A 72,089-nucleotide genomic window follows, 5' to 3' on the forward strand; every position below is an offset into this window, starting at 1 on the left:
TTTTTTTTTAAAAAAAAGCTAACCAGCAAGTTTAGATGCTGTAAGTTGTAACAGTACAAAACTTTCACACATTGAAAATTTTCTCCTTTAGCTTCCTAACAGAGAAGCCCAATTTCCCCAAGGTACAGGAGGAGCTATAAAATGTCTGAACGGGGACAGGCAGAAGATGGGTAAATAGCTTTTTCCCCATGGACGATGCATCAGGAAAGTAAGTGCGGGCATCACTGCACTTTGTTGCAGTATGTTGGTAGAGGAGCAATGGTTTCTGTGATCTGAGCACCTTAAGGCAGAACCATGCTGACCTGTTACTGAACAGACTGGGATACTCGCAACCCCTCAGTTCTTTCCCATGATCTACTGGCTTGATGTCACTGCTGCCATTGTGTAACCTAAGTCATACATACCCTCCAGGCTAATGTTTATTGAGTATCTGAGTTTCAGATTCCACCACAGAAAAAACTTTCCTCACATTAAGTATTCTATGGTTTCCTAGTATAGCTTTGAGTAAGTTCCAGTGTCTCTCATTTGCTCCTTTCCTCGAGGCCAGAATAAAGCCCAGACACTTGCATCTCCTTTAGTGCAGAATGCCTTGCTGGTTTAAGAAAGGTTGTAATTCCATGGCTTCATGCTGTGGTGTACATGATTAAGTCACTAAGCTGAATACAAGTATCGGAAAGTTAATGGCAAACTGAATCTCATCCAGTTCACGTACTTCTAATTATGACCGGCTGGTGTTTGTAGGTCTTATGCCAATAAAGACATCCAAAAACTACAAATGTAACTGGATCAGAGAGTATTTGGCTTTAACTAGCTGTCAATTAGGAGGAGAATGATGGATTCCAGATATCTTTTTGTGTCTATGTGTACAACTGTGAGTTTGCTTCTTTTTTTTTATTTCTGAAATTCTCTCTGCGCTGTAGCAATGAGATGTGCAGTTTCAGAACTACTTTGGAGGAAAAGTTCCCTAGACACCTCCTTTTTGGCAAAGCGTGCCGTGCTTGTAGTGTTTTAGCTGAGACAGTCTCTTCAGTTGCAAATTGTTCAAGCTACCTCTCCCCTGAAGTAAAATTGATAATACAGTGATTTTAGGGGAATTATATACTAAGGGAAAAAAAATGTACAGTTTGTCTAAATGAAGCAATTTACTGATATGGTTGTATCAGTGCACCTTCATTGCTGTGATCCTATGTGTAATTTCCCATGTGGATGCTCTTAATGAGGAATAAATGTGACATCCATAGAAAAGGGCAGTCTTTTACCAAAAATAAGTGTTATAGCTATAACATTAAGGGTCCACTTCAATGCTTTCTCCCAATTGCAGCTTTTTTAGCTGAAGAAGATAACAGCCTGTGTCAGCCCTCACCTCCTCTGGTGCACCTTCTTTACTGCTTGTGACATTGTTTTGCAAGTAACTGTAGTAAAATAACTTAGATTAACATAAGCACTTAAAATTTACCTAAAACTTACAAATGGAAAGCAAAATACTAACTCACAGGGGTAGGGCTGAGTGTTTAGGGGTGGCTACCATCTCCAGCATAGTAGTGGTAGGTAGAAAGAGCACGACAGCTTTGCACAAGATTAGTAGCATTGAGTTGTGTTCAGACAGGAAGGAGCAATATCCTGAAATGTTGATCAAAGCCAATGCATTACAGAAACCAGAAAGAAATTTTGCTCCCTTGTGTAGCATCAGGTACTTCATGTTTCAAAGAACTCTTCAGAACTGTGTGTTGGAACCTCTAAGACGGTTTTTCAGACCATCTTGCTGAAATATGAAAGTCTGCTTTGGCAGCACTAATCTGAAACTTAGAGATGAATGTAGTCTGAAATTTATTAGGCAGATTTTGGCCCTCTCAGCTGTTGGTTGGAAGAGTGAATGTTCACTTGCCAGAAGAGTGAGTGATTACATTCCTTTTCTCTGTGGATTCATCCAGCACCATTTGTCATGAATTAATGATCAATTGTTAGTTCAATATTCACTTTTCCAGCTGCACTGATTAGATGCAGAAATCTAAAATAATAAGTCACATATCATTGTTTCTGTTGCCAATAAGATGTGTTTAAAATGAATAATATTTGAACAACTCAATTCAAATTAGCTCATGGAAAGTGAATTTAAAATATTTCCTGTATATTGTCATCTGTAGAATTTTAACAATACGTTTTCTCAAATAGTCACGATTGTGTTAACATGGAGGGATAATTGTATATGCAGTGCAAACTAATAATCATGCTCAATGTTTGCCATTGTTTTCTTTCCATCAAGAAATGTCATAAATTAAGTACCGTATTTAAAATCTCCCTCTAATAAGAGGCAGGTAATCAATGATGTGATTTTTGTTATCAGAGTTTTACACTGGAATGAAGTAAACCAAGGCCCTGTTCCAACTGTGGGAGTGTTTTGAGATCAGTTTGAAAGACTAGTGGTCCCAAACAGTAGTTGATATAATGGATCTTGTTTTAAAGTGGAATTGGCATGTACTGAAAGCACATACAGACAGAACTAGCTCTAAATGTTTTGTAATTGGAAAAGTTGAGGGTAAGATTTTAAACAGCTCTGGCACCATTTTTGTTGTTCTTTTGTTGCGAATCAAAGAAAATTTAAGATCTAAAAGCACCCAAGGAAGTGGTGCTGAGTGGTGACAGAGCTGTAGTGCGTTGGGCTCTGTGTGACCTGAGGAGATCAGGCAGCCAACAATTCTATGTAGGGAAGGATCCAGCAGGGCCCCAATGGCTTTGCCACAAGAAGGGTGGCATGGACTATGCAGACCTCATTATTCAGCAGCATGAAGCTCTCTTCCTACTTCTGGCCACAGTGTGATCTAACAATTTGAAGTAATGAGTTTTGAGGCAAGCATGTAGCTAAAGAGTAACTGCTGTGGATCAGAATCAACAGCAATATAAACCTAACTGACAGAAAGGATGTGATATAAATGATGGCTTAGTGTAATTGATGACTACCTGCCTGCTGTAAAGACTTGTAAAACATATCCCAAATCTTGTTTGATTTTCTATGTTGCAGTAGAGTTGTAAATGATGCGTGGCTGACATTAGGTGGGAGGATCTTGCAACCTCTTGCAACCTGATTTCAGTTGGTAACAGCTGTTTCTGCTGTGGCAGTTGTAGCCATGTAATTTGCTGAGAGGATTCTTTAGGTGGAAGAAGAGTTCCTCTCCAGGCCCAACTAGCTGTTCGTATTTTTTTTTTTTTTGGATGTGCAGTGAGGGCAAGAAAAGTTAAATTGGGATTTATTGTGTGCTTTGATTGTTGCTTGACCATAGCAGTACTGGCATGACTGATGTGTAAGAACATGAGAAAAGCACAGTCTTGAAGATGTAGTGTCTTTTATTAGGCCAGGTGAAGCAACCAGAAAAAGCAGCCGAGCTTCTAAGACTGAAGTCTTTGGATCCAATGTCATCTGGCAGGGCTTTGAAAGACAGTTGTGGCATTTGCAGCTTTTCATCTTGTTTTTGGCTTTACACTGGTGAAAGGTCAGATCTGCCTGTGTTGTTGTCACTATTTTTGTTTACATAGATCCAAATAGAACCAGCATAGTTCTACTGTTTCATGGCAACTTTTCATTGAAATCGGGGTATCCCGTGGCAAAAGTGAATGAAGCCCTATGCACAAATTTTGCAGTAGTCCTCCTTCTGCATAACTTTGAGGTACAACTTCCTGATAAGAAATTCAGCATGATCCTTCATGTTGGTTGCACTTGCTTGACTTACATTTGCTTTGGTTCTCACGAGGCATTATTAACTCTAATTCTTAGGTCATTTTTATTCAGCTTTGCTGGCAAAGGAACCATCCCCACTACCAGCAAACAACAACTTACTTCATATCACAAATTGGTGTAAATGATATCTGTATTCTGGAATCTTTCAGGGATGGAAGGATCAGGCCTCTCCATGTATGCTGGTGCCATAACTTATATACTGCATTTCCTGTAGTTTTGGTCTTGCATATTAACACTGATGTGCAGCGCACAAAAGAAATACCACCACTTTTTGTGATTTTCTCTGTTTTATCTGGAGCTACATCTGTAATTTCTCTGGAACATGCCCTGGTAGATTCACACACAAGAATGGAAATCTATTCAGTTGGGTGGAGCAGCATTGTTCTGAACGGGCTTCTCAGAACTACAGCCTGTTTATTTTGGGAAGGAGGGAGTTGTTTATTTTTCCTCCCTCTACTGTGCTTGCAATTTTCAGGCAATTTGTAGACACACAGATCTGAAAAGGACTACTCTCACAGTTCCAGCTCATGTTGTCATTAGTGGCTGGATTCAGTAAATTACACAACGAAGGCTTGCAGACTATCAGTAAAATGGTAGCCACTTAAGGTTATTTTGTGTATTTGGATTCAGATAATAGTTACTTTTTACTAGCTGTTTCATACAAACTCACAAGAGGACTAACCTCTGTGAACTTGTGAAGCAGCAGTTTCATGCTATTCTGATCTAAAACATTGACAAAGGCAGTGCAGTCACAGACACGGGGGCTTCCTGCGAGATATTGTGGATAGTGATATGTGATTATTGGCATTCTTTGAAGCAATCAGCCTTAAACTTCTTTCAGCAAAGAAAACAAAAAACAAGCTTAGTGGAAATGGAACAAGAGGCTGAAACATAAAGAGGAAAAATCTCTAAGGAAGTACACTTTCTAAAGATCTTTCATGTTTACATTTCTTTTTTCCTTTCTGTGAATAGAGCAGTGTGAATGCAGTAACAGCAGGGCTCGTTTGAAACCTGTCTGAGGGAGTTCTGTGTATGCAAAGTGCACAGAATTTACCTTTTAAAGTAGGCTTGTTTCTTCAAGGTACCAAATTCCTCATACTCTTATTCAAGTCATTCCTCACAGAAGCTCTCAAAAATCGTTAGGATCCTGGGCGGAGTGCTGCATACTTAGTACTGTCAGAAGTCAGATTCTCCCTGGGTTTCTACCTGGCATTTCTGCACCTCAGGGAACTGAATTGGAGATTTTGGTCAGTAACTGCCACATGTTCTGTGCTGTTATGATAGTTAAATGATGTTTGGACAATAACAAGGAGCACAGTTTGCACTGTTTAAAGAATTGCTGATGCTCAGCTAGGAATTTCACTCTCCCCTCTTTGACTGCTGTGGGATAATAGTGAGGAAATTCCTGGTTTATTACAGTGTAAGATTATACCTTGTAGGTTAAGCCACTTGTAATGAACATTACACACCTGGGTCTGAGAATTAACACTAAGTTATTTTGCCTCTTCTGAGAATGGGATTAATTTCGGCCAAGATGTTCTTTAATTCTCTGATTTGGTGTTTTTGTGTACCTGATTACTTCTGTAGAAAAAGCTTTAATTTCATAATTTTAGGAACAATATTACATTCATCACGATTTTGATCTTGCAGGTGCTTGGACTTTTTTCTTCTTTTTTTCCTCTTCATTTTCCCCCTTTATTTTTTAATTCATGTTCAGGTACCAGCATAAGCTATTAAGCCAAGAGTCCTGCTAGTTCTTTCAGTCTCTCTTACTGAAGCAGGAGGAATGACCTAGTATGGAGCCACCCCAAGGGTCTTCGATGACGGCCCTTTCCCCAAGCATAATAGCAGTGCAGCAGCATTACCCTCAGCTTGGTTCATACAGGGGTTTCTATCATGACTGCCTGTTCTGGAGGAGGGAAAGTTGTTGGGAGCAACTTCTGACCCATGAAAATAAATCAGTCATATCGCCACCCTGCTGTCTGCCTCTGTTTGTGAAGTCTTCAGGAAAAAGAATGTCACAGGGCCAGAGACCTGCCCTGGAAGGTCAGGCATAACCCGTGGAGAAATAAACTGGATAACATATCTCAAAGTCAGAACATCTGCTGTTCATTGCGTTACAGACTACTGTTTCCAAAGATTGCACAACCAAATAGTTAATAGTTATGCGTGGTCAGAGTTCTGTTGCTTGCATCAGAGATTTCCCTAATATAAATAGTCCGAGGAAGATCAAAAAATGTCTCAGAGAGTTGTAATAACAACTCACAATCTCATAATTCTTTGCTGCCTTTGCTATTTTCTGTGAATTCTCTGTGCCTGCCTGCCAATTTATTTATATAATTCTTGCTGTAGACATAGAATTTTGAACTAAATCAGTGTCCTTGTTTTGTTGTGCTTTAATTTACCTGTCACTTAACTGACTTTGCAGCTTGATATTTTATGCATCTAGTCATTTTCCAGGTTTCACCGAGTTTGTTGCTCTAGAAATACTGCATAGGAATATCACACCCCAAATGTGTGTACTTTGTGTTTTATAATCATATTGTAATTTCTAACACTTTCATAGGAAAATATTTAACTTGTCTTTAGGTTTCTATTTTCACTTGCTTTTACCCTGTTTAGAAAGATTTTGCACACTGCTTCAGATACTGTGAGACTCCTACTTGAGCTCTGCGTGGGTCTAATATGCAATATAACTGTTTGTATGTTATAAGACCTCCCTCTCATCAAATTTTTAGTGACACCAGTTTTGAGGGACTGGTCAATACACAGTGCTATTCATGGATACCTGACAGACTGAGGAATGGGCTGACAGGAACCTTACAAAATTCACGAAGGACTGATGCAAAGCTTTGTATATGGGAGTTAAGCAGCTCTGCTGAGAAGAAACGGGAGTTGTTTCTGGCAGCAAGTTGAAAATGAACCAGTAGCATATCCTATTTGTAAAGATGGCCAGCAGCAACCTTGGCTGTGGGTACAAGAGCATGGCCAGTTCCCAGGCTTTCTAGACATGAGCCTAGAGGCAGCATGCTGGGTCTGGGGCTGAGACCAGTATCTCAGTGCTGAAGTGCATCTACAGCAGTGTGCACAGCATGGGCAATAAATAGGAGGCTCAAGAAGCCATTGTGCAGCAGAAAAGCTATGAAATAGTTGCCATCAATGAAACATAGTTGAATCACTCTCATGGCTGAAGTGCTGATGGCTGTAAGCTCTTCAGAAGGGATAGGCAAGGAAGGAGAGGCAGTGAGATGAGTGCATCAATGCATCAGGGAGTGCATCAGTGTTGTAGAGCTCAGTGTTGGTAGCAATAAGGTTGATTCCTTATGGGTAAGGATTAGGGGAAAGGCCAACAAGGCTGACATCCTTGTGGGAGTCTGTTATATATCAACCAACAAGGATGAAGAGGTAGATGAAGCATTCAATAAGCAGCTGGCAGAAGTCACGCAAATGTTAGCCCATGTTCTGATAGGAAAATTCAAGTTACAAACATTTACTGAAAATACAATTTCAGGTTCAGTGAAGACCATATCTCTCTCTACCTGAATGGAGAATTCACAAGGTGGAGGACAGTATCTTTTCCCAGGTAACAACATGACAAGAGGTAATGGCCTCAAGTTGTACCTAAGGAGGTTCGGGTTGGATATTAGGAAAAATTTATTCTCAGAAACAATGATCAAATATTCAAACAGACTGCCCAAGGAAGTGGTGAAGTCACTATCCCTGGAGGTGTTCAAGAAACATGGAGATGTGGCACCGAGGGACATGATTAGTGGGCATGGTGGGAGTAGGTTTATGGCTGGACAAGATGATCATAGAGGGTTTGAGGATTTTTTCCAACATAAATAATTCATTATTCCCTGAGGAAAATACTGCTCCACCTCTTATTCAGCAGTTGGTAGACCACATATAGATTATGTGTCCAGTTTTGCTCCCCACACCGGTACAAAAAAAGCACTGATTACCCTGATTGAACTCATGAGAGGGCTGCCACATTGGTACAGGGACAGGAGCATGTGTTCTGTGCAGAGACAAAGAGCAGTTGGCTTGTTGATCCTGCAGAAGGGAAGATCTAGATGGGACCTAACAGCAGCCTTCCAACACTTTGCATCTCTTCACGGTGGTGCCTGGTTGGAATATGGAGACAATGAACAATGGCTCTGACTGGATGTAAGGAAAATCTTTTTTACCACTGGGACAGTCAATACAGCTGGACACTCAGAGGTACTGTGTGAGCTCCATCTGGAGAGGCTGAGTAATCTAGATGCTGAGCAATCTGGGATGATCTCATTAGCCACCCTTTCTTTGGACAGGAGTTTGGGCTAGGCACAGCCTGAGTTCCCTTACAGCCTGGATTTTCCTATTCCACTACAAAATGGATCTGTCACTTAAAAATAAATTGTTAATAGTTTTTCAATATTCCTAGGAAAAAATAATACAGAAGTGTTTATATTTAGTGAAATTTAGTGTCTGTAATTTTGGCAGCAACGTATCAAGAAGAGAACTTCTAAGTCCACTTAAGCTCTCAAAATAAAGTCAAATTGCATTTCAATGACCAATATGTGTTTAGATGAAATGAATTACGTATACATATACTTAGTAAAATGATACTTAAGAAAAGGATATTGAAACATTTTTTTTTTTTAAATATACAGCAATCTCACCGAGCTTGTTGAAACATTTATTTATTGTACTGTGACATTTTGATAATCTTTATTGGATTTTACAAGTGCCAATATTTCTAATAAATTCACATAGTATGAAATACCATAGTATCTGAGTGAAAGATGTAAAAGCAGCAATAATAGAGCCCTCCTCTGGACTCGAGGAAAGAGCTGAAGTATACCCTACAGCAGCTAGTGCAACATGCTTGTAGGAGATGCTGAAGACACTCGTCACAAAATGACACTGCCCGGAAGCATGATCAGTAGCTGGGGTAAATTGAGTGATCACATAAGGCAGAGAACTGTTTCATGTCTGTATTTATTTCTGATGTTTGTACAGTGCTGAGTTTCCACTGAGGCTCTCCCTGCTAGTGTGCCTTTATGACTGCAAAGAAAAAGATGTCTAATTCCATTTCCATAAGAGTAGTAATTTGCTGGTGAAAATTATTTAGGAAGAAGTGATTATTATGTATGGAATGGAGTGTTACCCAGAATAATTCTCTTCTATGTAGCATTCATATCCCCTTCTGCTTTGGAACTGAGGCTCCAGAGGTCTTGATGAATATTTTATTGAAATCATTATTCCAGGAAATCATGTCATAATAAGCAGGAAAGCAAACCAACTGCATTTTACAAGATAAAATCCTTCTGACTTATGTGGATATTTTGAAATGTATTCTATCATTAGAAAACATTTCCATCAAAAGTCAGCTATTGTACCATGTTGTTTTTAAAAGTGCATCAGTAAGATACACTCTGTGAGTGATATGAGCACCACGTGTTTCCAGCAAGAACTTTGGAGAAATTTTCTCTTTCTGTCCCTAAAATTTTAAGCCTATCTTCCATCATTTACCTTTTATCTTTTATTGCAACTCACAGACCTGTGATATGTTCACCTTGAGTGCCCTGTTCTTTCTTAACAGCTGACGCTTAACCTTTTTTCTAGATGACAGTTCAATGTCTAATTAGCTTAGTCTTAAAACCAAAAATATATACTTCTAGCAGACTTGTTATAAAATCCTTCCAACACCCACATCACAGCTTCTGCAAATTGCTGTTTGAAATTATTCTGTATTACTCCCTCTTCTGTATTACTATTACAGAACCTTTCTGCATGTCACAGTTACCACTTTTTTTGTTTCTTTGTTATACATACCACTTCCACAGTTACATTTTCCTGTAGTTGCAGTACTAGAGACCCTTCTGTTGCTGGCTTTTTGTGACTGAGCTTCATACTTATTACCTGTAAACTTCTGTAATCACTAGCTACTTCAGGGTGTTTCATTTGCTCCCTAATTTTGTCACCCAATTTTCAGCAATGAAGAGTGCCCGTGTTTACTCTGACTTCATTAGCTCCTCAACTTTCCAATTTAGAAATCTCCAATTCGTATTATGTCAAGGCTACTTGTGCTTACTGTATCCACTCTCAGCATTTCAGCAGCATGCAAACCCTCTGCAATTTGTGTGACTTAACAGGAATCTGTAGTCAGAGTGGCATTTATGCAGCCATCACTCCTTACTGACTTTCTAGTACATTCTTTTTCTATTTCATGCTGTCCTCACAATACCTTGAGGTATTTGACTTCATGAGTTAGACGCCAGAATCTCAGAATTGTGTCCAATGAAGACTTTGTGCCACAGTCCTCTTTTCCTAAAGCAAAAACTTCAAACTAGCAAAATCACAGCTTTCACTCTGTCACAGGCTAAAATTAGGTTTTGTTTTCTTGATATGTATCACAGCACAGAGCTCCAACCATCGTTTGGCTTTATGCTGATGCTGTTGCTGTGTTCATAGGCATTTTAGAAGGGAGGCAGCAGATTCAGAAGATAAACAAAAGCTCAGACCTTGCCACAGGAGTACGGATTATTTAAACTGGACAAGGAGAGGTCGTCTGTTTTAAGGTTCAAGAACTACTCCAACTAGATTTTTACCTGTTATGGAAGACTTGTTTTTGTTTCAAGGATATATGAGTTTAAAAGTTTCTTTTTCTTGTCCACATGCAAGAAAGGAGAAATGAAATCCAGAGTCCTCAACAGGCCCAGGTCATTCACCTGATAAATGCAGTGCTCTGTGATTTATATATATACGTACAACTATATGTAATGCATGTTCTATTTATCAATATTTTTTGTTTCTCTGCTCCATTTTTTACCATGTTTTTCCCTCAGATACTTTTCAGCCTCTGTTCTTTAGTTGAATTGTCTCTACTAAAAGGAATACATATCAGGAGTTGAAATTTCAAACCCACAATAGTCAAGTAGATTTGAAATTAGAGTACATTAATTTTCCTTTACCCTTAGGCTGATCTCACTTCGCTGGTACAGGTGAGATCATGGTGGTTCAAATCTTGGTCCTTGTGAGTGCAGAACCCTCTCCTCCAGGTGCTGCTGCAGCATTCAAGGAAGCTGGTTTGCTGCAGGAGCATTTCTGATGGATTATGCCTGTCAGCTGTGCATCGCTTTGGAAGTTTCTTTAACAAGTCTATAGTACAGAGATGCAAAATAATAAGACTTGGTGTCAAAAGCAATGATACCTCATACCACTCACTAATGTAGACTACGTACATTTTTTTGTTAACCTAAATGTGTTCTGTTTAGCTAGATCACTGTTAGAACTATTTGAATCCGATTTAAACAGCTGGATACTGCATCAGTGAAGCATCTCCAATAGCATTCTGCTTTGATTACACTCACGCTTTCTGTAGTGTGTGACATGATATGTTATTAACACTGTACCTGGGGAGATGCTGTTCTTGATGACCAGCAGATAGCTCAGGAAGGGCTACATGCAGAGAACTATTAGGCTGCCTACATTTAGCATTTGTGCCTACTTAGCTTCTTTCTAGGTGTTTTTCTGTGCTTATTGCTGCAAGTTTTCTCATTTTTTCAGCTATCATAGTCAATTTTTTGTCAGTCTAAAAGTGGTTTTTGTGTGTGTGTGTGATTTTTGCATACATATATTTTAATACATAAACATTTATAACTCTCTGTAGTATGTTTCTTGTTAAGTTCATAACTGAATGGTTGGCAAACATGGTCTTCTTATTGACCTGAACAGTGGTAAAGAAACCATCAGAAACTTAAAATGTGATAGTTATTTTGTATGAAAGAACTAGTGAAAACAGAAGCAAGAGAATCCTCTTCTAATACCTGCTTTGTGCTGTTGCAAGTCAACCTGGTTTGTGCAGCTCTCACCCCCCGAGATATTGTTATTCTGTTACTATCCTGACTGATTCTTCTTTTTCTTCCTGAACATAATTATCTCATAGTATCCTGTTCTCTCTCTTTGCTCTTTCTTGTATGCAGAACATGTTTCCCGCAATCTGTTCACTTCTCCCTGAGTGTCTTTCTTGAAGGAATCAGTTTACATTGACACTGAGTAGACAGTAGAAGAGTCCTGCTGGGTGCCCTCGCTATAACCTGATTTCCTCCCTATTTGTTCCATGGGAAATGGTTACCTGCAGAGTTTAAACACACTTTTAGACTGCTGATTCAGAACTAAACAACTTAAAAAGCATACAGAAATGAGATTTGCAGGATCATTTGGAACATTAAGGCTTTTGCTCAAAGCATTTTTAGACAGTATTGTTTGTAGTTATTCTCACGGAGTGGTGGAAAGTTTGAAACCAAGGAATTAAGTTCCTGGTTTTCCTAGCCATGCCTCTATGTGTGCATTAAAATTAAATCAGTTACACCTCTGTCTCCTGCCTGTTGTGTTTTGTCAATTTTGAGTATATTTTGCTTGACCAGATGGTTTCAAATATTAATTTTAAATACTTTCCAGGATCTGGACATCTCTGCGGTTTTCACAGGAATTGTAGAGCTGTTGACAGTTCTGCGTCTAGCTCAAGTAGGCGAAAGTCTTTCCTCACCCAAAAGGCAAACAAATAAACAAAAAGCCCCCTACCAACTGGCATTTAACAGCCTGTGAGAGATGATTTTGGACTTCCCTAGTTAGACCTGATAGAAAGCTCTCTACCCAAAACATGAGCGTTGCTATTAGCCTGCAGTTAGGTTAGCAGTCACATCAGGAAGCTTTTTCTGCAAAGCAGGTGTGCTGTGATCTTTGAAATAACAGTTAGTTCATCCCAACATAGAATAGTGTTGGCTATGGGGGTAGAATGAATAATCTTTCTCCAGTCTATCATTTACTTTAATATTCTGAAATATCTCAGGATGGAAGTTATGCTGTAAATACAAAATATTATATGCTCCTATAAATCTTACCTACCATAGCAGTGTTATTCGCAGAAAGCACAGACAAATAGCAAAGATCATTAGCCAGCCATAAAAGGATTAGAAATGTTTGCAGGGTAAATAGGTCACGAGTGCTAACTCACAGAATTGGTGAGTCCTCTGGATTTGTATTATTTAATGAACTGGTATAATTGCTTTATGAATGGCATCAGGATTGTGTTCCTTGTGCAAGGAGTAAATATCCTTCAGGAGTGACTCCTACCCAGCCTAGCTGTGAGGGAGGTATACCCACATTACTGAGATGAAGTAATGTGAACAGCCCTTCCAGCTCTAATACATCCTATTTAAATCCTCATAAGTACAACACAAGTCAGAGTGGATCCAAAAGCAGACTGACAGAGAGGAGAAATGGAGTTGCAACACTCTCTTTAATGCTGAAGAGCAGATATTTGCCTGGACATGTGCTTGACCTGTTTGTTCAGCTGAAGAGCAACTGGTGCTTTATCCAGTAGGGTATTACTGCTTTATTTCAACAGAGCTATTTATCAAAACTGATGGGCTCTGTAATCCACTTAGTTTTCAACATCCTGACATTTTAGAACCTTCCACTCATTCTCAGTGGTTATTTGTCACTCATTTAGGACTTTGGTCCTGCTCCTTGCAGCCTCTCAGTGTTCAGTTACTGTATGATTTCCTTTTGTGGCCCACCAAGATTTCTATGCTTCTTTGAAAATGCTCATAAAGTCAACACAGAACAAACAGACTGCAACCAGGAAGAGCGAGCCCGTCTGCCTTTTACTTTGCAGCAAATACCTCCCAGCAGGTCTTATTAACTTGAGCTTAATGTCACTGCTATGTGGCTTTTCTCTGCTCACAAGCAGTGAGCTCGCATCCCTCTCTGGCTCTGCAGACATATCTAACTATGACTGCATGGGGGCATTTAGCTTTACAGATCTGGAGCTCTGTGGTGTCATTTGGCACAGCTTTTCTTCCCCATGAAGGTTTCCAACTCCAATTAGAACTGTATGTACTTGTGCTTGTGACTGCACAGCAGAATGGGAAAACAAGGGAAGAAAACAAAGATCACAGGAAAATATCATCCTTGCTCCTTTCTCTTTATTTTAATCCATTAAATTGTCATTGTTTTCAGAGACTTCGTCATATTTTGGTGCTATTATACTTTCACCATCTTTCAGAAAATTGAATCTGCAGACAGAGTTTTTGATAGACTTAAAAGCATCCACAGAGGGAATGGGCTTGTGCATCTGTTCTCTAGCGTACAGTTTCCAAATGGCAGGAAGTTCTTTACCTGCAAAAGCTTCTATTTCACATAAACGTGACAATAAACAAACAGTACATCTCAAGTAGTGAATAGTAGTGTAAATGTCTCAAGTATTCTGTGCAGACATTACATCTATGACAGCTATTGTATGTTATGAAGCCAGAACATTTGTCTTGCGTTTGTCAGGAGCAGACTTGCAGCTGATGTATAGTTCAATCTGTGCACCTTCATCACAGAGAAACTTCATTTAGGACTTTTTGGATATACATGCATTCATGGGGAAAATGTGCTGTTATTGTAATATATTACAGAAATAACTGCATTGTCAGGCTATCATTGTTCACCTATAACAAAAGGATTTTGAAGAACCGAGGATGAATTCCGAGTAAGTGGAAGCAGCTGAATACTAGAGAGAAAAAAAAATTTCTTCAGATTCTTCTTTGTTTAGTTTGTTTAGTTGTTAAAAATAGGTTTTTCTCACTGCAAATTACTGGAATATTCTTATAAAGAGATTTACAAAAATGTGCAAATGGTATCCTGTTTGGGTTAAGCTGGACATTTAAACTAGCATAACTAGCATATGCGTCTAAATGCTCCTAGAGACTCATCTGAGTTTTTTACACTTGACTTGGACTTCATGTAACAGTCTCATTGTACTGCTCTTTTCAGGCCTGGGTCATTGGTAGCCTGTTAAGCTGACGTAGCAGGATCCAAATGATATAAAATTGTGCCTCTTGATCTTTGCAAAGTGTAGCTTCTGGAGTAAGAAATCTTTTTAGAAAAGGAAAAGAAGGGAAAAGGGAAAAAGGAAGAAAGGGGAAGGGAAGGGTATAAAGATACATATAAATACAAACTGTAATGAGGATTAAGCAAAATATTTAGAAAATGGTGGTCACTATCAGAATCTGTCTGCCAAAACAGACCAAAACAAAATTACTCTGGTGGTAAAAGGGGGGGATGTTCCATGCTTCTGTGATTTGCTGCCTGCAGCCTTTATATAGGCACTCCTAGAGATTCAGATCAATTGGGAAATAATTAATAGAGTTGAACTGCATTTTTGCCTTGGCAAACAGTCTGGCAAAACATTATACTGAATACAGAGATGCAAAGAATGGTAACTAATCAGTAATTTATTAGATTTTTTTAAAATTTTTATAACTTGAACTATTGGTTATAAATATTTTCTGCATTGTTTCACTTCATTTTGAAATACAGTAGCTCATTGCTGAGATGCTCATACTTATTTTGCATATTATTTAGATGTTGTATCACATGATAAACTAGACATAAGCAGGATTTAAAACAGGCCTTACAATTAAACTTGAGTCAGATCTAGAAGAAATGGAAATGAATACTTTACATCTACAATATAAAGACATTCCTCGAAAGTGGAAAACTACCATCCTTAGGAAGTCAGCACACAGCTGAATCCGGCCCTGTCTCAACCAAACTCTATTACACTGCTTCAGATCTGTGTCCTGCGGGATGCTGAGGCTAGCACAAGTTTTACATGTACCAGTCCCAGCAGTTTCCCTCTGAGCATGCCAAAAGCATACAGTATGTACAGATGAAATGTGAGGACTAAGCTTTGAAAGTAACAAATGTGAATAAATAAAATAAAGCCTAGCGCCAAACATAAATAAAATAATAGACAAAAATAAGTAAAAATAGACTTCAAAAATATGTCAAATAATACTCTGGTGTTATGCAGTTATCTAGGGATCTAACACATTTTGACAGAATGTATCAGTCTATGTATGCAAAGGAAAACATTTTATTAAAACAAAATATATCAGTTTTTAAAACAAGCTATGTATTCTGTTCCCTGAACAACCCTCTGAGAAAGATGTTCATTGGATTTCTGTGCAGCTTGATGAATGATTGGAGCTAACAAAGCAGAAATACAATTTTCAACAGGTTAGCCTTAGTTTGATCAACAGCACTCTCCAGTACACTGCTTATAACAATGTATCTATCTTCATGCATCAAACAAATGCAGATTTGTATATTAGAGAGGAAAGTGCTGTATGGTGGGTTTAATGAAGTATTGTGCTGGTAATTCTACATGGAGATTTAATATTTTTTTTTCTGTATGAAAGTCAGAGAATAAACTCAGCAAAATGCCCATTACAGAGATAGATTTTAGGCTTTTGAACAGACCCCAAGACATGTCTTCATCTTCATTGAGGAAAATGGTGTCAGTTATCACACAGAGGAGCATCCCACCTTGTCAGGCGTTGACAAGGCATGCTGCTGCTTCAGCATGTTTATCTCAACAGGTTGTCTGTGCGTAATGCATACACTTCTCTCCCTTGTGTGAATATGGCTATAAAAGACAATATGGAATTTTAAAGTTATTCATTGCCATGTGTTCTTCTTGCTGTTCTTAGACCTCTCCATGAATATGCACACACTGATTCTTATGCCTTCACTGACTCTGAGTTTGACTCAAAATACCAACTACTCAGAATATTAGAACTCCTAATTCTTTCTCTAGTTTCCTTTCTAAATGGACTGTCAGGTGCCTCTCATGGGTATAGATGTCATTGGAGATGCCATGCCAACTAGACAGCACAGGCCATCATATTTAGCTGGACTTTAACCTATGCAGAAACTTCATACAAAAGAAATAGTAACTAGAGATTGTGAAATACTGTGGAGTAGACTCTTGAATTATGAGTATGTTCCTCTGCTGGTTTTAGTACCAAAACATTGTTAACTGTGATTTGAAGTATTCTGACTATTCTCTGAAGAGAAGGGGACTACAAACCTGAACAATAACCGATTCTCAGATGAGAAAGAGCAGCTGAGCAAGTTCAAGAAATATCTTGAGTTCATTCAAACCTTTTGTTGCTACAGTCAGTGCTGTGCAGTGGAAACACGATTTTAGAATAGAATTGTTGTTAGATAGACAATTCTAGTGATGAATCTGTTCAGAAGTCTTTGTTCTGCTGCAAAACAGCAGTGATTGATTGCAAATGGACGAGACTGTGACTATTCCTCATAAATACTAAAATAAGCTTTTGTGAAGTTCAAGTAAACGGCTCATGCAGGACTGTTTATATCAGTACAGTTCAGATCTTTTTCTCTAAATAAACTATCATATTTATAAACACGAAAAACAGTTTTGCAAACAATAGGTGTGAAGATAAGTACGCAAAAGCTTGCGTTCATGTTTGACCTTTAGAACTTCTTTTATTTTGTCTGAATGATTCTCTCTTCACACCTTGGTCAATGTGATATGGTGGTCTGCAGCAGTTGGTATAGATGCATTTTCCCTGTGTTAATTGTGCTGTATAAAATAAGCTCTGGCAATGCGGTGACTAGTTAATTGAACCATATAACCCTTTCTAGAATTTGTGACTCCAAGCCAGTGAAAAATATAATTCATCTCCGACTTTTTATTAAAGTCTTCAGTAAAATTGTAAGGCTATACCGTTATATTAGAATGCAGGGTGTGTTGTGTGTAACCAAGAAAGTCATCTCTCCAGTGGGCCTTTAATAAAATAAACGTTTTTTGATTGTGCGATACTTATTTTTAGCTCAGTCCTGTTTCAGCTCTGAAATATTGCACGTAGAACAATTCATGAAGCTGTAAAGCAGAAGAGAAGGAGGAATAGAAAGGAAAAGGTCATGAAGAGATTTAAATGTTAAAGTAAAAATTTTGAAATCAACACGATTGTTGCATAGTGTGACATTGTGATCAGTAGGGTACAGTGGAAATACTGAATTTACAAAGATTACACTGCCTAACAGCATGCTCCTGAACCATTTGTTATTTCCTAATTAAAGCTTGTAAAAGGGCAGTTTATAGACAATTATAATAAGCTCAGTGTGGGAGATGTCAGAGTGTAAATCAAACTCTGCAGCAGTAGAGCTTTAAACATCTCTAATGACAAGTGGTGGTAGGTAGATGATACAAAAAGACTGTTTTGACAACATGATTGATTGAGATCTTGAAATATATAAGCAAACACTTTTGTGTGTGAATTCAGCAGGAAACCAAAATTGCATACTGTACAGCATAGAAAGGGAGGGGGTGGGGGTTTGTGGCAAAGAAAGTTTAAAGCCTTTCTTGAAAATAAAAAGTCATCCTTAACCAATCAAGTGATTGCTACTCAAGTCAGGATTTTTCTTAAAAACATTAAAGCAGTTATATTTCAAATATGCACTTTGCATCTTAATTATCACTGTACCCATCTTACTTGGAGTAAAGGTAGCAGCTTTGGCACAAAACTTATTTGCTCTGCAGCACACAGAAAGGTGCTTCAATACACCTGTTTTAGCACATGTATTTCCTCTAGAGTCTGTTACTCTGTGTATCTGTTCTTTCTTTGCTGTCCAATCCTAATCTCTCTTTGCTAAGCCAAATGAGAACTGCAGATGGTCATGTCTTTCTGGGGAGAGTGGAGCCTTAAGAGTTATCAGTATTTCCTGCTCACATCTAACTTTTTCTTACATTAATGCATACAGGTAAGACTTTCAGATTTGACCAGCCTGTGTTTTCCAGTTGATTAAAATGGAAGCACAAATAGGTCAATGTTAAGTGCTTTTTCGCATTCTCTCTGCTGTGGAGATGTGCCCAGGTACAATTTGTGGCAAGCTGCTTAGTTCAGCACAGGGCTCCAAAATGTCACTGGGGACAGAGAGATAAGAGCAGGGCAATTTAGATCACTTCCACTTTCATTTTGGCCTTTGAAAGATTTGAGAAGCAGACACATCAAGAGTGAGCATGTTCTCTACACCCATCTGTCTCTTTGCTTATCAACAAAATATCTGTATAATTACTGACGTAGTCCCTGTCAACAGCTCCTATAATGCCTGTTTTGTCTTTATCCCACAGATATTCCAGAAACCATAACAACTCCCCACTTTCCTGTCCTTGCTGTGCAAATAATTGGGATAGTTTGTGACATCCCATGCAAGTCATTGCATGAAACAACAAAACATACTTGTTACTAGGCTTGCTTGTGGCAGTTGTAATATTAATAAATACCATTTCTGTAGTGTCCAAAAAATGATATCTGGCTGTATCTGATATATCAGTTACAAGCCCTTAAGAAATTCCTTGTCACGTATTTTCTATATGATACTGTGTTTTATATTCTTTTATCTGTCTTATCCACACGGTTTTTTTGTTACCCAGGACAAATTTTGTTAGATTAGAACAAAATTTCAAAGGTAACGAGCAATACAGTTGAGATCTGAAGACACATTTTGTTTGCTAGATCTTACTGGAAGCTTCTCAATATTCTCTACAGCTGATCCTGAAACTAAATGAATGAGTCCTAGATGGGGTTGGAAAAATGCTATCCACTGTGTCTGTCTGAAAGGCGAATATATTCAGGCATAGAGAAGGAGTTGGCAGCACAACTACTTGGCTTTCCCAAGAGTGTATTTGTCGATCTGCTTTTATTTCCCAAATGATGATGTTTTATTTGCATTTATAAAATGCTAGAAGAATAGAATGTATGCAAATTGAGATTTGTTTCAAGGCATTTGACTGCAATACATAAATTGATAAGATCTGATTAGATCTTTCTCTACCTTTTCTCATCGCAGAGTACATGATCAAGGATTCAGCCATGGAAATAAAGCTGAGTGTTTCTGTTTTTGAAAATAGCTTGTTTATGTGACCTTCACAATCTGGAATTAACTAAAACAAAGGGTCACAAAGGCAAATGTCAGGGAATTTCAGAAAGGATTAACAGCTTTTTCTTTTCTCTTCTTTTCATTTTTTTTGTTTTTCTTTTGCAGATATTTTTTATTCCAGGGCAACGTCAGACATAAAATATTGCTTCTGACCAAAGGTCAAGGTGGAATTTATACTCACACATTTGCTGTCTAGCTCACAGTGTGTATGCTAGGTGAATTGGAAATTTGTTTTGCTTTTTACAGATGTGTGCACACACCAACATCAGTGAGTGGGAACTACCTGTTGTACCTCGCCTTGTGCTGCCTTCTGCAGTCTTATACTGCAAGGCAGTTCTGCACACTGGGAGAACATGGGAAATGATTTTTTTTTTTTAACTTGTAGCTAAACTTTTCTGTCCTGTTTGCCTAATGTAAACCCATACATCAAAGTGGCATGACTGTGGTCCCCAAGTCTTATAGTATATTTTGGAGCTCTACACAGTTTTCATTGAGGTTAGCAGGTACAGCAAAATGTGCCAGATTGCTGAGCACCTTGTAGGTGTTTTGTAGGAGGCAACAAAATGAGGGATGTTTGATATCAACCATTTAAGTTCCACTCCCAACAGTTAAATGAGCTTGCTTGAATTTTATCTCTAGCTGTTAAAACCTTTTCTCTGTTCATCGCTCACAAATCCCCCATGTCCCCATCCCCAGTATTGCAATAACTCTCACTAAGGCAGGTGGTCAAATGGTAAGCTGTACAGGCTGGGAGATACAAAAGGGGCATTGAACTGTCTGATTTCTTTGGAAGGGACTTAGTTCTGGATTAAAACCTGCCAAATACATCCCACTGTTTTGTGCTCTGACTGAAATAAGTTTCTATGCACCTTCGGCAATCTTTGTTTTGGATCTGTTGTTGAATGTGTTAAGCTGTTGAGCTTAGTAAAAAGAGGGATGTTGCAGAAGAGTTGGTAACTCCATTTAGCCTTCACTGAGGTAATGACCACGGGGAGTCTCAAAGCACCTAGATTGTCCTTCAGATACTGATAATGTTAGGAAAACAAGATTCTTATTAAATGCAAAGGTTGATTTTTCTTTTTCAAGAAGGAAGTCTTTTTCATGCTGTGTCATTGTTGTTATTAGAGGTTTGACTGTCCTGCACAGTGTATAGCTATAATCTCTCAGTAGCAAAAGAGTCAGCTTTTCTGCTGTGATATCACTCTGTTCATCCAAGATTTTTTTCTCTCTACCTCCTGTTCTTTTGCTATTGCTGTTCATAAATATGCGTTATCAGCTGAACCTCTCCAAATTTGTCTGGCAGAAGGTATTTTCCTTTTCCAAAGGTCTCTATTTAGTATGAACTGCGCTCCAATCATTTCTAGCACCTGTTCACTAGTTACATGGTGCATCAACAGCAATTTCAGAATTCTTCAATAGCGTGACAGCTTGAAATTGTCATTTCTTTATGAACACTGGATGCACTAAAATCATGTTAGTGCAGTTGTCATTTCTCTTTGTAGTCAAACATTAGATATGTTTTTGTGAGTTGAGATGGGTGGTGAACAATTTTTCACTGAGCACCACACTCAGTTTCCATGAAATGAGAAAGGGGCTTTTGTGCAGGGCACATGTCAATGGGTATCCATAGAAAGAAGAATGCTTTCTAAAGTGGTAGATATGGACACTTCAACTTAGCACACAGATGATGCTGCTATATGAAGGACTTTTTGAAGCACTTCATTATAAAAAGTGGAATAACATTATTTTTACTAGTGGAGATTGAAAGCAAATAATGATTTAATATACGTAGCACTAAGGAGAGATTTTCACTCAAAACTGAAATGAAGACATGGATTATGTGGTTTTCAGCAGAGGTAATATTTTACAATGCTATTGTTTTAACCGGTCACATTAGGAGTATCTTAACTTAATTAGATGAATGAAATAGGTATGTTCCTGTGTGTGTGGTTCCAAGGATGATTGTGTACCAACATCTTTGTGGTTGGATGGCTCAAAGCTTCAGCTAATAATGTTATATCTAAATGTTCACTGGCATGTTCTATATAATCCAAGGAGGGTTTTTGTTTTTGTATTAGCTGTTTAAAGAGTCTCTAAAAACAGTACACGACCTCATTGTGTAAAGTGCTACAAGCACTGGAGCAAAACCTCTGCTGAGTGCCCTGGGGATTTACTACTCATTTATGAGAGGAGATAACAGGGAAATGCTTAGAAATGGGGCACACAAGAAAATGAATATAGTTAGGATGACAGTCATCAAGTTCAGCCACTCAATCCTCATAGCTTTGCTGGATTTTCAGTGTAGGTTTTAGAAAAAAAGCGTTTTAAGAACTAGGCAAATAGCAAAAATTTCAGTTCTGTGGTTTGTTTGAGATGTGCAGTGCTCACCGATTTCAGCAGAATCCACTGCAGATACAGAGCTCTGCCTTGGAACAAAATTGGTGGGAACCAGGACCTGGTGCTAGAGTGTGGCTCATTCAAGTGTGGGAACTAAGCAAAAATTTTTGACAATGAAGAAATTAGTATTTGCCTTGTGTCTGATGTCAGCAGCAGAAGAGAAATGAACTTCTCCATTCTATGGGAATAAAATTTTGGATATTCATATAACATTCTAGCAGGAGTCTGTGGCAAATCCAGACTATTTCTGGGCATTATGGTTTCACTTCTCATAACTACAGAATGATCAATTATTTTAGCACTTCCCAGATATTTTATGACAGCATCTAAATAGAATAATTGTAAGTATTTGTCATAATGCTGCTATAAAAATAATTTCTTGTTTTGATTTTATATCAAGGCATGACAAACCATAAGAGAATGAACCGCAGGAAAATAAGTACTTACAAAGATTGGTTTAGTGGTGGTAGATTAATCAGAATAGCTGTGGTGAGATTAAGATGCGTTATTATTGTGTTAATTTTGAGGAAAATGTTTTTAGATTTCAGTTCTGTATTTATACTTAGACTAATACTATTGCATTCTGTTCTATAACTGGAATACTTAAGTCTTACTGTTATACAAGTGCTGCATAATATTAATTCAGACTGTTTACTATGGATGTTATTTAACTATCAGAAGTTTATGTAGGGGTGAGTACATCTCTCTCCGTGTTAAGGGTATCTGTAGCATAGGGTCATGTAGAGTCCAAAAATAGTCTCACAATACTTAATTTGTTCAATCAGCAAACAGTTCAGGTCTTAAATGATAGGCCACTGTAGTCAGCTCACAGGGAGACTTCTGCTAGGGTGGTAATGATGGAAGAATACTTTTGGATTAAACTACCACTGGCTCTCTCGTGACTTCTGTGACATGCATGACATAGCTAATACTCATATTCAGATGAGTCCAAAACAACTATCTCTTTTCCTGACTTGTCATCCAGTTTCTTGGACTTTGAATCATTTGTTTGGTTTTATGTCACTGTCTGAATGCTGGCATCCTTATAGATGATCTTGCTTGCTTCCGCTACCTTTATCTCTTCAGTGGAACCAGTCATTCCCAACTGTCTCTCTTGTAAATATTATGTTAACTTTGACATTTATAATGGTTTGTTTTTCTTTCCTCCATTCTATTCATATCCCGTGAACCTATTGACTAACCATACTCCTCCAGTCTGAGTTTCCTTTGCTACCCCTACGGATGTTCAGAAATTGCTTTATTTCCATTTTGGTTGTTCTTTCCTCCTTTTGTTCTCTCTCTTTCCACAGATTCCTCAGCACCATTCATCAGTGAAAATTGTCTTCTAATTCTTTGTTGTGCTATTCCACTTTATCTATCCATCCCTCTTCCTAATATGACCTTTTTTTTTTTTTTTTTTTATTCTTGATCTGTCTCTGAGATAATTAGTTCATACCCAAAATGATCTTTCTCCATTTTCTACTGATTAAATTATTTGGTTTTCATTAAAGCATTCCAGAAATTCTGCTAAGAAAATCAGGTCCATCGAAATCAGTAAAGAGACTTAAGTGATTTCAGGATTTTACAGCATGTCTTAAGCAGTCTCTTACCTTTCCTTTATCAGTAGTCTAGATTGTGTCATGGAAACAATTGCCCACTGTCAAATTGCAGTTTTTCCTGTGTGTAGTAGATTATAAATTCTTTGAGGAAGAGTATCTTCTTCAGTCACCATGCTAAATAAATTGTATTTCATCATGGATATTGTTCTTAAACAATAAAGGAAGAAGTTATTTAATTACGCTATTTTTACATTTAAATGGACACATACTGGAAATAATTGAGAACAGAAGGAAAATATACATGATTGAACATGAATATTTTACCATAAAGAGAAATTAAATATGCTAAGGAAATAATGAGAACAAGTAACTTCTTCCAGATGATAGTTCAAGTTTGATGAAATAATAATAAAAATTTAATCTTGCAGTTGAATGAAAACAATCCATATGTTGTTAAATATGGTTAAATTTGAATTCAATTTTGTTGGTTTTCTGTCTCAGCCAGCTGCTATTTATAGGGATCAATTGGCTGCATGTGAAAACCAGGGCACCCCTTTTTGAGTGAACATCTATAACTTTTACCACATGATTTGCCTTTTGAGTCCTACTGCTATCCGAGATCCATGAGGGTAAAACAGAATTAAATAGAGTACATTTGCGTGTCTGAAGCATTTGCTTGTTTACATGTAGTATTTAAATACTTAGAGATTAAATACTGATTCTTCTGGAGAACTAAACTGGTGCATTTAGGACCATTGTAACCATGGAGCAGAAACCTTATGGAACTTAGAGTATTGTTTTATATCTTATTTGTATTTTTCCATCTGCCAGTGCAGCTGTAGCAATGGAGCTGAATGACATCCTTGCACTTTGTGTTCTGCATCTGCTCTATAACTCTGTTTATCGCTAAGCGTTTTTGTTCTGTGCTATTCTTCACTCTGTCTGTTCTGCACAGTCTTGATCTTCTCTCTGTTTAATCATTCCTTGAACTTTAGTATCTTGTGCAGTGTCCTTCCAAGTTAATTCTTCACATACGTTGAAATTTTTACATCTGTCTTTTTGTGATCTTTTACAAGAAATTCCTTTCACAACCCAAACCTTTTATTAAATTTTATCTTTTATTTCTGTTTTCTTGAAGCCGTTGTTGTTATTTCTACCAAGCTCATCTTTATAGCCAGTAGTACTATTTGACTCCATTTAGCATCCAGGTCATTCTCTTTGCATCCACAACCATCATCTCTTTGTGTCAGCAGTCATGGTAGGTGTATGATAAATATTCCTCGTGAAAAAATTCTCAGCTGCTGTTCTTCTGTTTTGCATAAGCTGGTGATTTCCCCTGCATATCGTTTAATTTTATGTCCTGTATGGGAACTGCTGAATCACAGTCTGAACCTCTGATTGATCACCTGAGGGGAGCAATGAGTCAGCCACGGGAGCACAGGTGAAGGCAATTCTCCTGTGCTGCCGGAAGGGGTGGAGCCTGGTTCCACCTCTCCTAGACCCCCCATTTAAGAGCTGACTACCAAGGGGGATTGTTCTTTTTCTGGAGGTCCCTCCTTGTGGAGTTTTCCAGCAAGCCCAGGAAAAGGGTAAGTCCTCTATCTATTTTATTTTTGATGTAGTAACCTGCTTAGCCAAATTTTCTTGTATATTTTTAAATCATAATATCTGTGTATTCATTGATTATACAGTGTCCCATTACTACAAAGCTAAAGATTGCTGTAATGCTCCTGTACATCTCAGATACTCCTAGTTCCTTTTATAGTTCCTGGTGCTCCAGCTTGATCTATTTTTTTTACTGTGTCATCTGACTTCTTGTTTTCCCACTCTTTCTAGAAGTGGTAGGTGCAGCCTTTATACAAAGGCACTGCTATCTCAGGATGTGTTCTTTTCTATCCAGTTCGTATGATCAGGTACTCACCTAACAATAAATTCCTTGTTTGTATAAGGATCCCACATATCTTGTCTGAGCTACTCAACAGGTTGTTCTGGAGGTGTTGGAACCAGAGTTTTAGGTGATACTTTAGATACAGGGCCATTCACGCACTTGGATGAGCAAGTTCATTTTTTGCTAAAACTTGTCACTGTCAGCTGCCACACTAGATTAGTAAACTAGTTAAGGTGGGATCAGCAGAGGTAGCCTTGCATTGCAAAACTCAATAGAGTTATTTGTGAAAGATCAGCCAGCAGCAGGATCCAAAACTAGTATTCCTGTAGGTTTGCTCCTTCAGTTTTAATTTGTGCCCATTCTGAGGCTACGATTGTCACTGAGCCATTCCACTCCTGCATTTCCTATGCTTCCAGTCCCAGTGCTGTAGAAAGCCTGTAGAGAGTGCTGTACAGCTGGCAGGAGTATACACATCTGCCAGAACCTTGCGGCTTTCGGATGTCAGAGGGCAACACTGGAGATTGGTAGCATTTTAGAAGTTGGGTGGAGACTCGGGCTTCAAGGCTTGGAGAAGAATAGTTCCTTAGTATTCATCCTGTAAAAACCGTTAAAGTACTTCATACTCATTTATGCATGATATATCGCTGTACATCTCTGTAAAGGAATCTTCTAAGAAAATAATGCATGTGGCAAAAAGCCAGCCAGGGGAGCAGCCAGCAGAGCAGTAACTGAAGTGCTTTGATTCCTAGGCATGAATATTCTAAGCAGACAGATACATGTTAACTTTACCTGCCACCTTTAGCACACACATTTTGTTTAAACTTGGTACTGTGCAGAAAACATTAGATGCTTTTGACACTCTTGCTGCCCGCATTACTTCTAACAACTCAACTGTGGAAGCTTTTTCAGAGCCTTGGGGTGTTGTACTTCAGTATGTTCATTCTTCTCAACTTTTTCTTTCTTAAAGCAAGTTTAATGAAACACGTATTTAATTAGCAACATGCTAATGGATAAATACAAACAGACATGCCCCTGTACATGACCCTATTGAAGAAGAACATAAGTGTGAATATTAAAAACTGAAGCCAACTATACAAAGGCAAATACATTGAATAAATAGCGCTCCCATATACAAAATGCACTAACCAAGAAAGGAACCTCTTTCTTTAAAGACGAAGAGACTGGGGGGAAAAAATAGAAAATCTGGAAGAATCTGCAGTGTAATTTTATTGATCGTGGTTTTTCTCTCTTTCATTCTATCCCTTTTGGAAATGGTCCAGTGTTTTTATTGTTTTTTCTTTTTCTTACACTGGTGAATGTGCTGCAACCTGCGCTGCTGTGGGTTACAGCTCAGGCACTGCATAGCAGGGACTGAAAAAGCAGTGTGGCTCCAAAGGCACGAGCAGGAGCTTTTGGCCTTGTGCTCTGGCTCTGGGTGCAATCATTTAAGATCCTTGATACTTTTTGGCGAGGAAGTCTGCACAGGCTCAAATTATTTCTTATATCCATATCCCTGTTCTTTTTCTTGTTACCTATTCTAAGTATCTTCAGTTCCTCTTCCTAAACTGTGCATAGTGACACTGCGCTTTAATGGATGTTTGATTTTGCGTGGCTTTAAGTAGGACTAAATTTCAATGGTGGATAAGTCTGGCTCTTCATTGGGCCAAATTCTTATGTATTTATCGAAGAAAACTCCTCCTCTAAAATCAGTACTGATAATATATATGTACATATATATGTGTGTAAAATGTAGACTTTCTAACTCCTTTTGGAAAAATACAGAGGAAAATATGCAGTAGAAATATTAACTCTTTGCTAGGATTCGTGGGATTGACTTGTTATCATATGCATTCCCTGCTAAGATACTGAGGTCAAGAGTGATGATAAATGTATAAAGCAATGCCATGCATAACATACCCTTAAGTATTTAAAGATATTCCCATGGGATTCTGACCACCCAATTCTAAGTTTGTAATAAACAATTTGATTTCATGTCACATTTTTTATCTTGATTTTTAAAATTCCTTCCCATTCAGTGTAATTATGATCTGCCAGCTTGTCTAACCAAGCTCTTTGCCTTGGGGATTCAAGGGTATTGAATAAGTAGTGCTGTGGAGCAGCAACATATTTTCTCTGGAGATAAAGACCTAAAAAATAAAATAAAAAAAAACCAAAGTAATGATGAAGAGGTACTTTCACATAGCGTTCTGTAATTATAACCGGATTTTTTTTTTTTTTTTAAACAGAATTACATTCAAAACTGAACCCAGCACTCATCTTTTAAATGTGCTGGCTTTTGCTCATTGTTAACAGGTGAATGAAAAGCTGTGCTTATAATGTTTACATATCTTACATATTCTAGCATATACTCAGGATTTATTCCCTTCACCCTTTTCCATCAGTGTAAATGGGATAAGCCTTTTGTGACAAGGGGATGGGTCACCAAGAACTAGCAAAGGTTGTCAATACAGCAATACTAGAAGGAAAACAAAGCACAGAGCTCACAGTGCAAGTGGAACCATTTACTGCCACTACCTCACACATGCATAAAGAACAGCAAATTGGAGTTTGCTTTATATATAGGGAAGAAGGTTGTCTGTCTCTCCTCACCCCTCTCATATCCTCTTGCTGGCCCAGGAACATTCTGTTGCTGCAGGGAGTGGAACAACACTCTCTGGGCTTGGTTATCCCTCTTCTTGGGCCTCTCAGGGAATGAGAAGTTGCTATCTAGTTTTCTGTCTCTGATAACTGCTGCTGCTGTGGTTTTGGATGGAATGAGCTAGTTCTGAAAAGAGATGTTTATATAGGAAATGAGTTTGTGTAAAAATAGTAACTTAAGCTGGTATGCTTCACTTACAACTAGCTTAGAGAGAAGGACGTGGCCATGGATGTAAAATTCAGCCTAGACTGACTTCAGGAGTCCTGACTATCCTGAATCAAAGCTGGAAACTGGTGATCAGGAATGGTGGCTGTTGATCTTTTGCTTGAGACTTGCTCTCTGTACTTTTGTGTTTTGTTTTCTTTAATAGGTAATTTTACTCAAAGGTAATTAAAAATCTTGTAACAGACTTTGGAAATGCTAAGTTTTTTTTACTATTTGCCTTTAGAAATTACTGATCTGAAGCTGACCAGAGCTGAAGTCTTGAAAATTGTACTGCATGCTTCTTTAATGCAGTGCAGCTATTGACCGGTGTTACACATTCACAGTGGGAGAGAAGCCATCTAAGAGACTGGTCTTTATTAAGCTCTGGTCCACACTATTAGAAATTCTTGAGATTGCCTGTTCTTTCAAAATGATACTGAAAAATGATTCAAAGTGTGTCTGCCCAAAATATGGAAACTTATCTTGTATATTTACCAAGGTGGTCAAAATGCCATGCACAAAATGTAAAGAATTCTTCATTTCTAAGATGTGTTATAGAAGAGGAGTAATCACATAAAAATATAAGGGCTGAAAAGAAATATGACAAAACTATTTCTTTAAAAGCTCCTTGGAGAATATCAAACAGATCTGCTGATTCGGATGCGAACAACATTTTCACATTGGTGGTCCATTAGTCCATTTTTTTCAATGAACCAGAAGATAAGACATTGCAATGCAGTCTGGACACACTTTCCCCTCACCTTGCTGTTACTAAGCAACTTCAGTGAAAATGGAAAGATGAACTCACTGGTATTGATGTGGTGGCTAGAAACACATCTGGGCTGCAAACCAGCCTGTTGCCAGTAGAAGGGAGAAAAATGATCATTTGGAGGAACAATAAAAGCCCCAGTCAGACCAGGCTGACTATGATGCACACCTCTTTGCAGTCTCCCTGAGTTTTTGTTTAAAAATGTAAGACAAATCCAAGGAAAATTACAGGCTAACACTCCTCCAATTTCCCTGCTACCTCAGACAGCCAGCAGATGAAAAACTGCGACATAATGTGTGTGCTGAGAAATGCACTGTGTAGCAACCCATCACCTCTCTGCTCCTGCTGCACTTATGCTGCCAGAGAACAGAGATGTTCTTTCCCAATTGTGCAAGTTATTCAGTTTATATGATCATCAGGAAAGGACTTTAGCAGCAGCAAATCACAATTCTAAAAGACCCTGATGGGTGTAGAAAGTAAAGCTATTGCTATTGCCAGAGAACAGGAAGGCAAGGGTGAAATGGCTCAGTGTAAGACTGGAAACTTTTAAGATGTACTAGTATACAGCTCACAAGTCATCATGAAAGCCTGGCTAAGAGAATTGGGAGGTAAATACAAGCATTCCCTGCAGTGCTTTATAGTTTCACTTTAGAAGGACTGGGGAGAAACAGAAAGATACTAAATGAATTGAGAACTTTAATCAAAAGAACTAAAAAAGAGATAAGCTGACTAGAGGAAAAAAAAATGCAGGTTAGCAAACAAAGAACAAAGAGAGTGTTTGAATACAATTACCAAGAAATAAGGAATCGAAATAGGGCAGTCATGCAGACAGAGAACGGGGAGGGAAGATTGGGCAACAAGACAGGATTTTTTGAAGATCCATATGGAGTTGTACAGAAAGTATTGGAGGGAAAAAGGATGCAGAAGTTCATCTGTCTCTGAGAACCTAATTGAAGTGATGGATGGAAATTGGGTCAGAAAAAATAACAAACCCGTCCTTCTCTTCCTCCCAATTTTCCTTCTTTTTCTTTAATATTAATGTGTGTTATTAAAGAAACATTTCTGGAAGGCACTAAGAGCAGAAGCTGTACGTATCCCTGCAGAGACTACCTTGCAATATCAAAATGTTCAACATTTGAGACTGACTTCCTCCCAACACAGAAGCAGTGATTGTAAACTGCAAATGAAAATTGGAAGATACATGAGAAACACCAAACTGGGATAAATGTCAGTGCAACCAGAGTAATAATGGAGATGTATGAGAGGGCAATGAGATCTGTAGAATAGGGAAGGAGGAAACAGAAGGGATAGCGCTGCAACATACAGCAACCTGCCACTGTCAGGAGCTGACATCCCGGCAGATGAGTGGGAGTCTCTGAAGCTGCAGTGGACAGATACTTCTGGCTGCTGCTTGTTGTTTGGGATAGGAGCACAGTTAAAGCAAATAAACACAACCCGCTCTAAACTGAAGAGTAAATAAGATATTGTCTGTCTATCTATTCTTAAAGAAAGCATCTAAAGAATCTGCTAAATGGGTTCAGTTTGTATTACAGAGCTGTAATTTGGCAGACGTTTCTTTTGGTGGCAGTACTGGCTTAAGCAGTTTCTATCCATTTCCTTGCCACCCTGCCTGTTGTGACACTGCCTGCTCTGGGGCTCGGGTGGGGAACCAGATCCCTGAAATGATACAGGGCAAAAACAAGCCAGAAAAGTGCTTATTTTTATTCTGGATCCATAACTTCATCCAGTTCAGAATACAGAGCTGGGAACAATTCTGAGTCTGTACTGGGAGTAGGGGAAGACTTGGAATTGGAGGGTGTGGGTCAGCTTAAGCTGGCAGTGCTACCGCATGAAAATACTTATGTACATCACTGTCCTTTGATTGGGAAGTGGAATTTGGCTCATTGGGTGGAACATAGAAATGGTTGTACCAGTATATCTAAAACATGGAATAAAATTATGTACTAGTATTAGTACCTTGAGTAGGAACAGAGATACATTTTTTGAAAGTCCAATTTTGAGACTTTATAACAATTTAAACATTTCTATCAAGAGTAATATCTCAGTCACTCTGAGTCATGCATTTTCATCATGGAATTTCTCTCAGATGAGATGCTGTTGGATCTTGAAGAGTTTAAAATGCATTTTTTACTGTAAAGCTCAGTGAAGCAGGTTTTTTATCAGCTACTATTTTTTTTCATGTTAATTGTGGCAGTTGTTAATTTGAGGGTAGCTGTGTAAGTCAGACTTGTCATCCAAAACACTGAACTACATAGGAAGATCTATCTTATGAAAAAAATTGAAGTTTTCCTGTAGCCTTGTTGAAGATGCAGGACTGGAATGATGGCGAGAAGTGTCAGATCTCATGAGTAATGAATGAGTACAACTGTTGCCCCCAAATAAGCCTGAGAATAATTTCCTTTGACATAGAATGAATGGTAAGAAGTCTTGGGTTTCTGAACCCAAGGACCTAAGAAATGCTTGATCATTTTTCATATTCTTTTTTTTTTTATTTGGTTTTACAGAAAAAGATTTGTCTATATTCTTTCTATATAGTTGACGTACCAAATTTATACCTCGTTCATGTGAGCAACTCTTTCTCCCAGTGGAAACAGCTTAGTGAAGCCCCTAACACTGGGTACCTTCCAGGGTCAGTACTTTATGACATGTTTACTGACATACTTTTTTTAAGAGGTGAGAATGTTTGCTTGGTGCACAAAGGTAAGTGCATCCTTCACCCAATGGGAAATTTTCAATTGTCTTTTTTTTTTTTTCTCTCCAGTAGCTCTTAATATATTGATACTTTGGTACTCCAAATAAGAGCTATAAAAAGTTCCAGCAGTGTTTCTTGATGAAATGTGTATAATGGGCACAATAGCATGCTGGTCTTTTGAGTGGCGACTTTCTGACAGATGCCACTACTTGATTTAGTTTTGATCCCATGATGAAAACTTCGGCTGTTTTCCTCCTTTCAGAAACCCACCTTCATAACAGCAGAAAGACGCAATAATTCTGTTTCTTACTCATCAGATAGGCTTTATTTATATGCAGGCTTTCTGCCAATGATTAGAGGTTGCAATTGGCCAGATACAGATTTAATTCCTTCTCTTTTGGTCACCAAGGAAAAATTGGTGGTAACAATACAAAGAAAAATAAACAAATTTCTGCCAAAATGGAAAATCATGGTACCTCAAAAGCCAACATATACAACAGTATATAAAACAACAACGTATAAGAGCTACGACAATCCCCTGAGGGTGCCTCATTTCTAGCTTAGAAAAGAAAAACAGTTAATACCTAGTAAATACCGTATTACTCAATCCATTGCAAGTAGGTGAAAATAGCATTAATCAAGAGGTAGCTGTTGTGAAATGTCATTGTTTCAGTGAGCAGGCTTGTTGCTGTTTGTTTGTTTTCCTTTGTTTCTAATCAAACATACAAAGGGGGTGAAACAAATAGATTAAGAAGCGAGAAATGAACAATGGAATTATTAACAGGCTAACAGCAGGCCCACTACTTTGGATGAGCCCCACTTGTTCTCTGCAGGTGTCAGATGATCTGATTTTGACATCCAGTAGATGATTCTTCATTACTACTCTAACCTGCTGAATCAATTAGCTCTCTCATTAGTGGTTTTGCCATCTTATTCATCTCTTGGAGAGACTGTATTATCATTGCAGCTTTTTTTCAAGGGTGTTTATTGTTCTTACCATGAGCATTTAGTGGTTCTTATGCTAGCTGGGGCTGGCTGGCAGTCCCTTCCTACCCCTGGTGTGGACTCCCCAACCTCTGCCCTGCTGTTTGTGAAACAGAAAGGACTGCACAGATATGTGGGTTCTGCTCGCTTCTGTCATTATATTTCCTACCAAAATAACATGAAGACGCTCTGACGCTGAGTACTGTATTCACATCTATAAGTATCTGAACAATGTATATTGAGAATAATTTTGTCATTTAGTATTTCTTTTTAAAGAGAGTTATTCAGTATCATAGTACACACACAGTTTACAAAGAGATGATCTTCCTGTAGTATGCAGTAAAGTGTCTCTTAAGACACCTGCAGTTTTATGAAGAATTTCTCCACCTTCCTATTGGGCTCTGTTGCTTGGACCCACCCTTCTGCCATTTATCAAGGGAGGAAGCATTTCTTATAGCATCCAGCCATAGGGCAGCAATAGCAAAGACATGCACACAGTGCTGTGTGAGAAACCTTTGCTCTTCCCCTGGGCTCTATAGCCCCAGCACTAGCACTGCTGCTTAATTCCCAGACCAAAGTTTGTAAACCACTACTGCCCTGCATTACTGCATGTTGCTGCCCATATCTGGACAGGAAGACATGATGTTTGTTATCTTTGTAAAAGCTCTGTAATCATTCAGTGTTCACCAGCAGCACTGTGTTTTGCCACGTAGATGTATCTTTGGAGTACTTTCCCTTTAATCAGTGACATTATGATGACAGCAGAGGAAAATGAGGCCCAGCACCCCTAGTTGGTACAGACGTATGGTCCTAACTACTGAGACAGCACTTCTGAACTTGAGAGAGAGGGATTTCACTGGGAACTGTGCCTGAGTGAGCAGGACAGAATTGGGCCACCATGTGTAAACAGGAGAAAAATTGAAGGAAACACCTGCTTTAGTTTTCAGAGAGAGATTAGTGTTTGTGATGGACATGTTTTTGCAGGGTTAGTCTGGCAGGTCTCTACAGACAGCACCATCCTTCCCTCTGTCCTTTACATTTTCCTTAAGTATTTCAAATGAGTTTGAATGTCTCTGAGGAACCAAACACTCAGGAGCAAAAAACACTCTCCTGCAGATCAGTTATGACTAAAATAGCCTAGATCTTAGAATAAAGAGCATCCTGTAGTTTGTAACCAGGACTGGCTGACTGCTGCTGGAGCTGAAGTCAGAGCAAGGATAACAAGTATATGTGGTCACTGGGGGAGAAGCAAGAAATCACCGTGCACCAATATGTGTTTTCAAGCTCTATTTTGGGATTGTCAAGAGTTTTGCTCTTAGCAGCCTAGGCATGTCTATTGATTTGCATGCTGTGGTTTCTGCATGACAGAAAAGCTGTAGATTTTGGAATACTTGCAGCTTAAAAGAGAATCTCAGCAGCCAAGGAAAGCAATTCAAGAAAGAGTACTGATCTCGTTTTAGTCTTCTTAGGCACAGTTACTATCAAAAGAAGAAGAAAGGGAAATAACAATATCAAATCAATAGAGAAAGAATGAGTCAAAAGAAGATTGTAGTGTATACGGTTATAAGAGAAAGGAAAATAAACTGGGAAATGTGCTGCAGCATATTGGTCCAAATCCTGATGCTCTTTGAATGAGTACAAAGGCAGTAGACAGGATTTGGCCCCTGATTATAACTCCCTCTTCCTAGCAATTTACTGAAGCTTTCAGTGAAATTATTTCTCAAAAATAAAGATGTGTGTGTCACTGTAAACACTGTGATCAGTTAAATGCTAACTAGCACAAGTTTGTGAAGTCTTATTCGTTAATCTTTCAGACTGTATGAGAGAAGCAGCTTTTGAAGTGCAAAGTATTCTCATCATCATTATGTGTTCATAAAACAGGTTTTGTGCCTCATTCAAATGTGAGAATGCTGAAAGTGGCACGCAACCTTCTGTGCCACAGCCTGCATTGCTGCTGGCTTCCCTACATTCCTCTCGCCCAGAAAAGTCTGAAGCAGTGACAAGTTTTCTGACATGGAACACCTTGGAATTCCCTCTTTTATTTCCTGATTTCTGTGCCTGAACTGCTATTGCACATGCTCCTTTTTTCATACTCCTTTTAGATGATTTCTAGTTTTGGAGGGATGCTCAGTTCAAATACTTCTGACTACATGATACTCTTTAGATGTGGTTTAAGAGACTCTTCTTCCTCTGAAGTTCCTGTATGCAAAGAAACAGACACTGATGAATGGAAAATTAATAGACAGAGCAGAGATCACAGTGATGGAACTTAAGTTACAGTGAACTCATTTTGTCACGTGGTGATGTGAAGGCATCCCTCAGCTTGCTCTTCTTGCACTTGCAGCAAGCCAGTCAACAGCTCTGCAACTTGGTCACCGATCTGCAGCTATTAACTCCTGCTGGGAGTTAAATAGTATTGACCTGGGCTCAGCAGTCTGCCATACAAACATACACTGGTTGGGTATGATCACTTGCTATTGTTCATTTTAAAGTGGTCTCTTGTTAAATACACTTAAAACAGGAGTGAAAGTTGGTGTCAGTAATTCATACAGGTCACTCATATTGGCTGACAGGAGTTGTCCTCCTGATCCCTTGAGAAGGAATTTGAAGGCAGAACAAGGGGTAGTTTTGCAGTCTAACCAAGGAAATTGTCCTGTGTAGGGGGGTGATATGGAAAAGCTGACTTGGACATCTCTGAAGAAATGCAGGCTTTTGTGCTGGGCCTCCACAGCGCTTGTCAAGTCAGCTGTGAAATTCCAGTGTTTCATATGAGTAAAGACTGACCTGTTGCTCTTTAAACCATCGCACTTCTCCCATCTGAAATCTCCGTGAGTTCTTTATCTTTATTCTTAAAGCAGCAGTAGCCAGCTTTTGAAAGCACTACATCACAGTCCAATGTAGCTACCTGGGAAGGATCAGTACATCAGAGAACTTCACCATTTTTTTGCCCCTCATTTTTCTTCTCTTCAGATAAAATCAGGATATGTCAGGCTTCCTGGAATAAAGCTGTGAGGGCAGAGGAAGGTGGATTGACGGAACTTCTGTACAGCTGTGTCACCCCCCACCGCTCACGAGGGAGGTTAAGGGAAATGGCTCCAATGTGTAATTGCAATTATCGATAATTAAGTGGAAATTAGTGTTTGAACCCAGAGTTCAGAATCTGGAAATGCCAATGAAGTAAATGGGGCTATAAAATCACTGACTTAAGCATCTGTCATACTAAAGAGTGGCAGAGGCGCGAGGCATGCGCATCTCAAGGGACAAGAGTAGCTCTCAGCAGAAATGGGTAGAAATAAGAACTCTCCCATGGGGATTTTCGGAGAAAACCTCACTGAAAAAAATTCTTGAGAAGTAACTTTCTGTGTAAGAACTAAAAAGAATAGGGGGAGGGTGGGGGAAGGAGAGAACTGTTCTTGGTTTTGTTACTTTTTTTCCATCTGCCGAAAAACCATGTGGAATTACAGAACTGTATTTTCCTCTGCTTTCTGGTACTTTTTTTTTTCTTCTACACAGCAAAGCTGTGAAAAATTCAGAAAGTGAGGAAAAATAGTGTCTCAGCTTATTTACTGTTTTCTATGTACTAAAAGATGTGAGCCTTTCACAGGGAACATAGAAAGTTACATTTTCCCAATAGTGTATTTTCACTTATAAAATTAACCTCCTAAAGTTTTTACTTCTCTGTGAAACAATATATAATATTTTTTTTACAAAAATATGTTTCTGATGAAAAACATTCAGACAACCATAGCACTCAGGACCTTGCCCTCATTTTTGTTTAACTTTACAATCTTATTTTTTCCTTTGTCTCACATTGATGTTAAGGTTTGCTTTGCTTTAGCAAATTAATTGTATGATCTGCTCTTCTGCTTCATATCATTCTGTCTCTGTTGCTTATTTATTAGCCCACCTGCTACACAGACAAAAAAGATAAGTGAATAAGCAGAAAAGCTGAGAATTTGGAAGATATTTAGCCCTAGAAACAGTAAACCAGGATGTTTCACTCTTGTGATGAGTGAATCGCATACTGAGTACAAGGATGATAGATCTGTTGGATAAGATGTGCTTTGCATTCTTCAGTGCTGTACACAACCAAAATTTAACTTAAAAAAATCTCACAGCATAAATATCTTTTAAAAGTATTTTTCAAAAATCTGCATAGTCTGGAAAAAAAAATGCTGACGTGTCTACCATTAAATCTGATCTGTTCTTAATGACCACCAGCACTGATTCTTAATTTATGCATGCTATCCAACTTTAAGATATTTACTCTTGTGTGCCTAGCATGCGAATCCTGGCAGGTCACCTCCTTCTCTCACAGCTTACAGGAGCTTTAAAAGAAGAGATAGTTAATTATTTCATAGAATTATAGAATCATTAAGATTTGAAAATACCTCTAAGATCCCTGAGTCCAACCCCAGCCCACCCCCACTGCATCTATAGCCACGTCCTTCAGTGCCACACCTCCACTGTCCTGGAACACCTCCACGGATGGTGACCCCATCACCCCCTGGGATCCTGTGCCTCTGCATCACTGCTCTTTCTGAGAAGAAATTGTTCCTAATATCCAGTCTTGATTTCTCAAATAACGTGGAACTCAAACTTCCTTTTCTGTGTCCTCAAACAAAGTCTGTGGAAAAGCTCTCTCTTCAAGTATAAAACACAAACCTGTTTTGAGATAAGAAAGAAAAAAATGCTTTTTTTTTTTTTCTTAATCCAGTAATAAGAAAAAATTCTTTCATATTGCCTTTCATCTGTTAATCTGAAAGTCATGCACAAACTGAGCTGATTCACACTTGCACCACATGTTATTCCATGTAAGTTATGGTTTCAGCATTATCCTGTTCATTTTGCGTATTTGAGGGTGAGATGCCTATTCAGAGAGTATAAACTATTGCTCCTGGAGTTCAGCTCCTCACCCTTTGGCTTTAGCTGTTATCACTCAATACACTTTAACAAAAACATTGAACTGTCAGATAGCATAAGTGCTGCAGAGTTATGCTGTTAGTGTAACATTTTGGCCGATGGCTCTCTTACGACTTCGTAAAATGCAACTGGATGGACACTGGTAAGTGCTTTTGTTTGTTTTGTAGATCTTGGCTGCTAGCGTATGGAATACCTGATGGTTTACCTGGCAGTCAGAAAAGGCATTGACTCAAAATTCAAAGCTTACTGTAAAAGAAGGAACAATGAAGGGGGAAGTTCTTTAATGAGAGAGTGATGACATGCTGGAACAGGCTTCCCAGAGAGGTGATGAACACCCAGTCCCTGAAGGTGTTCGAGGCCAGGTTGAATGGGGACCTGAGCAGCCCTGCCTGCAGCAGGAGGGTTGGAATTTGGTGATATTTGAGATCCCTTCCAACCTGAGCCATTTTATGATTCTGTGATTACAGCTGATCCAACTGCTCTTTGTGGACCACTGACTCACTGGACTTTGTGGTGATTTATTGCTTAATGCTTCACTTGTGATTCTTGTTTTTCTTGTAAACAGGTCATGATAACAAGCAAAGACAGTTTCAGAACATTTTTAGGCAGAAGCCCCACATTCTGCCTGGACTTGTATGAGTCAATCCCTGTGTGGGCAGAATGAGCAAAATGAGTTTGGGATGGGGCAGTTCCAACCATGCCTCATGGGGAGCATGGAGAAACAGTGGGAAATCTGTCATGGAGAGCATTGTGTTATTGCCACACAGCCCCTTTCTTCACTGACCTCATACCCTAAGTGCCTCTTCAGTTAGAGGTCAGAGAGGTCTGTTAGCAGGGTTCAAAGATGATGGTTTTGTTAAGAGGAATAAGAGTGACTGAGTTCATTTAGATTGTTTGCAGTTGTCTTTGGAGATCAAGACTGTTATGTATGTGTTTGTTCAAACTTGCTCAATTAATAGTTTTTGTTTGATCTGGCGGATAAACTGTTTGTAGAGCAGTTCTCTGTGAGTGTTCCATTGATTATTTGATATTCTGTGTTTATCGCTAGGTTTGCATTCCTTGTGTTATATATGAGATGCAAGATTATTTAAGAAATGCCCAATCTGTAATGCATAATAGGTCCTCCATCAGGGTGAGTAGCAGCCTTTGGAGTTCAATACGAGAAACAGCTAACAGTATAAATGATCACAGAAAACAGTGGTATAACTTCGTGATGTGTTATCTATGCAGATAAATGAGTTCTGCCTTCATAACTTTTGTCCAATTGTGTTGGGTTTTTTTGTCCAGTTCAACTTCTGTTGAACCTTGTAAACCTTCTTGTGGTCATGTACTCAGAAGGAAATAAAGGGGGGAAAAAAAAAAAAACGAAAAAAAAACTGAAAACCTTAAATTGTATCCTGCATATATGTGTGTACAAATCCATAAGCACGCACACACGTGTGCAGTGTCACAATTGTTAGAAAATCTACTATCCCTGGAAATCTGGGGTGAGCCTGTGTGTCAGCAGGGAAATTAGCTATTTACTCATAGCTAATGAGTAAATTTGCTGTAGGTACCGCTTACCCCACATAACTGACTTCAAAGTTAAAACCAGTGAATTGTTTGGAAAGGAGTCGTACAAATTGGTTTTAGTTCCATGTCTTCTATGTACTGGAAATAGAAAGTGTTAGAAGTGAGGAATGATTGCCTCTTGTTTTTCCTCTAGGCACAGAAGCACATATTTCCAGGAGGTTTCCAAGTCTTTTGTCAAACAAACTGAAAAACCAATGTATTTTTCTCTCTGCTTTGGTCATGTGGACATAGTTATATGTTGAGTTTGGATTGAGGTTTGAGTCTGGGATGAAAGAAAGTGTATACAACTTAAGGTTTCTGTTAGATGAGGAAATAAAAAATAAGTGCAATCATTGGTATTGATCACTTGAAGCAGCTGGGAAGGGGTTGTGGATAAACAGAGATAAATAAATTATTCAGCCTATATATTGCTGCATTTTTGGAGGCTCAGAAATGTATGATAACAGCGAATCTTGTTAACGACTGACTGATCTTCACCTGTTGCCTAGATAATGGTCCCTCAGTTGCAGTGTAAGGGAAGTCTGGAAAATCAAACATTTCAAAGTCGCACTCGTTTCTGTGTTACCCAGAGAAGGGAAAAGCAGAATAAGTTTGCACTTATTCTAAAAGTAAGGTTCTTGAAGGGCTGGTGTCGTCCTCTCTCTCATCTTGGGCTCCTGGTGCAGGCTGACACTAGGATTAGGGTGAGGGGTTGTGATTAGAGTTAGGATTTCAGGAAAAGAAATTTCAGAGTTAGGCTGAATGCTGTGTTCTATGTGGAATGGAACTGTAGGATAAGTGAGGTTGTCAGCAGTGATGAATGACAACTATTTGTTTTTCTTCTGGATTCTGTTCTCTTGGGTATCATTAAAGCTAGTGATAGCGTTAGCGATGGAGAAAGAATGTATTTATGAATTGGGTTTAGTGCTGCAGTACTGCAGAATCTCCAAAACTAAGGTAAACGTGAGCATAGGTATGGAAAAATAGATGATGTTTGGTTTTCATCAGGGATATATCACCTGGATGCAGATGAGGAAATAGCTAGGTTAAGTTATATTTGGAAGAGTTAGGCTCATTGCAGCATTCTCCTAGTCCATGAAATCTGGAATAAGGTTTAAGGTCAGCTGGGATGAGTTGCTTGTGTTTAGATTCCCTGTCATAGTTATGCCTGCGTTTAAGGAAAAGCTTTTATGAGTTCGCTTCAGGTAGAGTACAGTAGTCTGAAACTGGATGTATGCAGTCTTCATTTACTCTTTCATCACTTGGAAATGCTTAAAGGTAAAATGAACTTGATGCTGAAGCAGGGGTAGGAAAACTCTGTGTTTTGCTGGATCTTCTGGGCTTTGGACAGGTAAAGGAATGTGGACTCAGAAGTGGTGGTCCGTATTTTATTTTGGTGAAAATCATTTTGGTGCCTCTAAACATAGGACCAGGCTTTATTTAAGGATGGGATTTTTTGGGGGGGGGGAGAGGAAAGGGGGAAGGAGGATTTAAAACCTTTGCTGAATTCCGCTTGCCCAGAAACCTGGGATGGGCGCTAGTACCATCACTGCTGATTATACAAGTGTAACTGGTCTGAATACACTGAGGTTAGAGTTCTGCAAAGACAGAAAAAAAGAACATAGCTGCAGCTATTGCTGGATTTTGCAGATCTAAAAGGTTTGGAGAATAGTCTTGATAACAATGAAAAATGTATCACGCTCAATTTTACTGCAGAAATCTGCGACCACTTGGATTTCTTTCTTTGTTTGTTTATTTGCATAGATAGTTGCAGTGCTGTATCATCTGTGTTTGCCAAATACACCATCCTAATTTTTGATATCTGCAGCTGAAAAGCTGAAAAATAACTGGCTGTTATCATTGCTTGTTTTTCTCAATCTTTTTTTTTTTCCTTGTTGGTAACAATTGCTCTTCTACCTGGAAATACACTACTCTAGGGGGTGAACAGGACTGAATAAGCCCATTTGTTGAAACTTCTTAGGAATCTCTTTGGATATTTCAGCATTTTCTTCTTATCCTGCACCCATGCATCAAAAAATGGCTAAATGCACTATATTCCATTTTGACGTTTACTGATTGTCTCAAGCAAACAAGGCCGTTCTTTGTTTCTGAGGGTTTTGTGTGTGTGTGTGTGTGTGTGTTGTTTTTTGTTTTTTTGTTTTTAAAGAAAGCTAGCTAGCGTTTTCTCCTCCTGTAGTTTCACTCACTACAAAGCTTCTGGAGAACACTTGTGAAACCGCTCTGCAGTTGGTATCCACTCAAAAGTTGCATTAGTGAAGGATGAGACCATAATTATTCTTGTGTGTTAAGTCATCAGTGTTAACAACAATTAACAAATCAACAAAATGAGTATGTAAGATGATTCACTTTAAAATAGCTTTCAGTGGAGAAGTACAGTTCTTACAATTCTCATTTGTGTTCCATCTCTTTATGATATTCGCAGCATCTTAATAATTTGAAAGGGCACTTTTTTCTCAGAGTAAGCTACAGTTAATCTTCCTGGAGTGCTTGTTAAGTGGATACTGCCTCAGCTGTTGGCTGCTTGAAACCTGGCACTGATCCTAACAAAGCACCAAAGGCATGCACCAGTGGCCAGGTAATGCAGACACTGTAGTGCCTTATTTCTTCTTTGAATTTAAATTCCTTTCCTGGACAGCTGCTCAGACTTCGAGCTTTGTTCTCTTTTGCTTTAGAAGACCTTCACTCTAACGAGAATGACTTACAGTTTCAATATCCATGAACAGGATTTTTAGAGGAGAGGTATCTCTAAAACCTATTTTTGGGGGTAAAAAAATTGACGTCATTAGCTTGCTTTCAGATATGAAAAGAGTAGAACACATTTTTCACTTCACTTTCCTATATCCACAAGTCCTTGAAAAATAAGACCAGAGACACATGCAGTAGCCCTTAGAATCAAACAAAGGACTAACTCCAGCATTAATAAACGTCACTGGAAATGCCAAATACTTAACATACTTTAAAATGCGGTTCTTAATTGATCATTTTCTAAAGCAGCACTTAGATTTATTTTACAGAAATAATGTATTTAAGTTTGAGGTGGCATGCTTCCTTTGCCTTGCCTAGGTAAGGGGCAAGAGGACAGGAGGATTTTTTTACTGCAAGGTGTGAATGCCAGAACAGAACTGCGATTTCAGGACAGCTGAATGTCAACTGCATGATCAAACGGGTGATCAGAATCCATGTCCAAGTGAAAAAGCATATCTTCACAAAACCATCTCAGAGGAACTTAACAGGCACTGGCCAGTTTTATCAGAATCCAGGGATTGTGGCTTTAATCCAGCAAAACACTTAAGTACATCAGAAACTTTGAGTATATAATAGTTTCACTGGAATCAATCAGACTGTGCACGTACTCAAGTGCTCTGCTGGATTGGTGCCTGCAGAAATGGTGACGGAGCTCTGCTCCTTCTATTGTGAATAGGGTTTCTCCATGGTCTGACCCTGAAGTAAACTGTATTGGGAAGGATGTGTTGCTTTTGCTGCGCCTTGTCTGCAGATAAATTGACTTAATACTTCTGTGCTGCGTGTTTAGCAATCTTCTTGCCATTGAATTCACTGTGGGAGGCAGGGTGGTATATATAATTGAGCAAGTATACCTGGTTAAAAATTCTTATTTTTCAGATATTTTAGAAGTGAGTCGTAAATTGTGAGGATCGTAGGGGATGGCACGTTGATTTGATTCATAATTTGCAGACGCCAGACTTTTTAAGATGTAAGTGGGAGACGACAGAGACAGGTTGTGCTTCTTGGGATTGTTCATGGCTTCTGCTGGCACCTTGCTTTCACTGCAACAACAGCACGCTCTGAAAGCTATAGGAGAGGGATGAGCAAAGGGAGTCAGGCCTCTGAGATAATACACCCAATCATCATAATCCAGAGTGAAATAAAGGAGAAGTAAAAATAATTCATAGTACGTCAAGCACCAGACAACAGGAGCAGCAATGAGTCAAGCAAAAACTATGTGGAGGTTGCATTAAAATCTCGAGTGATCTTGTCATAGCTGTAGGAATGCAGCAGTGGAGGTATGGGGAATTGAAATTTGTTACTGCCTATAAAAGACTATTGCAGACAAATACTGCATGTCTGTGTGAGAAAGGGAAGGAAAGAAAGAAAAAAGGGACTAAAAAGAACAGGAAGTTTCTACTCTGATTTTTGCCGAAGTGAGTCAGGGAAAAGATCATTTTCAGTGGAGTTACTCTGGAATAAGAGGGGAGAATCTAGCTCTGAGAGGTCTGTAATGGAATCAAATTGATACAGTTGGCAGAGAAGAACTACATTTGAGCAGAAAAACTAATGTGCAGAAGTTGTGCTTTTGAAGCACAACAAAGAGCCACAATGGCCAAGCAGGACAATGGGAAGAAAAATCACCCCAAGTGGCAGCAGCTGAGGGATGGCTTTAGATTTGACATCTGCAGAATGGTAATAGTAATTATGTTTTGTTCTTACTGTTAGGGGAAAAAACATTCAGGTAGGGTGACATAAAACCTAAGAATCAGGAGTGGGGCAGACTGTAATTTAGAGCTATTTCAAAAGGATTCTAAATGGAAAGATGGAAAATAATAGCAGGAGCTAAATTTTCCTCCTGCAAATGACAGCAGTTTCAGTCAGAGCCCTTTAAGTGCTTCTGGCAGCAAAAATATAAAAGAAATTGTTTTTTTTAAAAAAAGAGCTTCCAAACAACAATTGTATGTGTTGATAACGTAGGGATTTCTTGCCAATTTATTCTGCATGGCTACTTCTCACTAATCGCAATGCTGATGGCATTCCTACCTGTGTCTCAAAAAAGTAATCCCAGTAAAAACATATCACTGCTATATTTAGCAGCCTGGAAGCCTGAAAGCAAGGCATACGTCATGTGAAATAAATATAATCAGAAAAAAAAATTATCTAAAGTAGTTAATTCAGTGATTCTTTGCTAGATAGAGCATTGTTGGCTTGAACAAATTAAGGACAAATTAAACAAACCATAGAGATTGTAAAAGAAAAAAACCCAAAAGATGCAGAGATAGATTTTTAAAAAATACTGATTAGATTCTTTGGAACAAAATTCATTTTCAGCTTGGATAGCATCCATCTAAAGATTCTTTTTCCCCTACAAATTAATAGCATAAAAGTCCCAGTCTGTGATAAGTCTTATTCAGAGCTATTTTGTGTTTGCTAAATGGAATGTGACAGGGATCTGAAACACTGCAATACTACAGAAAATAATTAGTTGAGAAGTAACTTGATAATTTTACCACTGTGAAGAATGAATGGAAATCAACCTTCACTTTAATTATGTGCAAAGGAGAAGTATAATTACCTGCACAAGATACTAATCAGAGAAAATGATAATACATTCCTCTCTTATCTAGTAGATAGCAAACTAGCTGGCTTCATCTGTTCACCTCTGGTGTATCAAAGGTAGCAAATCAGTTACTGCCAAGCTATCTACATGCTAAGGTTACTTGAATGGTTTTATTCAGTCCTTGAGATAAATGCTTATGAAGAAATTCTGAAAAATAAAATTACAACTGCTATTTGAATATTTAAACATTAAATGAGGAAGTCAAAATCACTTCTTGCAGCTTCAGAATATCAACAGACTGTGACAGTGAAGGTGCCCAGAGGTAAGAGATGGTCAAGCAAAGAAGTGTTACTTCAAAAGCAATGTTTATGGCAGCAGACATCAAAAAGGCCTTTCCTAGATCTTGAAAGCCCATATTTAAATCAAATATAGAGAAATTAGTGTTCCTTTATCCTCCTTGTCACAGGCGTGGGAGGCCTAACAGGCAAGTTTGGTTCTGTTGCACAGACGAAGGCAGATAGGATTTAAGGGGATTTTTTCCAAGTTTCATCCCTGATATATTCCATGTAAATGAGCAAAAGCTTCTGAGGTTTTAATGCAAAGCCTGGTAATTCCTCGTGTGCGATGTTGCAGTGCAGTTGCAGCCATGGAAATGGCTCTTCCAACCGAGGCCTGAGCAAAGGCTCTGCGCTAAGCTCGCTTGTGAGTGTTGTAATGTTTGGCTAAGGAAGCTGTACAGCAGCTGAAGGCATCCTTGTGCATGTCTCCATTGAAACAGTAGAGAACAAATCAATAAAGTGAATCAGGAGATCATATAGTTACATTATGGTGGTAGCCAGAGAACAGCACAAGGTCAGGAAATATTACAGGCTGCTATTGGGGCATTCCCTGTGTAATTAATCTTCTGAAATCAGATGTATAGAAATCTGCTAAATGCAACAGAGCTTTGGGTGTGAGAAAAATACTTGCATGGTAATCATTTAAACAGTCTGTAACATACTGAAATTGTGCTCAGTTTATATGTAAGTCTGTTTAATCCTAAGCAAGGTTGTTTCCACAGCCAGTGTTTGATGGTTGAGAGGTTTTGTTCATGTGTTTATGACATTCTTGGGGTCACCAGAAATTTAGTGGTAATGTCAAAGAAGTCTGGGTTTGGAGAGGAAATAATGACATTTTTCTTTGTTCCTATTTCCTCCTTCTAGTTGTGTTGGTTTATTTGTAGCAGTAAAGCTGTATCCCGTTCCAATTCTGACTGTCGTGATGACTTCACGCCAGCTCGAGCAGGAGGAGAAAAACATTAAATGCATCCCTTGCGTCATCTCAGGCTTGGCAGAGTTGTATAGAGGTGTCTTTGTTTCAGTGCACATTTCTAGAGCAGGACAGTCTGTATTGTAACCTGAGTTTGTCAGCTCTGTTTAAGAATAAGGGGAAGTTCTTTTAGCCGAGTTGCCTTTCAGACTCAGGAGATTCTGGAACTCAATGAGTGCTGGCAGAGCTGTTTGTGAATGTGGAGTAAAGGCAGCTGAGGCTGATGTTAGAGACAAGATTAGCCCAGGCATGCAGATAAGAGATAACTGATACTGAAGCAGTAGTTTAAATTGTGCTCTAGCCTACCAGGGTAACAATTTCAAGATATCTTATAGTGAGTGATACATCTACATATTTTTTGTAAGAAAAGTAAATATAGCTTGAAATTAGTACTGTCTCTACAGTGCAGCATTGCACTATTGCATGGCCACATGTGGAATGAATGCAAAATGAGTGTGAACCACAGGAGCACAAGTTACTTACCAGTCCTCTCTTCCCCACCTTCACTGTTTGAAAACTGTAATCATCACCTTTCCTAGAATGTGTTGCTTTCTGAGCTGAGAAAAAGGTTTTTTACTCTTACTCTTTGACATACATGACAAGCTACTGATGCACAGCGGCGAGCGAGGACCAACTGAAATATCTTTGACAGTACACCTTTTTCTCTCCCTTGTTCCACCTCACTTAAAGTTTATGTACCTATAACTTATTTTAGCCATCTCCAGTGCTGATTTTTGAGGCAGAGACTATATGTAGAGTGATTAGCACAGCAGGGTACTTGTGCCCACTCTGTATTTCTAGCCACTACCATTAAAAACATTAAATTCCTGAAGAATTGACACCAAGTCTTCAAGATCTCTGCCTGTTCCATTGCAGTTGCTGATGCCAGCTGCTTCTCTCGAAACCACTGTTCTGTGTTTTCATTATTACTTATATTTTTGTTGTTAATCTAATTCAGAAAGGAGATTTTTTGCAGATTTTTCCCCAAACAATACTTATGAGCATCCTAACATTGTATTTCCTTTTCATTTCTTTAAAGAAACATCGTCCAGCAGGTCTGATCCTCTCATTGCTGGATGTAGGACTCCCCCCTTTAGACAGGTTCTGTGTAAAAAATTTCTGCTGTTTTGCCAGCACTTCTCTATGCCTCTGTGAAAACAGTACCAGATATTGTGCATTGCATATTGGTCCTCTCACTAAAGAGTCAAGGAAAATAATCAATTTAATTTCTTTTTTATTGCCCGTGTAATTAGTTATATGTCATAAAAGATCAGATCGCATCTGGAGTTAATTCCCTGTTCCTCAACTTAACTTTTCTCATCAACGTGCTTTTAATCCTACGTAGCCTTTACATTTCCTCACGTGCTGTTTCCAATAACATTTCTTTGCATGTGAACTTCTCTTCTGAATCTTCTCCAAGTTACCTTAGTTGCAATTAGAAATTGCTATACTGTGTACATGTTAAGGAGAGCAGATCTGTAGACTGTGGATCTTGTCTTCTGACAGTTTTGCGCTTCACATTAGTAGTGCCAGAAATGATAAGCTTGTACAGGGTGTATGAACACTATATTACCTTTTTATTTATTTAAATGTTTGGCACCCTTTCTTCTTATAGCACTGTCCATGGTATGCCATTGGCCAGTTTGATCTCAGGGTCTAGGAAAATTTGGGAATGTTTTTCTGAGCTACTGATGATCCTTTTGGTTCTGTACTGAGTTCTGCACTCTCAAAACCTGAAGGGTTAAAAAAAAAAAAGAAAAAAAAAAAGTGGAAGGAAGCAGGAAAGAAGAGTGCCATCCAGAGCAGAATGAAGGTGGGTGTATGTCTTTCTGAGCTATTTTTGTCATTGAAAATAAAACCTTGGTTTTACTTGATGAGGAATAAATGGGGTTGATAGCAGCGAGAGATGAAATAAGAAAGGAGAAAGAATCAAGGAGACATAGAAAAAAACAGAAGTGGATAACACTTCTGGAGAACACAAGTGGGTAAGTATGAGATGTAAATTTTAGCAAGGAAGATCTGATAGACAATAAGAAAGCATTTCTTCTGGTGGCAGCGGTTAAATTCTGAAGGACATGGATTTTCCCTCAGTGTGAATCTTTAAAAGCAATTCAGAGAATGACCTCTTAGGAATGTTTGTGTGTGCCTGTTCCTGATTTAGGCAGCAGTGTGGATTTCCCTGAATCTGCTTCAATTGAGTAAGCTGGGAGGTAAATGTAAGGCAAAACCAGGATGAAGAACAAACAGAAAGTGGAAGGAGAATGAATTGCTGAGTAGAAGTAGTGGCATGTCCAGCAACCAGTGAGAGCACAGTAGGACAAGAATGCAGTGTCAGTTTAGAGTCCCAGCTTTAGAACTCAATAGGAATATCACTGAAAGGTCGCGGTGCTTCACTGAGCTGTCTTTCCTTGTGTCTTTCTTATGGTTACTAACAGCAAACTTTGTGTGAACTGCACAGTTTTCTGCTTGCCTTTTATTTGGTAAAATCTGTCGCATCGTGTTCTTATCAGCACTGCTGTGAGTTTATGTAACTGCTTTCAACTTGCCATTCATAGGAACAAGTTTTATAGCATCCTTTCATTACCCAGTTGTATTGAATACATCTCAGCTTCCTTTCTCTTTTGTGCTCCTCTGCCAAGCAAAGATTTCTTTCAGACTTGCTTCTTACTATCCTCTATGTTAGCAGAGCTAACATGTTGCTGCTTTTGCAAAGAGTCTTTCATGTGAGTGATGCAGTAGAGACATATATGTACATGCCCCTATTCCTTGTGTAACTGCTTATTGCATTAAGAGGTAAACAGGCAATCAACCCATTTCCATGCACAACTGGTGGTACTGATTAAACTAAGGAGCTTACATTCAGATTTTTGAACGAGTACAAATTTAACACTGGAAATTTTACTTTTGATGTTATTTTGTGTCACTGGCTTTAGGGAAAAAAATAAAAACAAAATTCAAACTGTTTTCCAGATTAGATAAACAAACCCTTGGGCTCTTGCAGTAAACCTTGAAGACAGCAGTAAGCTATAGAAATAATATTACATAGTGGCTCTGTGTACAGCTTCTCATTTCAGTGAGTCACAGATGATGGTGGGACTTCTTATCAGCACACTTATCTGCTGTGAATACAAATGTATTAAGATGAGTTACTGTGTAATTACAATTGCTTCAGACAGATTTATTATAAAGTTCCCAGATTGTTACCCCTAAAAAAGTCTGTCTTATTTCATGATAATTATGCAAACTGGTGTCACTTTTGTGCTCAAGTTCTTAAATGATAATAAAGGAGGCACTCTGCCAGTGTAAATGAACAGTAGAAATTAGTTACTTGCAAAGAAAGAGAAGATGGGAAATGTGATTGAAGCCTACGAAATGCTCACCTGCAGAATGTGCAGGTGAACATTTTAGAGAATAAGCTTCAGATGCAGAAAAATGTCACAGATGGACACGAATGCACACTGTACAAATAAAAGAAGCTGCCAATGTAGTTCAGACTGGAGGACATCACACCTAGTATGGTGCCCTTGCGTTATGAAGTTTAAGTACTCTTTGCTTGTTTTTGTTGTTACTGTTTTCTGTGTTCTGCCTGGGAGAGAATGAGGGTTGTATTCTGTTCACGCATCATTTTGTGTGAATCCAATTTATTGGCATGTTCCTTTTACCTTAACAGAACCTGGTTGAAAGCTTTCGTGACAGGAAGGGCCATGTTTTTAAGTGAGTGCCTGGCTCCATGTAATTCAGCATCAGTTTGTCAAGAGAAATAACCAGCCCAAAATTTTACCAGAAATTTAGACTGAATCTCTTGATTTTGGAACAGATCTGACAGTTCCTCCCCCACCATTTTGCATTTTCACATTCTTGTACTACCAACTTCAGCATAGCTCAGATGTGCTGAACTACAATTCTAAAGTCTGTCCTGAGTTTGAACAGCCTGGCCAGATGCAGGCAATAGTGGCAATCTTATACAAAGCCTGGACTCAAAGGATTTTCCACCCAAATTTGTGATGTTTAGAAATTGGAAAATAATTGAGAGGAGGTGCTGGGAAGGAGGCTGTTGTTTTTGTGTATCTTTGCTCATGCACAAGCTCCCTTCCAGACCTTGGAGCTTTGCCAATTACTGTTTAAATCTATATTCATGTCCTTTTGTAAAAGTTAACATCTGGTGCTTTTCCAATGACTTTGAGAATAACAATAGCTTTCAAAACCTTATCACTTTTCAAAATAATGTAAACAACCTAAGAATTCATTGAAAATACAAAGGACACAACACATCAAAAAGATGTGAGAACACTGACAGAATAGATGTTAAAAAAAAAAACTCAGGAAACTCAGTGAATCATCCATTGCCATCTGCTGGGTCAGGTTAAGATGAAGACATTGAGATGAGTAGAAGTGTAGGGGAGATTATCTGCCACATCTTCAAGGAAGGCATGCTTGTCTCTGAGTATCTGCACTCCTAGTGAAAGCCTGAGAAACAACATTATGACTTTTCCACTCAAGGTTGATGTGATTAGGATTGTTCAATATCAACAATTCCTATTTCTCTGTATTTCAGTTTTTTAATAGCTCCCTGTTAAGTTCCCACATTGTCACAAGGCAATTGTGTCCTGAAAGAAGGGTTGTATAGATTTGTTGCTCACTTGCTTGGGTAGAAGTCTACAGTAGTTTTGTTTACTTGTGCTGTGGAGTGTAAATTCCTTGGTGTTGGGCTTTTTTGCTTCTCATTTTTAGGAGCAAGTGATTCAAGTCTAAATATTAACTTTGACATTGCTTCAAATTTTGTCTCAGAGCATATGGATAGAGGTCCCTGCAAGTCTCGGGTTCAGTTCACAATGGATTAACTCCACTGGACAGGAGCACTCATTTGTGCAAGACAGTGGATGCTGTTACTTAGGTCACCAGTTAATGTAACCTGTTGTCAGAGAGCATGCAAGCACATTTTAAAAATCAAAAGCATTTTCTTCCTAAGAAAATGACACTATTCATTATTCAGGAATTCCATAAATATTTGATTCTTGGCTAAGAAAGTGGATAAGGGTTTCATTGCAATAGTGTTTTTTTTATCTTTTGGTTCAAGAGCAATGTATTTTTTGAAAAGCATTTGCTAATATGTATATCATATACAGCCTACCTGCTCTGAAGAAGTAACAAAGCCAAGCATGTCTTGCTATGTACTTATGTCACCTGCAGGATTTTGCACAATTCTTTCCCCCAATAGCTAATCCCAAATCTTCTTTGCTGCCTTTTAGACAAGTTACACTGAGTATTTTATTTCTGTGATAAGAGTAAGTTATTTGAAAACAACATTATTAATAGGAGTGAGATTCTTGACAGTGGGACTAGTTGATCTTAGTTGTCTTTTCCAATCCTAATGACTCTAGGATTCTGCGATTCTTATATTCTCCTATACATAAGTCTCAAACTCTTAAATTTCTCTGTAAATTGTTGAAGATTTGTTTATATTGTTATATCTAAAATTAAAATATATCTATTTGGAAGTAAAAAATTGCCGAATGGTCAGATAAGACATTATTTGGTTAACATTGGAATTTTATTTTTTTTCTGTGCATACAATTAAATATCTTCTGGCAGTTCCCAGCAGGGTTAACTGTCCTCTAAGTAAGGCTTTGGGTACTCATGCAGTGCTGACTGTGTGCCTGTGTTTTTCCCAAATAACACAGTGTGCTTGAAAGGAGGCTGCGCCCATTGTGCTCAGCAGAGTGTTTTGACAGAGAGAGTTCCCGCCATGTATAAAACTTCAAATTGTATTTCAAATTAAACTAATGGTGGCAAGGAGACCACAGTGCTGAAAAGAGGCATCATTTGTGACAAAAGCATTAGAGGCATCCCATGTCAGGCAGTGTAAAGCAGTTTTCCTTCTGCTTTAATTGAGTGCATTCTCAAACAGCTGAACCTCAGAGGAAAGTGCAGTGATTCCCACTTTTCCACAAACCATTGAGTTGCTTTAAACTTCACTTAAAATCTAAGCTGGGAGTTGTTCTGAGAATCACAATTGAAAATATTTTTCTCAGCTGAAATAGGAAAGACAAAACAGTTATCTCTGACAGTGGTTGGAATGAATAACAACAGTCAAAATGGTTTTAATTACTTTTGCAACTGTATCTTTTATTGTGTTTTTAAAATACTAATTTAAAGAAGTTGAAGAAGGTTGACCACTTTCTTTCCCTCACTCCGTGGTTTGTAAGATCTAAAATCCCCTTTTCCATTGTGTGCACATGCATTTATTTTTTTTTAGCTTGAGTGATCACCTGGCATCCAAAGATCAATGCAGAGTGCTGCACAACCATGTCATTACATATAACATTCCAACAAGCAGATGCTAGCAAAAGGAGTTCTTCGACCAGTTTTTGAAGCAGTTGTCAAATTGTGGCTTAAACATCTGAAGAATATTCTGCAGATTTACATAACCTCTACAAAGCTTGAAAAATTAATTTATGGTGAGCATCACTCAGCACTCATTTCCAGGAAGAAAAAAAGCCTCTTTGAATGTCCTTTTCAGTTGAGCTCATGTTTGTAAAATTGTAAAGATAATAACAAAGCAGATTAAAATTAACAGCAACTGCATATGTGGAAGTGCTGCTTCGGATGAATACATTATGGAAGTCACAGTGAATTAGAAGCACATGAAATGTTCAGCCCAGGATAGGGGTGGGATATTATGGTGACATCCTTGAAGCTAGAAGCTAGAAAGGAAAACTGCTGCTAAACAGGATACTGCTAATCTCTGCAGATAAGCGTATCCTCTATTTATGATTTTGGGATGCAGACATCAAGGTTTCATTCGGAGAATTGTTTTCTGCCTGTTTTCTTTACCCCCCAACCTCTACTGTTTTCAGTATGTATCAATTTAGTGCCAAAAAAAAAAAAAAAGTCTAATTTGTGAACTTCAAAGTTGAGTGTTAAATTCAAAGTGGTGATGAACAGGAGAGGCTGCTCTGATATAGATTGGCACTGTGCTTCCAGAGGTTTTTACGCCTGGTGAGGAGTAACGTTTGAGGTTTGGTTTTTTTTTTTCATGGTGAAAAACACTTCATGAGCTCCAAACAAAAGTGGTGAAATTACCGTGGGGCCTCATGAGCTGGTCCGGTGTTTTGTTTCTAGCACTTGGAATCTGAAATCTTGGGAAAACTGATCTTTAGATTTGTAAGTTTTAAGGCCAGAAAGGATTATTTAAATTACTTAAATAAAATCATTCAGTTTGACTTCTTAAATAGCTCCAATAATTCTTAGTTACTGCATGAGCCCGGTAAAGCACGCAAAATGTATAATTTTATTTCCAAAAGACATCAAGACCAGGTCAAGAAGACACAGATGGTAGTTTTGTGTTTTAGGTACAAACTGGGAGGAATCAATCTCCCCCTGTGTTTGGATTTCACATCTCCCTCATTTTCTCCCTGAAAATGCAATGAAGTTCATTTTGAATGTTCTGCATTTGCCTCTTTACCTCCAGTGCAAGACAATAAAATCAGAATTTCTTTCCATTGCAGTAACAGAAACATTTTGATGTGCTTAGAACTCTGAAAGGTCAGGGATAAAAGGACTCGCTTTGTATTTAATCCAGGATAGAGAACGTTAGAAAACTTCATATTACCCGAGTGCTTTCGTGCATTTTTAAACACTTCAGTAAATGTGTTCTTGATTGGATGTAAACTTTTACCTACAGTGTGTGCTACCCAAGAGAATATTAAAATAAGAAATTACTTTTAAAAGTTAGAGGACTATAAGTGATTTCACATATATTCCAGTCTTTTGGGTACTGATTTTTCTGGCTCGTATTAATTTTATTCCATATTTACAGCTTAAGTGAGAATAAAATTAAATTGAAGTGGTCCATAACCATATATAAATAATTACCGTTTATGAATATTACCATGTGGATTATACAGAGGATGATGAATCAAGAGAGAGAAAAATTCTCCCAAAACATACCTGTGCATTTAACTCCCAGTGGTGTATCTGAGGGCTTGGAAGCATAGGCAGGTTTCAGTAGCCTGGTGGCACAGCCCGGAGCAGGTAGCCCTCCGTATTCACGCCTATTAGTGCCAAGGCAGTCTGAGTGTTGCTCAGAGCTTCACATTTCTGCTACTCATTTTTTAGGCATTTGCTGAATTGATCCTTAATTAATACAGTGAAAAATCTTACTTCCGTCTACAGATAAAGACATAGAAAGTGGTAAAGCTGACAGAAGACTAAAGGAAGTTTGAGCGTTGTGACCGTTCTCTAAAGAAGTGTCTGCATTTGTACCTGTGCTCATCCAAAGTGTATTCTGTTAATTGCATTCATCTGTGATAGTTACTTAGTTTGAAAATTTCAATGATGAAAGGATTTTTTAAAGGTTTCTAGAAGTTGGGTATAACGTTTGAACTTTTCATTTGAAAGACTCTAAACATAGATAGTTCTTTATACATTAAGATCAGCATTTGGAATGCTATCTCAAATACTTCCATCAGTCAAGAAAGTCTTCTGTTCGCATCCTGATTGAGCTCAGCCTTGCTGAGTTTGCAAACTCTGATGAGATCGGGCAGGACAAAATGGACTGTACTACACCTTAATTTTCCAAGCAGAGCATAGCACCGAGTCCAGATGTCAGAAACTGAAGATTCTTGTCTATCTCTCAGGAACAGACTGTTTATTTCTTGTCTATTGGGATTTTATGGGCCTAGTTGTATACCTAGGACTGCAAGCAGGGTGTTAAGCCCCTGACCACTGGACCACCTCTTGCATCAGCTAAAAAACACAAAGGAGAAAGAGCTGAGCACAGAGCATGCAAAGAGGAGAGGGGAAGGGATGAAGGGACAGTCTGCCCTCTACATTTAAATGCACTCGTATGGCCACTCATACCCTAAAAGCAGGGTGGCATATGATGGAGGAGGCTTCTATAGAAAGGCTGCTCTTAGAGGTTTGTACCTGTACAGTTTTTACCTGCACCTGTGATCAGATGGCTTGGTGAAATGGATGTCTTATACAGTTGGAAAAAATATCCCTCAAAGACTGCCAAGCCTAAAATGTATTTAATTAAGCAAAGGCCAGCAAAGTTTGAAAATAGATGTATAAATATTCATGGAATTACATACAAATAAATATTACAAAAGCTCATCTGATTAAGACAAGAGCTGTGACAATTCTTGTGAATTTTTAATATTAAAAATAAACATTACATTAATGAGTCTTCATTATATCATTAAACATTTTACTTTGTTTTCTTCAGAGAATTTTATTTTTTCTTGACATACTTTTTTAAGTATCTAATGGGCTCTTATGACATTTGTAAATGAGGCAAAACATGAGAAATATAAGAGTTAATTCTTTATATTCATCACTAATTCAGGCTAATTCATCATAGGGGAAATAATAGGGAAGTAATCTTTTCCTTTTCTTAATTTACATATAAATAGGTCTAAATCTCAAAATTGGGATACAGATTTTAAATACTCCAGAGTCCAAGCTGACTTAATGTGGGGTTTCACTTTAATTTATTGTAGCATAACAAGGACTTTGATTTGTCTCTTTAAAAAAAATTACAGACAATTCAGTGATACTGGAAATCGAGAGATTGCTCTCTCTATTTCCAGTAACTTACACGGAACCAGCAGATATAGTCTGCTTGAACCCAGTTCCTTTGTGCCTTGGAGACTAAGCTTCAACAGCCTTTGCTGCCAGGTTTTGTCCCGCTTACAATGCAACATCCATGTTAGACTGTAATCCTTCAGTTCTTTCAATAGTCGCTGAAGGGAAGAGCTGCTCTGGTGTGTTCAGTTTGGGAATTGGCTGCTGGTGCCTCTTAGCATCAGCGCTCAGCAGGGGGGATGGCTTCAAGTGGAATGAACTGCAAACGTCAATTTAGGTAGGGACAGCGAGTGTCAAGAAAGGGTTTAGAATTCAGAGGTGCTGTCCTCAAACACCATAGCTAACTTTTCATTTCTGCCTTTGCTGCATTGGATACAGTATATTATTGTGATATTGCAGTTAATAAGCTTGTTTGCAGGTACACTGGAGTTGTGATTGTTAGCTCTTGAGCGTTAATGTAAGCAGTAACGTGATGAATTCAGGAGTGATTGTGATGATGTGTTTATATAGCGTGTCTAGACCAAATGGAACTCAGCATGCTTTTAGCTTCTCTTGCCCAGCTGCGCAGGAATGAGAAGACCTGGTCCTGCCTTGCACAGTGGTTTGGGCTATGCACTTCTCAACAGGTGATATGAAATAGAGAGTAGACAGGCAGAGTGACCCTTGTTTTGCTGAAATTGATCTTTTTCTTCTCCTGTCCGTGTGAGTTAAAGAAAGGCACCTTTTACTAGCAAGAATTATCCCAACATAACTGAGGCATTTCAAAGAACTTCTTTCTCTCCTATACCTTCTTCCCACGTGGCTGCTAGCCCAGAAATATTCCAGTCACAGACAGTCTTCCCTGTCTGCCCTTCTCAATCCCCAGCAAATGTTCCTGATGAGGCTGCTGTCCTTTGTGCTTCTGAAAGGAGTGTGACTTGGGGTAGCAGTGTTGCCATTCTTTATGCAGTTAGTAATGTGAAGTTCGTATTGCTGGTGGTGTTTCCATGTATAATATTCATCCAAACTGACATTAAGAATAATACCTGTATTGGGCAGTCCAATACAGGTAGAGAGAATCTGATCCAAGGCAGATTCTTTAACATCTCTGTTTAGGTAATATCCATCTTTCATTTGTTTTCCCTAGGCCGTGTCTGCTATATGGAAATTTACACTACAGTGCTTTCATTAGTGTGGTTCTATCAGTGTACCCTCCAGTAATTTACTGGATTAAGCAATGTCTTTGAAAACCTAGGTTTGCCCCAGTGCACAGCAGCCGTGTTACTGATTTGCACTGTGCATCCGCAGCGATGGAGTTAGAGCGGGTCACATTTCACACACAAAGAGCCTCAGCTTTGTGAGTTTGTCTCAAATCTAATACTTTGTTAAGGCCTCTTCTGGCATTAGATTTATGCACCCAACTAAGCAAAGAAAATACTGATGCTCTCTGTGCATGGAATAACAAACTCATTTCCTCACAAACATTTGAATTTCTGTCAAACATTTTAGCACATTTACTTTTTGCCTTGCCCTCCCTCTTTGTGCATTTTTTAAGCAAATTAACTTAGAAGAAAAAAGTAGTTTATAGATCAAAAGGAAATGTTGAATTATACACTTTCTTATTCTCTCTCTCCCAAGACTGGTAAATGTCTCTTCTCAAATAGAAACTTGAATGCTGCCACATTTTTCACACTTCTCCACTGATCCAGTTCCAATGTGATTATCTCACACTGTTCATGCAGGAATGCAATTTTCCAAGAAAAGCAAGGACCAGAAATCTCCCTACTCCACACATTCTTCAAGCAATGAGCTGCTTTAAGAAACTAGCTGACCAGTCCTACCCATTGATTTGTGTTAGCTGTACCTTCACCTGCCTTTTCTTCATTGTTCACTTTGTCTGGAGAAAGCTGAGCACCTCTGCTCATCATTGAACTTTCTGTGATGTATCAAAAAGTCTGACTGGAGCTGTATGCATTGGAACAATCTAAAATTGGGACAAAAGAAGAATCCCTTTGGTCATTGCATTGCTTTCAGATCAATTTCTGTAGGGCTTCCAGTAAAACAAGCCAAACAAAAACCGTATCAGGCTATTGAGTTGCAAAGTTATTAGATTCTCAAGATTTCTCCTTCATTAAATTCTTTTCATAAAAATATTTCCATATAGCATCATGCATGTGATAAAGACTTGAAAAGTAGGAGCCTTGCTGTTCTTTTGTTATCCTTCTCAAACCTTTACTATCCTGACATCATCCTCCGTCTAGCCTAGCTGTTCAGAACTTGAGCCCCCCAGGACGATATTACACAGAAAGTGGATAAATCCTAAATTCAGGCTTACCATCTAACATTGCTGTGAGTTGGGGGTGAGAAGAGCAAGGAGTGGGATGAAGACTCATATCTTGTCTTCCTTCTGCATTGTTATTTTTTGTTTCATTTCCATATCTCCTGGAGTTAAAAGAAATGACTTGCACTGTTTTAGATAATATTAAATAATAATGTTATTTATAGTGTTTCTATTACCCCAGTTCCTCAACTTTTCCAGATCTTCATCTATCTTATACTTTGAGGAGGATGTTTGGCTTAGAACATTGACTTTACTACCTGCAGAGTGATGCTGAAATAGTTCCTTAGCTCAAACAAAACATACCGATGTTTGTGGAGTTTTAAGAGCCTCCTAAGCGAGGACAATAGGTTGTTTTGTCTAAGCATCATGGAACGTGATTTCCTGATTTGTTAGTGCTGTAAGACATACCCATGACCCTAAAGAAGCTATTAGATTTTGGATAGTTTACATCCCAAATAACGTCAGCGCCTGAGCCCTAGAAGCTGCTATTTAAAAATGAAAGAGAAAGAAACATAGTAAGGAAAAAGAAGAAAAATAAAGTAATGATAAGCATTTTATTTGGAAAGAAATCAAAGGTCAGAAGAGGGCAAGAACTGAATACATTCACAGATTTTGTTATGCTGGCCTTAATGTAACTTCTGAAGCATATTTGAAATAATTGGGTTTGCTGGAAACCTTCCAAAAGATTTCAAGGGGCCAACAGACGAATTGGCTATGCTCTATCTAAACTTTAGTTAGAGTCTTAATTCTTAGATGTATAAAAGTCTTCTAAAATAAAAAAGAAGGAAAAGATTTTCTTAGAACTCTTCACTCGGACTTATTAAAATAACACTCCTCTGTAGAGATGAGTTAATCATGATTGCCAGAGTAAAGATTCTGTTAAACATAAAAGCTGTCACAGCCCTTGTAGCAAACTGCAGCTTAGAGAGAAAAAAGACCGAGATGACGCTGTTAGAGAAAAGGTTGTTCAAATTGTACAGACACCCTTCATAATTCGTGCTAATGATAAACAAACATGCAGCAGAATGAGAAAAAGATCTGCAAAAGGCAAAAGAGTTTCTAACATGCCATTCTCTCAGCACAAATGTGCTCAAAAAGGGAATCTGTGCCTTATCTAAAGGAGTGCCACAGATGTTAAAAGGTAGAAAAAAACAAATTTATTGCAGTTAGCTGGGCTGGTATTGTGATTACTCTGTCTTATCTTTGAGCAGCTTCTTCTACAGCAATGTCTTCTTCAAGATCAAATGCCACCAAAAAGCATTGCTGCTGGGGTGAGATCAGTCTGCCGATTGTTCATTTCTACAAAGTACAACAGCATGAAGACAGAAGTGACTTGACATCTAATTTACTCACACGAATAGCCATGCATTTACTGACTGGCAATTTCCCTTAGGCAATAGCAGCTGGCTTGCTAGCTCCAGACATTCTGGTTTTGCTCCACTCATCCTGAAATCAGTCACCTGTAGTTCCCCATAGCAGATCTCCCTTTGAGCTAGCTGGTGCATCGTTGGTTATCTTTTAATGGGCAGGTATTAAGTCGTTACTTTACTGTGATTTCTTGATAGCTCTAAGAACTCATAGTACCTTTAACATCTCTTCAGATATCTTTCTGGAGAAGCCAAGGAGTCTGAAGAAACATTAGGTCAGGAAAAGTCTTTGACTAACTGATCAAGCTTTGTCAAATATTAGGGAAAATGTTATCGTGAAGAGGCATTGCAATGAGCCAACTGGAACTAGATTCCACATGTTACGAGAAGGTAAGATATATCAGAATGTATCTGAGGGATGATCAGAGAGAGCACAGCTATCTTACAGTGTTAATATTTTCAGTTAATTTTATATTCTGGTTTGAGGAGTGCTGCACTTCTTGCAAAAAGAGTTGGATAAGAGCGGTTTTTAAAAATGACAAAAGAAAGGTGAAAAGACAAATTGCACTAATCCAAGATTGAAGAGCCCTTCTTGTGATCTTTCGGGATGGAGTCCCAGAGAGAAGATCAGCTTGTGACTGAGATCTGAAACAGGGTTTTCTCGAGTGTCTACTTGAAGAGGCAGAACATAACCCTTAAGAAAGTAATGAGGATGTGTTGGGCAAAGGGATTTGCATCACACAGGCTGAAATTTCTGTAGAGCATACAATGCTTTAGGTGTTTATTTGAGGTGAGCGTGGTAGTGAATTCAGAACACTGCAGCAGTGAGCTAAGAGTAGTGCTTTGACAAGTGCACTAAGCCTCCTGGCGCTGGCACAGATTACCCTGCTATGAGAAGGGCCCACAGGAGACCATCTATCAAGACTTATGCTGGCAGAGTCATGTAGTCTGTGTGAAGACATGAGGAAAAAATAGGTGCAACTTGTGGAAAAGGCCACTTGCTATCATTTAGTAAACAGCAAATGTAGAAATGAGCATGAATAGGTAAGCTGTTTTATTTGCTGCTCATTGCATGAGCATTTTCCTGGCAGCTAAGCCCACTGTTGCTTACAGTGTTGCATGGTTTGGGTCACCATGTTTGTCTCCTTTTGTCCACCCTAGGAACATGAGTGTTTGTGACAATGCTTTGACCCTCATGTTATCACACTGCATTTGTACCGCATGCACACTGTTGTGCATTAAAGTCTGGAACAGGACAGTGTATTATCAGAGGTAGGAAGCATTTAACCAAGAGAAGAAATGATTGCTAGATCTTGATTTGATGCTTATATCATAACATGCAAGACTATTTGTTGACCAGAAGCAGAAAATTTCTCAAGGTATGAACATAACTGTGCTGCAATTCACAACTTCTCATTATTAAAAGAGAAATAAAACAATCAAAAACAGTTTTCTGTAGCTAGAGAAAAAGTTTTCTTCATGTCTGTTCTTTCTTTCAAGATATACAGTTTTTCCTCCCACTACTGGGCCATAAGGTTTTCAGACCCACTGTGATAATTACCACTTCTCTGATTGCCTTCACTAAATGTTATTCTTCTATCATTTTAACAATGGAAGATGGAGGAGTATGGTAAAATACGTGTGTGTATGTGCACTCCTATGTATATGTGTGGAGAGTTTCATTAGACATTGCTGTCACATCCCTAATGTGACACTTTAGCCCCAAACCTGCTGGGTGCCTTCAACTCCCACAACTTGATTTTTCAGAGGTGGTGACTCCCTGCAGGTCTGATTGATTTCAGTGGAATTGTGGCTGCTCAGCACCTTTCTAAAGGTTGCTGTCTTCAGTGAAGGTGCTCAGCACCTTGCAACATCAAGCTTCCCCCAGCACATATAGCAGGGCTTAGTAACTCCATAGCTGCCAACAACATTTTAAGTGTTTTCATCAGTCCCAGATTACACAAAGAAATGTGTTCATTCCTCACTAGCTTGTAACTATGGTTATGATATAAAGTTCAGAGGTATCAGGTATCTCCTTTCCTTCTCCCATCATTCAGATTTTCTGTATAGTAATTCTCTTCCCTACTGCATCTCTCAAATACCTTCCATCCCTTGATGCTGACTGCTCTTTACATTGTCAGTGATCCCCTTACACTGCATATCCGCTCCATGTCCTACCTCTCAAATACTCCTTATAATACCCATCTCCCTTCCCTGTAATCTCTCAGAGGTACTTAAAATGCTTCCTTGTCTTGTCATACCTTTCAGATGCTCCATATATTATAACCTGAACAATTCTGTGCTCACATAGCCAGAAAGATTGCCGACGCTCTAAGTGAAAAAAGTGATCTGAAGAAAGATGTAGTGAAAAAGTAAAGGTTACATCTTAAAGGAGGATCAAAAATGTGGCTTTTGAGGTTTGCAAGCTAAGCAAGGGCTGCAGCCACAGCATCATTTGTAATTCCAATTTGCCTGGCAAACATCATGAAATTTCACAGCTCTGGTCATTGTGTTACAAGGAACCAGCACTGGCAGCGTACAAGAAGAGCTAGACATTGATATAATTCACTGAAAGGATTTTCCTGTCTATCAGAGAGAGAGTTAAGTCTCCACTAGGTAGTAAGTTGTATATCTTCATCAAGCTATGGAAATGGTTTTCCACAGCTTAATTTAGTAAAATATGCTCAGAAAGACTAATTCTCTGTAATCTTTCAGAAATCAGTGGGACTGTGCTGAGTTCAAATAAGCACACGATTTGACCTCATCACTTCTGCAAATTATTTGCCTACATCTTTTTCCCGAAATGCAATGCAGGGCTTGCTTATGCTGGCACAGAGGTACAAGATATTTTTCCACACACTTCCCTTACTTTCCTCACCGTTTTCTGCTGTGTGTTTAAACATGTAAATATGACATGTGGTTAAAAGAGTGAGAGTCCCAGTGCATCAGCTAACCTCAAGTACTGTGTTCTCTTTTGGGCCTTTCACTATAAGATGTTGAGGTGCTGGAGCGTGTAGAGAGACAGGCAACTGAGTTGTGGGGGTCTGGAGCACCAGTACTATACAGAGTGGCCGAGGAAACTGGTGTTGTTCAGTTTGGAGAAGAGGAGGCTCAGAGAAAAGCTTATCGCTGTCTACAACACCTGAAAGGAGGTTGTGATAGAGTGGGAGTCAGCTTCTTCTCCCAGTTAACAATGATAGGATGAGAGGGAATGCCCTTGAGTTGCACCTGGGGAGGTTCAGGCTGTATGTTTGGAACACGTTGTTCTCAGAAAGAATGCGGAGGCTGACGTGGTGGAGTCACCATCCTTGCTGATGTTCACAGAAAGTGGAGATGTGGCACTGAGGGACATGGTGATTGAGCATGTTGGGGAACGACTGACAGTTGGACTTGGTGATCTCAGTGGTCTTTTCCAACCATAATAATTATTCTACGATTCTAACCATGGGGGAATGTGAACCAAAAAAGATTGCTGCTTCATCTCATTCAAAAGCAAGAAAGGGAAACTCTTCCCTTGTTCATCACACAGAGCATGCCCCCTGTGTATTATGTCCTCCCTCAACTTGTTTTGGTACCTCTGCTTTGAAGCGATGATACAGGAGTTGTTTAGTCAGAGCCTGATTATCCTTTCACATGGAGGTGGGACCATTTGGGTGGGCTTTAATCTCGTTAACACTACTTTCATTGCCTCTGCCCCACTATCACCATTTGCATTTCTATCAGTGTGATTAACATCCCAGTCTGGCTTTTGTCACGTTTGGTCCTGATTGATGTCTATATGCAATAAGAACCAGGCTTCCTCATTTTCTTCAGCTTAGGAATTTGATCCTTCTACACAGCTTTTTGGAGCTCTTCTGTTGTTGTTGTTCGTTTGTTTTTTAATTTCTTTCTAAAAGAAAGCGTTCTTCATCCTTCTGTATTATCTGACCAGTGAAAACAGCATTTACCTCTAAATAGACAATTTTCTTATTGCCATACAAGTGTAAGATTGCTTGTCCCAGATCATCCCTTCAAAGATTGAAGTTATAAGTCAGTTAAGTGGCATCATATTGGTGAATATCCTTGGTTTTTGTAAAATGTTTTTTCTGCATCTATATATTGAGCTGTGTTAAGAGGCGACTCAGAAAGTACTGATTTTATGAGTGACAGATAATCTGTATTGAATGCGCTGCGATTTAGTTCCACAGCAGACTTGTTACCAAGACTTTGCAAATTCCTTTCCTGAAGAATTTGACATTCACTGTTATTAAGTCAAAAAAGCAGCACTTGCTCCAGATTGCAGAGCTGACATCACAGTTATGAATATTTCTCTGATGAGTCTTTATTCTTCGTTATCCTGGAACCCTCTGCTTCAGGTAGACCTCTTTCTCCTTTTAATTTCAGTTTTAATTCCAATGTGTTTTTTGGAAGTTGAGCTTTGCAAAGGTATTTTGGCCCATCACATGCCATGGATCAACTCATGGCAGAAAAGGAATATGATTGAAATGAGCAGCAATTTTCAGTGAATGTCAATCTTATTGCAAACTACAGGAAGAATAGCTTTCGTTATTTTCTTCCAGGAGGTTATTATCTGAAAATGAAAAGTTAATTTATTTCTGGAGCATACCCAGGATTCTTCAGTGGTGGTACTTGTGTTGCATCCAGCCTGCGAGGTATGCAGTCAGGGATGTGAAGAAGAAATAGAGAAATTGTTCACTCAACTTTTGTGTCCATAGCTGAAAGTCAGACAGTGAGTGACTAAGAAAAGCTCTGGGAAGAGAGCTTAACAGTACAGAATATAGTAAAATATATATATATATGTATGGAAATACCATGTTGAGAACAGCTCTTCAAGTTCCTCATTAATATTAGAAAGATTAGAGTTCTTTTTGTTATTTCCTAGCATTGCCACATGACAGAGGCATTCAGTTTCTGCCCTGTTGACCAAGAATCATCTCCTGGTACCACATCAAAAAAGGTTGCTGTCTACTGAAAGCACTTTGTGTCTGCAAAGAAATTGCGAGCAGAAAGTAAAAAATATTCACTTTCAATCCACTGAGTTGGTGAACACTGATCTGGTTTCTGTTTATCAGCTGACAAATATAATTGCAGCTTATAAATCAAGTGTGGCCACTTGAGAATTGGCAGCTCTTCTGGTTTAAGATGTTTGCTAAAGCTGCTAATACTGTAATAATATGAGTAAAGTTATATAAATGTCATTGGTTTTGTTCTTAAATAAAAATAACAGATCTATAATTGATCTTAGTTTCTTCCTTGGAAAGAAATGACATTCAAATGTGGAAGTGGAGCTGGAACAGTGAAGCTCACTGCCCACCTCTTTGCTTGAAACTAGAGGAAAAGAGAAGGTAGGACCTTCCCTGGTCATGGCAGGGGGTGCCTCTGGAGGTGTGAGTGCCTAAGGATTAATTCTGGGAAGGAAGAACAAGCAAGGAGGAAGGGGATTGCTGGCACAGGAAAGAGTAGTGGAGCAGTCATTTATATCATGTTAGAAACAAGAGGCTCCAGCTGAGGCAGGAGCGCTGCTGACGTGGTGTTTGGCATTCCCCATAAGGCAAGGGAAATGTTGCATTGCAGTGTTTATAATCTGAGTAGGAAGTGGTTGGGGTAAGTTACCTACTATGCTCTCCGATTATTAGACAGGAGCAAATTGAATTATTCAGTGACTTGTCTAGAGTTACTTAGTGGTTCTATAGTATGGCTGGGAATAAACCCAGATAATCTTTCTTTCAAAGAGCTGGCAGTATTACCCCTCCCATTTTACAGTCAGGTCATTGAACCCTCAGTGCCTTTGTTGGCATGGAGAAATCTGTCTTGATTGCATCCCAGATCCGTCTCTCTTTCCTCATCTAAAAACACTGCCAGAAATCTCTCACAGTTTCTCTCAAAATCAAGCAATTTTTCTTTCTCTGCTCTTTGCAGGAATTACACAACCCCAGTAGTTTTTCAGCTCTTACAGTGTTTTGAAATACTTGCTTTCTTCCAGTGAAGATGAGAGCAGCCCTTCAGCATTCCTAAAGAGAAATGGATTACCAAAGGGAGCAGTGTTCCTCTTTCAATCTCCCCACCAGTTCTAGAGGTGGTTCAGCCATCTAGCAGCTGCAAAAAAAAAAAAAAAAAAACCTTGAGAGCTACATAGAGTTTGTAGCAAGCTACAAAATGCAAGTTAAGAACAGCTGCGTTAAATGGAAGAGGTCGTAATCCAAGGGGCATAGGAGACTGAATATTTTCATCTCGTTTTTTTGCTTTTGATCTCAGCTGAGCTATTGGCATTGTGAAACTACTGCTTGGGTTTATTATTTTTTTGTCACTGGGAAAAACACCTTTTTTGTCAGCTTGTGCACCTGGTAACTCTCAAATGAAAAAAAAAAAAAAAAAAAAAAGGAAAAAATCCTATTTACACATTCTATTAGTAAGAATCATGCACAAAGAATAATCAGGAAAAGAGCAGGAGAAGTGAAGAAGACCCTGAAAAGCATCCAACTCCTTTCTAAAAAATTAATTTGATTGCAGCTATGGTATGACCTTTTGGCTGCAAAAAACAAGTCATGGGACGCAGCTCAGCGTTCAGCTTGAGCACATGCTGAATTTCCCTGAGAATAATGAAGCAGTAGGTAAACTTGAAAAAGACAGCAGAGGCCAAAAGCACGCAGTTGTCTTCCTTCTGTTGCTAAACGGCACATGAGTCACTGCAGACTGTTGGAATTCTTGTGAGCTGTAGACTTCAGGGCAAAGCTGAAGCTGCCCCAGAGTGATGAGTTCCGTGCTCCCCAGTGTAGAAGGTGAGATGTCTGCACAGATCTTCCCCCGCACCATGACACTCAACCCAGATCCATGTTACCTCCTTCCATTTTTTTGTTGTTATTCAGTTACAAATAAAGATTCCACAAGCTGAAGGTGAAGTAATTTTACTGCTGGTTCTATAGCGAGTCCAGGATCCCATTTGTTCATGCACTGTGTCACTGAGTTGGTCATGTTGCCTTCAGCAAATACGGAGTGCTGAGCACTGGGAGTCCACGCAATGAGCTCCTTAGCAGTAATTAGAAATATTGGTCTGTGTCTTTAAGGAACTTAACAGCAAAACTAATAAATAAGCCATCAGTATTTGTATGAGGGGTAAATGAACAGTCTGCCAATTAGCAAGGTAGACTTATAGGTGCTCTCTGTTTAAATATAACGCAAATTCCATTGTTAATTCACATACAAAGAACTTGCAAACTGTGTCTTAACTGTAGAGCCATTCTTTTGCTCACATAAATTGGCACCACTCTGCTGCACATTGTAACTCCACTAAATTTGAGTCGTTTAGTCAATGGAACTAATCCAGTTTACTTCAGCTCAGAATCTAATCCACAATTAAGACTTAGTTTACAGTAAAGGTTTTCTCAATCTAATGTTCTTGTATAGTGCTTGAGGTGATCAAAATTTTCCCTTCCCTGCTTCTTGATTCCTTAATCCCCAATTAATTTTTAGATCTAAACACATGCGTGACTTTTTCAAAGAACTTTCAAAAAGTGCTCTGAGTCACTCCAATCAGTCCTGAAGCACAAAATATCCCCTGGTTGACATTCTGAGATCATGAGCTGTGGTTATGTGTATTTCACTGTTCACATGGTAACAGAATCAAAAGAAAATCATAATGAAACACAATGGTGAGATTCAGAAATAGGTTACAAAAACATTCTTTTTTCTTTTCTTTTTTAGCAGCATTAACAATAGAGAAGAGATGAATTTACACTAGGCCAAATTCATCCTTGTTGCAGTGCCAATTAACTCACTGAAGTTGTACCTTGGAATAACTCAGTAATTAGATAAAATTGTTTCAGTTAGACTTGTGCCATCCCCAGCCTCCCTTCAATGGTAAACTGAAAATAATTTGGCTGTGAAAAATCAAGGCTTTGGATTTTCATTAACTCTTTATATGTCTTACCTTTTTTTTTTTTTTTTTTTTAATCATTAAATATTTAATGCAAATTTGCATTAGAAATTGATATTGAAGCTGGATTTATCAGAAAGAATGAGCCTCTGATGGTTTAAAACAGAAACAGCTTCTGTATAAGCATGAGAAGAAAGGGATGAAAAAGACTTAATTCTTTAGCTCTAAGCTGTCCTTTGTCTTAAAAGGTAAGAAAGGAATTACCATGGAAACCTGCTCACTCATATCTTTTCATAGAAAAAGACTTTTACTTAATTACTATGAACTTGTACTATCTTACCTTAAAATAATATTCCAGGTCTTTTTCCAAAGCAGTGTATTTGTATGTCAGAAAGAACTAAGGGAAATGCTATCAGAAGGGAAATAAGCATTTGTCTGTGTTTAAATCATAGCTCTTGCTCTGTAGCAAACATTTTTATTGCTGTTGTGAAATTCACACCTCTCCAGAGGAAACCTTCTTATAGAATCTGCTGGTTTCTTTCAGTTCCTATGCATGTATGTAAGCAACTGTAGCAAATCTCTTTTAAGTGGCAACAATAAAGAACAGTAATTGAACACTTTAATTTAAAATTATAAAAATGTTCCTTCCTTTTCTGGAGGGAAACCTTTACTGTGGGCCACTTTCCAGAACTTGGAAGAGAAAAAATTTCGTCTTGCTCAGATTTAGAAAGAGCATGGCAATCAAAATTGGGACACAACAAAAAGCTCTGAGTGTTCTGCTTTTTCACTCTTCCTTCCTTTCATTCCACTTGTATTGTCAGCACAGATGCTAATGAAATAATAGAAGGTGGTTGTGTAATGAATTTATACCTCTGGGACTTTAATCTTTACTCCTGAATCTTTATCATGGCATGAAACAGGCTCTGAATGGAGTTCTAGATGCATTTGGACAGTGCTCTCAGAAATGTTTTTATTTATGGGTGGTCCTACATGGAGCCAGAAGTTCAACACAGTGCTTCTTGTGAGTCCCTTCCAGCTCAGGATGTTCTATGGTTCTATGAATCACAGTGCTTCTGAGGTACTGCTTCCATTGGTCTCTTCCCGTGCTTTCCTACAACCCTTCACTCTGGGGGAGAAATAATCCTACAGCTCTTAGGAAGTGAAGGTTTCTTCGTAGCTCTGTTCTAGTGTAACTTACTTACCCCCAAATATCTCTCTGTCTAATCCAATTTAGAGATCATGGAAAGTGGAATCAATATTCTGAGGGAAACATTGGTGGTGCAACACACACTAAATGCATTAAGCATCTTTTATTTCACATCTAAAAGAGTAGCTTCCCCTGTATCTCAAAGTACTACACAGGCTTTTGCTAATGGAGCTTCAAAACCATTTTCCAGCTGGAAAGAATGGAGAATGTATTGCTGGATGACATGGAAACAGAGTGTATCATTATTTGTATCTGTGATGATCTTTGGTTTTCATATCACATCTGTGAGGCTTCCGGTCTTCTGCAGTTATACTGCCAAGAATTATATCTGTGGGAGTTTGTTTCCTAGAAAAAAAGGCAGTCGGAGAACTTTCAGTCTAAAGTAATTTAATTTAGTGGAAGCAAAGCATTAGAGATCAACAAAAACAAAGTTTCTATAAAATGCTGCAGAATACACAGCTCTCCTGAAGCTCTCTACAGTAATTTTAAAACTAAACGGCTGATGTCTTTGCACCTCTTAGAAATGCCTGAGACAATAACTTCCAGGCATTTATTTTTAGAATGATATAATTTGGGGGCAATCATAGATTATTTCAGTTGCTCAAGGATAGTCCTGTTTCCACTCATTTCTTGGTGGTGCCTTTGCATCATATGAGCAATCTAGAAGTTTCTCGATATAAATGAGAATCTGCTCATAATGCACTTAACATAAGAAGATTTTAAGTGTTTAGAAGATATTCTGACTGACTTTGGCCACGATTTTGCCCTGTGTGTCTCTGTGACAGTAAAATGCATGCAGAGAATTTGATGAATTTGAGTTATGCATAAGGAAACTGTTGTAGTGTTGGTTTAAATGCTAAATATTAAAACCTGAATGCACTGTATAGACATGCAACATGCTCCCCTGTGTCATTATCTTTATCTGACAGGAAAGTTGATACATACCTTTCTAACATCTTTGCACCAAAGATGTAGACTCTTCAACTCTCAACATTTTAATTCAGCTGCTTTTAATAATTCTTATAACATACAAAGATCAGCTCCAACTTCACTGAAGAAAAACTGTATTTTCTGGTATCTGCTAAGCTGTGTGTCATGAGTTTCTGTAATAACTACCAGGGATTAGGTTAATAGCATTACAGCTGGAAGTGTTACTTCCGACTTTGTGAGACCTGTTTACGATTTACAAGGTTGGAGTGATTAGCAGTGCAGATGCAGACTCCACTGGTTACAAAAGCTTATACTTGCTGGAAAGCATACTGGATTCATTTTCCGGAAGAAAAATGTGGTATGTTACAGCAAAAAGTGTTGCTGTGTGTGGAGAATCTTGGGCTCATTAGGGATCTATTCACAGAAGTAAAATAGCCGTTGATAAGATGCTGCTAGGGACATCCTCGGTAACAGGGATGTCACATAGCAGCATACGTTCCAGAAGGGTATGAAATACACTGGAAATACTCTTAAATGGAAAACCCCATAGTCCACAGGGTGACAGTAAGTGAGATATTCCAGGAATGAAGTTACATACGGAAATTCCTTCATTATGAGGCATGGCTTAAAGGTTCATCAGTCATCTGGGGGAAAAGAAGGGACTGTGGCCATTCCTTGCTTCTACCAGTCCAGTTAGAAGGAACATAATGATACCTCACACCTATATACGGCTCCTCTCAGTTTACATTGCCCAGAGAGGTGATGGGTTCTCTGTCCTTAAAGGCAGCTGTGATCAGGCTGGACAGGGCTCTTAGGTGCTCTTAGGTGTCCTTGCTCAGTGCAGGGGAGTTGGACCAGATGACCTTTAAGAGTCTCATCCACCTCAAAAGATTCTATGATTCTATGATGCCTACACAGTTAGAGACCTCCTGCTGCTATTCTGGACATCCTAGCATCTGAACCAGTGCTCCCGGTATGTGGGGCCTTTCATCTGACATCTCGATCAATTGCACACTTCATATGTAAACTGCAGCTTTAGAAACTAGCATACTGTCAACTAAAATAATGCTAATTATCTTTTACCGTTGCATATTCAGAGTTTCTGATCTAAAACTTTGAATCAAAGAAAACAAGAATGTTTCATCACTGACAACCTGAAAATACAAAGACTAAATTCTGTCAGTTTTTATATTAATCCTCCTTCTGTAAACTGCATGGGTGCCCATGGCTTTGGTAATCCCAATTTAGACAATTAGAGACCAGCTAGTGCTGCAGATTCATTTGTGGGTTTTGTCAGCTCTCTGATCCCCAGTAATTTCCATTCAGTTTCTTTGCTCCTAACTGGTTTCCACTGATCCACTTCCCTTCGTACCCTACAAAATGGAAAACTACTGCTTCATACTTACTGTTCTTCAAAACACAGGGAGGAGTGATTAGGCTCTGACCACTATGGTGTAAAGCCCTATGTCTTATTTAATTCCCTTCTTGCTACGTTTTTCTTAAACATATCTTGCTAGCTACAGCTTTCTGTAGATAAACAGGCACCGTGCTTGAAAATTTCACACTCAAAGTGAAGGCTACAAAATTTGCATTTGTGGAAAAATGGCACTCTTTACTCAGAACAAATTTGAAACTTAATTGCTTGTAAGCAAAGCAGAAATCAAATTCATCTGATCAGGATTTACATCGTGCTTTGGTTTTGCATTTTGTAGCTCCCCCCACCCAAAAAAAGAAACCAAAACCCACCTCATTTGCTACCATTTGCTGGGAGTTTAAATGTGATCAGAAGAAATTGGTGGTACGTGATGTGCCTATTGGAATACCTATGTAGGACTCCTCCTGCGTAGTTTTTGTACATAAACACAGCCTAATTTTTCACAGACTTCTGCACCTATCCAATATTTCAATGTGAGTGAAAAATATTTGCCCAGTCACAGAGATTGTTTATTAGTTGGCCCTCTGCTGTGTGTGGTTAGCTTAGGAAGACCCTTTATGAGCTTCAGCCAGACAGACTGCATCAGGAGAAGAAAATACATGTCGGGATGTGAAGGGATATAGCTTCAGATTATAGTGCCTGGAGGATTTGTGGTAAGACCAAGCTGTCATATAAGCTATTGCTATTTAGGCAGTAGACTGTGTTGACCTCCCTGACTTGCATGATCAGGAAGGTGAAAATATGCTCTCCTTTTCTGTTTAAAGGGTTTTGTGAATCCCTTGAGCAGCAAACCAAAAGCCTCATGCAGTTGCAGACAAGGTTGGTATTGCTTACTTCAGCCAACCTGTCCTGCGCACTAAACATTTGCAGAATAAATTGGGTCCCTATGAAGAACTCGAGTCTGAAGGGTGTCCTAAATTCATTTTCCAAAGTAGCAAAATGTTGCACTAGTTGAAAATTCATCCCAGCACTCAAGGAGACTTCCTGTCACTGCTGCTGGGAATCTCCAATGCCAAATGGCAGTGTGATTAGAAACATGACAGCCGGTGACCCTTTGCTTGCTCTCATCCTGCAGGACCTTGAGACCTCAGAGGAAATTCAAATCACAAGAGAGATGCTTTCAAATTTGCCTCAGGGAACTGAGTTGCTTAGCTTTGTTGGTTTGTTTTTGTTGTTGTTGTTGTTGTTGTTAAAGTTGTTTTTTCTTCTAGAATGCATTTCTTTCTGGGGGGAAAAAAAAAAAAAAGAGGAAAAGACAACAGAGGGAGTGTGTTGTCCCAAGGCGATGTGGCTGTGGCATGAAGAAAGGTAGCGGGGTTGGTGAGGCACCGAATGTGCTTTTATGTTTGTTCATATGTATGCCTTAAGTGCTGTATTGCTGATGCTTCTAATGCCATATGGTCGAACAGCTGATGGTTAAATGCTGATGCTGAAACACGATGCTGACACAGCAGATGCTAAAACGTGATTGTGGCAAAGCTGATAGCAAAACACTGAAGGTGAAACACAAATGCAAAAAGAATGATGATGATAAAAGAGAAACTTCTGATGTTCCTCTATTAGAAATGGTATTTCTGGAGT

The 72,089-nt window shown here is 38.7% G+C and overlaps 1 long non-coding RNA gene across 1 annotated transcript; it reads left to right on the plus strand.

The window, feature by feature from the left end:
• The first annotated feature begins 25,021 nt into the window (after positions 1 to 25,021).
• Positions 25,022 to 35,218, plus strand: LOC128075781 (uncharacterized). The gene is made up of 2 exons (XR_008204110.1): positions 25,022 to 25,070; positions 34,580 to 35,218. It is a non-coding gene; the product is annotated as an uncharacterized LOC128075781 (long non-coding RNA).
• The last annotated feature ends 36,871 nt before the right edge of the window (positions 35,219 to 72,089 follow it).

The sequence above is a fragment of the Tympanuchus pallidicinctus genome, unplaced genomic scaffold, assembly GCF_026119805.1.
Source record: "Tympanuchus pallidicinctus isolate F22 unplaced genomic scaffold, pur_lepc_1.0 scaffold13, whole genome shotgun sequence".
In the NCBI taxonomy this organism is placed as follows: domain Eukaryota; kingdom Metazoa; phylum Chordata; class Aves; order Galliformes; family Phasianidae; genus Tympanuchus; species Tympanuchus pallidicinctus.